The 72,089-nt window shown below is 38.5% G+C and overlaps 2 protein-coding genes across 4 annotated transcripts; one reads left to right on the top strand and one right to left on the bottom strand.

Annotated features, from left to right (window-relative positions):
- Positions 1-10,162: 10,162 nt before the first annotated feature.
- On the top strand, positions 10,163-40,022 carry LOC143746068 (uncharacterized). Of its 3 annotated transcripts, XM_077237787.1 has the most exons (5): positions 10,169-10,489; positions 16,688-16,809; positions 22,801-23,094; positions 24,801-27,552; positions 39,776-40,022. In XM_077237787.1, the coding sequence occupies exons 3-5, from the start codon at positions 23,061-23,063 to the stop codon at positions 39,816-39,818; spliced, it is 2,829 nt and encodes a 942-aa protein (XP_077093902.1). In that variant the 5' UTR covers positions 10,169-10,489; positions 16,688-16,809; positions 22,801-23,060; the 3' UTR covers positions 39,819-40,022. The 3 variants fall into 3 exon arrangements, 2 of the variants coding, with proteins under 2 accessions (XP_077093901.1, XP_077093902.1); XM_077237786.1 differs by lacking the exon at positions 16,688-16,809 and having other exon boundaries at positions 10,163-10,489; XR_013206427.1 differs by lacking the exons at positions 10,169-10,489; positions 16,688-16,809 and having other exon boundaries at positions 22,808-23,094; positions 24,801-27,236; positions 27,433-27,552.
- An 8,227-nt stretch (positions 40,023-48,249) lies between these two features.
- Positions 48,250-49,173, bottom strand: LOC143746055 (uncharacterized). The gene has a single exon (XM_077237773.1). It carries the CDS (start codon positions 49,171-49,173, stop codon positions 48,250-48,252), a length of 924 nt encoding a protein of 307 aa, XP_077093888.1.
- Between the last annotated feature and the right edge of the window lie 22,916 nt (positions 49,174-72,089).

A 72,089-nucleotide genomic window follows, 5' to 3' on the forward strand; every position in this document is an offset into this window, starting at 1 on the left:
GAGCCCTTGGCAAAGGCTTTGGTGGCAACAACTCCCGTGGTCAAAAGAAGGTGCAATTAGTATTCACTCCAGGAGTACAAATATCTGCTTACCAGACAAAAATGGTATGAATTTTTATGTATTATGTTTGCATACCTTGTCCTTTTATTCCAAAGTCCTTGAGGGCGAGGCCTGTCCACTTTTGGTTCTGGATCATAGTGATGATCCATGGGTCCGACTACACCTGCACCCTAGTGACGGGTCTCCACTTTGCCACTACGTCCTCGAGGCGAGGACAGTTGCCAGTCCAACCCTCTTTTTGGATCAGCAGTGACACCTTGCTGACAGTCGGGGGTCGTCTTGAACACTTGGCTGTCAAAGGCAAATGTTAAATTAATATTCTTGTGAATTTGTGAAACTGTTTCAACACTGAGTGCAGGTGAAAGATTTATTGGCTTTTCTTTTCTTTAAAAATGTCTGTTTAGTCTTTGAGCGACTCAAAGGTTTTTCTCCAGGTTTGACATGATGTTCCTCCTCCACTTCACTCAGTTCTTCACTCTCCTCCTCCACTTCACTCAGTTCTTCACTCTCCTCCTTCACTTCTCTCAGTTCTTCACTCTCCTCCTCCACTTCACTCAGTTCTTCTCTCTCCTCCTCCACTTCACTCAGTTCTTCACTCTCCTCCTCCACTTCACTCAGTTCTTCACTCTCCTCCTTCACTTCTCTCAGTTCTTCACTCTCCTCCTCCACTTCACTCCGTTCTTCACTCTCCTCCTCCACTTCACTCAGTTCTTCTCTCTCCTCCTTCACTTCACTCAGTTCTTCTCTCTCCTCCTTCACTTCACTCAGTTCTTCACTCTCCTCCTTCACTTCACTCAGTTCTTCACTCTCCTCCTTCACTTCACTCAGTTCTTCACTCTCCTCCTCCACTTCACTCAGTTCTTCAATCTCCTCCTCCACTTCACTCAGTTCTTCACTCTCCTCCTTCACTTCACTCAGTTCTTCTCTCTCCTCCTCCACTTCACTCAGTTTTTCACTCTCCTCCTCCACTTCACTCAGTTCTTCTCTCTCCTCCTCCTCTTCACTCAGTTATTCTCTCTCCTCCTTCACTTCACTCAGTTCTTCTCTCTCCTCCTCCACTTCACTCAGTTCTTCACTCTCCTCCTCCACTTCACTCAGTTCTTCACTCTCCTCCTGCTCTTCACTCAGTTCTTCTCTCTCCTCCTCCACTTCACTCAGTTCTTCACTCTCCTCCTCCACTTCACTCAGTTCTTCACTCTCCTCCTCCACTTCTCTCAGTTCTTCTCTCTCCTCCTTCACTTCACTCAGTTCTTCACTCTCCTCCTCCACTTCACTCAGTTCTTCACTCTCCTCCTCCACTTCTCTCAGTTCTTCTCTCTCCTCCTTCTCTTCACTCAGTTCGTCACTCTCCTCCTTCACTTCACTCAGTTCTTCACTCTCCTCCTTCACTTCACTCAGTTCTTCACTCTCCTCCTTCACTTCACTCAGTTCTCCTCTCTCCTCCTCCACTTCTCTCAGTTCTTCTCTCTCCTCCTTCACTTCACTCAGTTCTTCTCTCTCCTCCTTCACTTCACTCAGTTCTTCTCTCTCCTCCTCCACTTCACTCAGTTCTTCTCTCTCCTCCTCCACTTCACTCAGTTCTTCACTCTCCTCCTCCACTTCACTCAGTTCTTCACTCTCCTCCTCCACTTCTCTCAGTTCTTCTCTCTCCTCCTTCACTTCACTCAGTTCTTCACTCTCCTCCTTCACTTCACTCAGTTCTTCTCTCTCCTCCTTCACTTCACTCAGTTCTTCTCTCTCCTCCTCCACTTCACTCAGTTCTTCACTCTCCTCCTCCACTTCACTCAGTTCTTCTCTCTCCTCCTTCACTTCACTCAGTTCTTCACTCTCCTCCTCCACTTCACTCAGTTCTTCACTCTCCTCCTCCACTTCACTCAGTTCTTCTCTCTCCTCCTTCACTTCACTCAGTTCTTCACTCTCCTCCTCCACTTCACTCAGTTCTTCTCTCTCCTCCTCAACTTCACTCAGTTCTTCACTCTCCTCCTCCACTTCACTCAGTTCTTCTCTCTCCTCCTTCACTTCACTCAGTTCTTCTCTCTCCTCCTCCACTTCACTCAGTTCTTCACTCTCCTCCTCCACTTCTCTCAGTTCTTCTCTCTCCTCCTCCACTTCTCTCAGTTCTTCTCTCTCCTCCTTCACTTCACTCAGTTCTTCACTCTCCTCCTCCACTTCACTCAGTTCTTCACTCTCCTCCTCCACTTCTCTGTTCTTCTCTCTCCTCCTTCACTTCACTCAGTTCTTCACTCTCCTTCTCCACTTCACTCAGTTCTTCACTCTCCTCCTCCACTTCTCTCAGTTCTTCTCTCTCCTTCACTTCACTCAGTTCTTCACTCTCCTCCTCCACTTCACTCAGTTATTCTCTCTCCTCCTTCACTTCACTCAGTTCTTCTCTCTCCTCCTTCACTTCACTCAGTTATTCACTCTCCTCCTCCACTTCACTCAGTTCTTCTTTCTCCTCCTCCACTTCTCTCAGTTCTTCTCTCTCCTTCACTTCACTCAGTTCTTCACTCTCCTCCTTCACTTCACTCAGTTCTTCACTCTACTCCTCCACTTCACTCAGTTCTTCTCTCTCCTCCTTCACTCAGTTCTTCACTCTCCGCCTTCACTTCACTCAGTTCTTCACTCTCCTCCTCCACTTCACTCAGTTCTTCTCTCTCCTCCTTCACTTCACTCAGTTCTTCACTTTCCTCCTCCACTTCACTCAGTTCTTCTCTCTCCTCCTCCACTTCACTCAGTTCTTCACTCTCCTCCTCCACTTCACTCAGTTCTTCTCTCTCCTCCTCCACTTCACTCAGTTCTTCTCTCTCCTCCTCCACTTCACTCAGTTCTTCACTCTCCTCCTTCACTTCACTCAGTTCTTCTCTCTCCTCCGCCACTTAACTCAGTTCTTCCCTCTCCTCCTTCACTTCTCTCAGTTCTTCTCTCTCCTCCCAGCGGGCACCTTAACATCAATTTAACATCAATATGACATCAAACATTATGTCAAAATGACGTCGCAAAATAGGTCAAAAATGAAAGTCATATTGACGTCAAAGTGTCAATGTCAATTTGATGTCAAGATTTTGACCTCTGCTGATGTGATTATTGAAGACACCTGATGTTAACAAGCAGAATCACCAAAGGAGAAAATAAAATTTTTAAGCCACCATTTTGGTGGTCAGTGTTTGCTTTAGTTGGGCTCTTGACCCCTAAACTTTTAATATTTCAATTTTGTTTGGCTGGTGTTAACGTCACTGCCAGATGAACACTGACAAAAGGTGATCAGGCGGTGTTGGTTTTGTTTTGACATAATCGTCACTTGACCTAAATCACTTGAGTCAAATAGAGTGTCTTTGCATTGTTAATTACAGCAACACTGTGATTCTATATCAAACAATTATCAGCATTTTCAATATAATCCAAAACATTTCTCAAAAGCTGTTTTGATCGGAAGATGTTAAACATTTTTTTTTATTTAGACACACTGACATGAATAATCAGCCCATGAATCTCAACAATGGTGACAATAATAAGTTGCAGTGCATTCTGGGTGCCACCAATCAAAACTCATTCATGGCTCCCATCATGCTTTGCGGTATGAATAAATTATGATCTGATTTGTTTTAGTAGTTTCCTTTTCCTAATTGAATATTTTGTTTGTCACCATTTTTGAGATGCATACACTGATTCTAGATGTCTATGTGTGCCTAAAATACACACTTGTTTTATCAGAAAAACTTTTAGAAAATCCTTTGGATTAAATTAAAAAATCAGGATTATATGCTGTAAAATACCGTGATGCTATAATTACCAATATAAATCTTAATCAGAGATTAGACTCTAAATGAGTTCAGTGACTCAGGTCAAATGATGATTATGTCAAAACATAACCCACACCACCAGATCACCTTTACTCTTTGTTCATCTGGCTGTTCACCACTTAGTTTCAGCAGCCAAACAAAATCTAAAGTTAAACACTTTAGGGTCAAGAGCCCAACTAAAGCAAACATTGATCACCAAAATGGTGGCTTAAAATTGTGATTTTCTCCTTCAGTGATTCTGCTTGTTAACATCAGGTGTCTTCAATATTGGCCAATCATCACTCAATTAATCACATCAGCAGAGATCAAAATCTTGACATCAAATTGACATTGACACTTTGACGTCAATATGACTTTCAATTTTGACCTATTTCGTGACGTCATTTTGACGTAATGTTTGATGTCATATTGATGTTAAATTGACGTCAAGGTGCCCGCTGGGCTCCTTCACTTCACTCAGTTCTTCATTCTCCTCACTCTCTTCCAAATCAAGTGAAACACACTTGAAACACAAGATCAAGTGAATTTCACTGCGAGAAAGAAAACAAATGTTTGCAGTAAAGCTGAGTAGATTGTAAATTTGTACATTTTGGAATTATTATTATTTGTATTACACGTTTGTAAAAATACGCACAAAATTCAGGTACAAATTCTGGTAAAATTGTTACAAATAGTAAACCATATATAAAATAAATGTAAAATAAAACAGTTAAAATATTTAAATTTAGTTTGACCTGATGTAAACAATCAATATAAAACCTCCCTTTACTGACTTTTATTTTATTTTATTTTTGTTTACTTTTGCAGCCATTTCACAGTTGAACTGTTTATCTAAATGTGATGAAGTGCTTGAATGTTTCTAACATGAATGTTCTTCAGCATCATGAATGAATGAAGAATAAACACCAACCTGTTTGTTCTTCAGGATCTTCAGTGTGTTTCATTCTGCAGGTTCTGGATCACTCGTGTTCTCACTGTCCTCTTTAATAAACTCAGTCTTTACAGATTTCAGCTCTTCCTGATGCTCTGATGCTCGTCTTCACTTGTAGCGGATGAGAATTTATGTGGGAGGAGCTTCACTGATGATAAATTACAGTGGGAGGAGCTTCACTGATGATGAATTACAGTGGGAGGAGCTTCAATGATCAGAAGGAGCTGATCTGCCAAAATCTAAAATATATAAGTTACTGAGTTTGTTTTTTGCTCTAGGACAACAGAATATAATAATGTAAATCATAAATATAAATAAAAGTAAGAAAAACAGTTGAAAGCATAAACAGAAATAAAAACAGGCTACATATAGTAACCAACAAATACCCTCAGTCTGTTGTAATGAGTTTTAAGTGTAAATTTACAGGAGTTCTGAAGACATTAGCATAATAAATGAGGTGAAAACAGGAACAGTGTTTGCTGTTAGAAACACATTATTTGAGTCAGGAAATTTCCAAGTCCATCATCAAAAGCGTTTATGAAGAAAAGTGCCGAGCTGTATTTGTGCCATCGAGTGGTCTAAAAGAGAATTAGGTCAAATGTGCATTTTAACCGCGGTGTGACTTTAGAACTGTTGTAACCTACTGTATATCATTTCAATTTATACTGTAACTGTATAATATTTAAATTAAATGTCTAATATTTCCATTTAAGATGAGGCAGCTCAGAGATGAGGGCCCTCTGTGCACGGCCCTGTTCCACGGACACATTCTCCATCTGTAAATGTTAGAAAGTCAAGCTCAAGCAAATATTTTTCCATTTTGCTGTCATGAGTGGACGAGCTTCTGCAGGCTAAACTTCCGTGAACGAGCACCGCCGCGCGCCGAACAGACAGAGCGCAATAATTCTGACTAAAATATACATTAACACTAAATTATAAATATATTTTGCTAAAACATTTGTCGTTGAATATTTGTTGTTGTTGGTGAACATAAAAGTGCAAGTGTATTTTTATGACATCAGTTTTTATTGATTTATTTTCATTTTAAGTTTAGTATATTTAACTACTTCTTTAAAAAGCATTATTTTGTTTTTAGATTGTAATGTTGCAATGTTAGAATGTAATGTGATTTTACCCCCCTTTTTGGGGTTTATGTTACATTCACTATGTTTGTTTTCATATTAGCCTTCAATATGAACCTTTGTAGGACAATATTAATCAGGATATGAAATAAAAAAATAATAATTCAAATATTGTAAAAAAACCAAAAAAAACGAATACGGAGATTATACCATACATCGCCATTTAGGCCAAACATTCAGATTTCTTTGGCAATAGGCGATTGCCCAATCCAACATCATGACATGCTTTAAATTCTGAATTTTCCATTTTTAGCTAAGCAGTAGGCATACATTATTATCACTGTTAAATTGTTATTTAACAATTAGCCTACATTCAGTTCTGCGTTAAAGGTGCTCTAAGCGATGTCAGGTGACATCACTTCTTGTTGACATTTAAAGTATTGTCAAACAAAACGAAGGCTAGCTAGACCCTCCCTCCTCCTCATCCGCGCACTAACCCCCCAAACCCCGCCCCCAAACCCTTCTTATCGGTTATTGGCTGGAACAGTTTGTTATGTTTCGTGGTGCAAGTCCAGTTTGTTTTTGTTGCCGTTTGTGGAGCCTGGGGTGTCTGCAGAGACCGTGTCTTTTTACAGTGTGTTCAGGGGACAGGCAGCTAGCGGATAGTGAGGAGATTTTTGTTGTATGTGACAAAAAATGTTATTGACTAAAAAACGCGTGACATCGCTTTGAGCACCCTTTAATAATTCAGTTTGCTTGCTGGTGCAATTTTTTTTAGCACCAGCCGCCAATGATCAATTCCCCGCACCGAAATTTGACAGTTTTTGACTTTCAGTAACAGTTCTCACTCCAAACATCAAGACAATCACACAAACACACATACGAACACAAAATCTCTCGGGTCTGAATGAACTCAACATATTCTCCTCATGCTCGCTGCTGCTGCACTAATTGTGTATTTCAGTAGGAAGACGCCAGAAAAGACGCACACGTATCGCTGTGATCGATGAAAACAATACAGAAATGAGCCTGTCACTTAATCAAACTATATTAAGTGTGTGTGATGATTGTGTAAATATGAGAAATACCGTGAACTGCTCTGTTACGGATCAACTGGGGATCTTGTTAACTTGGGACGCGTGCGGGCACGCAGCTAGTTTTAGCTTGATTTCCAGCAGATGTTAAACGGTGACAGATTCGTCACAGCGGATTTTTCACTGAGAAGATTTAAAAGCTTTCCACATTATTGTTAAATGTTTAGTATCATATTAGGGCTCTGTTGTTTACTCTGTCGCTGCTCCGCTGTATGTTTCAGACGCCTTTAAGGGAAGATTTAATGTGTTTTCATTTCGCGACACACAGACCACGCCCACGTTATTTTGTTACTTTCGCTTCAATGAAATTCGTATCTGATGACAACTGTAAGTAGATTAAATAAGTTGTGGTATTTACATTGAGTCTGTGCAGTGTGTGTGTATTCGCAGATTATTGTTATGATGCCAATTTGTGGCTTAATTTAAATTGAGCAGCAATACTGCTGTGGTTAAAGCAATATTATCTGTCTGCAGTCCCGGAGGCTGCATTTTCAGGACCCCACTTCTAGGACCGCATTTCTAGGACCCTAGTTTTTTGTGACAGCGCCACCTACCGAGTCGGAGAAGCGCAGTCCCAGGAACGCATTTCCAGGACCCTAGTTTTGGAGGATCGAAAAAAGTGCCACCAAGGCAGTATTTCCACCATATTTTAACTACATTAGAGGGTTTTTTTTCACGTTTTATTACACCCAAATACTACTTTCTTTATTGCAATTAAACCAGGTTCCTAGGAATGTTGAGAAATGATTGGGTCTAAGTAGCATACTATAATAACTCAAGTAAAATAAACAAGGGATCACGTTATAGTCTTTTCAGTCACTAGATGGACCACATGTTCAAGTACAGAGGGAAGACAAGGATGACTCTGGGGGTAGATTTAAGATTGTGTATTTTACAAAATAATATATAACAGTTGAACTTGAACACACAAAATATTTTACAAAATTATATATAACAACTGAAATTGAACACACAAAATATTTTACAAAATAATATATAACAACTGAACTTGAACACACACAAAAACAAATTTGATCATGACGTGAACCACATAGACAGAACTTCAATGGATGGACAAACACATGGACAACATCATCACTGACTCCTAAGAGAGAGAAAGGGAAGTGAATTAAATAAGGAACATTTAGTTGAACATGTTCTCTCTAATTTTAAATTTCATATTTAAAAGATCCAACAACCAACTTTATAAAACCATGTCAAAATGAAGAGACGTACACATAACATGTATTGTGGGTAACGTTAAACAGGCTGACTGTGAGCACGTGACAGAGTTAAAACATTAAGATTATTTTAACTGCATTAAAATGGAAAAACAGTGAGTAATTAACAAGCTTTCAGAACGAACATGCTACAGTTTATTGTGCTGTAAATAAGTCAACACAGGCTTATCGTGCAACAGTTCCGTTAAATGAACGTGCTAACAATTCATTTTCCAGCTAGGCTAATATATGATGGCTATGCATTCAAGACTGTTCAGCAAATCACCAGCACATTAGCAACGTTAACTTTCCAATGAAATGCATCACAATTGTTTTTAAAGTTAAACCAATAAAAATCTATTCGCATTTGATACTCACATTCTGAATGTCATCCATCTTCGCTGGTCCTCTAATTCGGTAGGTGTCGTTGTCACTAAAAACCGAGGGTCCTAGAAATGCGGTCCTAGAAGTGGGGTCCTGAAAATGCAGCCTCCGTATTATTATTTATTTATTTTAATTTCGCTGAGGAATGAGTTAAAGCATAAAGCATACAGTACACTCCATAACTGTTCCTAAAGAGAGGTGAAAATTGATAAGCAAAATGGATCCAGTGAATTACCCACAGCATTTATTTAGGGGAATGTTCAACAAACATATTCATTACAGGTATGATGTAACAATAACAAAAGAAAAAAAAAATAGGCAAATGTGCATGCATGCAGGACAGCTGTATTTGCCAACTGTGAAGATCTGACCACACAGTCCCACCATCCACATTCTGAACATTCATTCTAAGGAAGGACGAGCAAACTATAGAATAAGTTACATGTTAATGAAGAACAGTTGTTTTGTAATGTATATGTATAAATGTTTCTTACCCATTGGCCAGTTTGGCCTTCATACCTATGCTGCTCTGCATCTAACGTAGGCTAATCATGTAATATTAGTAAATAAATGTCACAGTTGTATTACCTTTTTATAGTAAGACCAATTTAACACACCATTACCCTTCATTGTGAAATAGTGTTTCTTTCTTGAGCAGCTATCAGGATATTAGCGCGATAAGTAAACAATAAAGCATTTCCTATTGTTTTAGAGAGGGTCATCATGTGAGGTGACAAATGATTAAGAGATTAGTGATGTAGGCCTATGTGAATATTAGCCATAGAGAATATCAGTATATATTTGTAATAATTCATCATCACTCTATCATATGTTCTGCTTATTTCAGTAATAAAATTTGTGGTTCCCACTCAGTGTTTTTCACAGGACTTTAACTTAATCTACATCTGTTGTTATTTATGATTAGAACTCATTTCAACACACTAAAGAAAATATGATAACTACATTAATGTTGAGGAAAAAAATTATCTGTTTATTAATCTGTTCATCCAATGAAACCGAATGCCCCATGTTAACATAGCCCTGTGACTTGTTTACTGAGAATGCATTGAACAACAGCACATTTACGGGACTCGTACACCACAGAAGGAAACTCTGTACTGCTTTGAGGACTTGACCAAAGCTGTGAAGTGTAAACACAAAACCCTAAACTCATCCATAGCCTTAACACTGTCTGTATATGCTTTTTTATTTCTAATGGTTGACTAGTCAGGAGATTTAATTGTATTATAGCTGTACACAGTGTCAGAAAGAGGTGACATATTGGGTTGCACCCTAACAACTTCATCATCATCCTCATCTTCTGAAACGGAGTCATCTCCATGACCTCACAAAAGATTTAGATTAATCTCCATTTCAAATTACATGTCCAGTATTGTTAAATATGTAGGCTGTGTAGTTGGAATCCCACATGTATTTAGTTATATTTCGGTTTTAGTTTAAACGTTTTAAATATGAAAGTAATATAGTCCTTAAACGATTTATTTATTTTTTATTTTTGTTATGGTATTTAATTTTCTGCTCTTGGGTTTCATTTGTGTTTTTGGGACGGAGGACTTTTATTTTGACGTTCACTCGCGTGAGCGGATATAATGTGCATATGCCCCAAACATTTCAGTCCGGAACGAGACTCAGATACATCGCGTCAAAAGTTGTATAGTTTGCAGTGAGTTTAAAAGGATTTAGCTCCTGGTTTAAATGGAGAACAAGCTCTTAGTTAAGTCAAATGGTGCAAATAAAGTGTGGGAATCATCAGTCGAAGAGTCAAACCTTTCTTAAGCCAGGCAGCTAACTGTTACATTTTCTATAGCAATCATTTCTGTGATTATTTTTTTGGACCGGGTATCAGCATCTTGCCATTTTCTTGGAGAATCAAACATCTGTACTACGGTGGGCTGAAGTAAGTTCGCTTCTGCTGCATTTCTCTCTCATTCTGTGTGTCTTTATAAGCTTGGAGGAGGTGGTGGGCTTTCAGATCATTCATATATTGCTCTTGGCTTTCCCTGATGTTGGTTGAGTGAAATACTGCCATACTAGGTTCGGGTTCTGTTCAGCCATCAGACTAGTGTCATTATATGTAAAAAAATAAATTAAAATAAAATACTGACTTAGTAATTTAAACTCCAGTGTTAAATTAACACTCAAGAGTGTCAAAGTTAATAAGATAATTAAGTAATTAATTTAGTGACGTTTGAGCATTTTTGAAGACACCTGATGTTAATAAGCAGAATCATTGAAGGAGAAAATCTCAAATTGTAAGCCACCGTTATGGCGATCAATGTTTGCTTTAGTTGCGTTCTTAATCTTTATACATTCACATTAAATTTGTTTGTCTGCTGTTATTTATTTATAACAGTTAAATGAACTAAAAAAAGAGTGATCTGATAGTGTTGGTTATGTGCTGGCATAATCATGCTGTGATCTGAAAATGAATCTTATTGAGATAGTTTGGTTTAACTTGTTGGCAATAACTTTTTGATTCTACAGCATATATGAATATAGGTATGTTTCTTATAATCCAAAATATTTAATAAATATTGTTCTGATCAAAACACTTTCAAATTAATTTATTTAGAAACACAGACATCAATAATCATCCTGTGAATCTCAACAATGGTGATAATAATAATTCATGTTGCAGATGCTGCCACCAATCACAACTCATTAATGGCTCCCATCATGCATTGCGATATGAATAAATTATGATCTGAATTTTCTATGTAATTTACTTTTCCTAATTGAATATTCTGCTCGTCACCATTGTTGAGATGCATAGACTGAATCTTGAAGTCTGTGTGTGCCTAAAAGAAAGATTTTTTTTTTTTAGAAACAACTTTTAAGATTTTTTTTTTATTATAGCTAAAATTCTGGATATTTATTCAGAATCAGTTATGCTGTAACCAACAACATAAATCAAAATCATAAAGTTCAAATGATGATTGTCATAATATAACCAACACCATCAGATCACTTTTTTCTTTGTTCATCTGGCAGTTATAACTCAGATACATCAGCCAAACAAAACCTCAAGTTAATAATATAAGGGTCAAGAGCCCAACTAAAGCAAGCACTTATCGCCATAACGGTGGCTTACGATTTGAGTTTTTCTCCTTCAGTGATTCTGCTTGTTAACATCAGGTGTCTTCAATAATGCTCAATCATCACTAAATTAATCACTTAATTATCTCATTAACTTTAACACTCGTGAGTGTGGACACATATACACTTCCAGGAGTGTTTATTTAACACTGGAGTTTTTGCTGTGTACAAAGAGCCGTAGTTAACTGACAAGCTGAGCCATATCGCATTAATTATCGCTGGCGATATGTCCGCGATATTGATGCGATATGGCTCAGCTTGTCAGTGAACTACGGCTCTTTGTAGTAAATGCCGCTCCATTTGAAAGCAGGTGAAGGCGATTTACTACTAATCAAGGCACCGGCTTTACTGACGAGATGCGCATAACAATATCGTGCGATATATCGCTCAGCCCTATACACTACTATGACTGTCTACCGGAGAGGGAGAGAGCGAGAGACCTTGCGTGTGTGCACCTCATGACACAGAGAGTCAGGCAGGTGCCCAACCCTAGATGAGAAGATAGAGAAATGGGGAATAGAGAACTCTGGAATGAAGACCTCCTCTCATGTAGCCTTATTCTATGCCTGTGTTTCTCTCTGTCTGACACATGATATATTATACATAATAAATAGAAATCTATTGGCAAAAGTAACTGGTGTAGCTTCCGTGATTCAAAATTAATAGGGGGAAGCAAGATTTTCAAATCTACAATTTGGCTTCACGAACAACAGGATCGCATATTCAGGCATTTGTCTCAATCATTCAATGTAAGACTTTTTCTATTCTAGAATAGTTTTAAGTAGGGCTGGGCGATATATCGCACGATATTGTTATGCGCATCTCGTCAGTAAAGCCGGTTCCTTGATTAGTAGTAAATCACCTTCACCTGCTTTCAGATGGAGCGGCATTTACTACAAAGAGCCGTAGTTAACTGACAAGCTGAGCCATATCGCATCAATATCGCGGACGTATCGCCAGCGATAATGAATGCGATATGGCTCAGCTTGTCAGTTAACTACGGCTCTTTGTACACAGCAAAAACTCCAGTGTTAAATTAACACTCCCGCGAGTGTATATGAGTCCACACTCAAGAGTGTTAAAGTTAATGAGATAATTAAGTGATTAATTTAGTGATGATTGAGCATTATTGAAGACACCTGAAGAATCACTGAAGGAGAAAATCTCAAATTGTAAGCCACCGTTATGGCGATCATTGTTTACTTTAGTTGGGCTCTTAACCTTTATATTGTTTGGCTGCTTTATCTGAGTTATAACTGCCAGATGAACAAAGAAAAAAAAGTGATCTGATGGTGTTGGTTATATTATTGCAAACATCATTTGAACTTTTTTTGGTTAATGTTGTTTGTTACAGCATAGCTGGTTCTGCATAAATATCCAGAATTTTAGCTATAATATAAAGGATTTCTTAAAAGTTGTTTTAAAAAAACAACAACTTTATTTTAGGCACACACAGACTTCAAGATTCAGTCTATGCATCTCAACAATGGGGACGAGCAGAATATTCAATTATGAAAAGTAAATTACATAGACAATTCAGATCATAATTTATTCATATCGCAATGCATGATGGGAGCCATTAATGAGTTGTGATTGGTGGCAGCCACTGCAACATGCTTTATTATTGTCACCATTGTTGAGATTCACAGGATGATTATTGATGTTTGTGTTTCTAAATAAAATTATTTGAAAGTGTTTTGATCAGAACAATGTTTATTAAATATTTTGGGTTATAAGAAACATACCTATACTCATATATGCTCTAAAATCACAAAGTTGTTGCCAATAAGTTAAACCAAACTATCTCAATAAGATTCTTTTTCAGATCACAGCATGATTATGCCAGAACATAACCAACACTATCAGATCACACTTTTCTTTGTTCATTTGACAGTTATAATTAAATAACAGCAGACAAACAAATTTAAAGTTAATCTATAAAGGTTAAGAGCCCAACTAAAGCAAACACTTATCGCCATAACGGTTGCTTACAATATGTGATTTTCACCTGCAATGATTCTGCTTGTTAACATCAGGTGTCTTCAATTATGCTCAAACATCACTAAATTAATCACTTAACTATCTCATTAACTTTAACACTCTTGAGTGTTAATTTAACACTGGAGTTTGTGCTGTGTAGTAAATGTGATTTACTACTAATCAAGGAACCGGCTTTACTGGCGAGATGCGCATAACAATATCGTGCGATATATCGCCCAGCCCTAGCTCAGATCAGTAAAACCTCTAAAATATTTGAATGATTCTAAGGTAAAACGGTGGATCTTTTTTAGAAAGAAGACCATTTAGAATTAGCTATAACCCAGCGGGCACCTTGACGTCAATTTAACATCAAAATGACATCAAACATTATGTCAAAATGACGTCACGAAATAGGTCAAAAATGAAAGTCATATTGAAGTCAAAGTGTCAATGTCAATTTGATGTCAAGATTTTGACCTCTGCTGATGTGATTATTGAAGACACCTGATGTTAACAAGCAGAATCACTGAAGGAGAAAATCACAATTTTAAGCCACCATTTTGGTGATCAATGTTTGCTTTAGTTGGGCTCTTGACCCTAAAGTGTTTAACTTTAGATTTTGTTTGGCTGCTGAAACTGAGTGGTGAACAGCCAGATGAACAAAGAGTAAAGGTGATCTGGTGGTGTTGGTTATGTTTTGACATAATCATCATTTGACCTGAGTATAATCATCTTTTGACCTGAATCTCTGAACTCATTTAGAGTCTAATCTCTGATCAAGTATTATATTGGTAATTATAGCATCACGGTAATCTGCAGCATATAATCATGAATTTTTAATTTAATCCAAAGGATTTTCTAAAAGTTGTTCTGATAAAAAAAAGTGTGTATTTTAGGCACACACAGAGATCTAGAATCAGTGTATGCATCTCAAAAATGGTGACAAACAAAATATTCAATTAGGAAAAGGAAACTACTAAAACAAATCAGATCATAATTTATTCATACCGCAAAGCATGATGGGAGCCATGAATGAGTTTTGATTGGTGGCACCCAGAATGCACTGCAACTTATTATTGTCACCATTGTTGAGATTCACGGGCTGATTATTGATCTCAGTGTGTCTAAATAAAAAGTGTTTCAAAGTCTTCAGATCAAAACAGCTTTTTGAGAAAGGTTTTGGATTATATTGAAAATGCTGATAATTGTTTGCTATAGAATCACAGTGTTGCTGTAATTAACAATGCAAAGACACTCTATTTGACTCAAGTGATTTAGGTCAAGTGACAATATGTCAAAACAAAACCAACACCGCCTGATCACCTTTTGTCAGTGTTCATCTGGCAGTGACGTTAACACCAGCCAAACAAAATTGAAATATTAAAAGTTTAGGGGTCAAGAGCCCAACTAAAGCAAACACTGACCACCAAAATTGTGGCTTAAAATTTTTATTTTCCCCTTTGGAGATTCTGCTTGTTAACATCAGGTGTCTTCAATAATCACATCAGCAGAGGTCAAAATCTTGACATCAAATTGACATTGACACTTTGACGTCAATATGACTTTCATTTTTGACCTATTTTGCGACGTCATTTTGACATAATGTTTGATGTCATATTGATGTTAAATTGATGTTAAGGTGCCCGCTGGGAAGTTAAGCTTGGAAAAATTTTGCTTGGTTACGACTGTGAGGTGGTTGGAGTATGGCGAGACTGCAAAAATGATCGCAGAGTAATCTCTAAAATATCCAACGCACTGAGGATTCGTTCTCAGAAGGAGATGAGGGAGTGTGACACAAGCGATACTTGTTTGACCAATGCGGTTAAATGTGGCGGGACTGTAAAAACAATGGCAGAGTAAACCCTAAAACATTGTAACACACTGAAGTAATACAAGTATAAAAGGCTGTTGTAACTATAGGATCGCGGGCATTCTGATTTTGACCGTAAAGCTGTTCAAGTATTTGAGGATACTGATCTGAGTAAGCTTAAAGGGAAAAACAAAAAGAAAAACAAAGATATTAATCTGAGATAAACTGGAAAAAAAGGAAAAAAAGAAACTGATATGAGTTAAACTGAAAAGGAAAGAAAAAGACAACTGAGTGAGAAGGAAGAGTGTAGCAGTGTGTGTGTCTTGAAGAGGGTATAGCTTCCAAAAGAAGGGCTTCTTTTGGAAGCTATACCCTCTTCTAGACACACACAGACACACACAGAGATATAAATAGAAAGCCTGTTGTAAAATGACAGAAAGTAATTGTAAAGCAAAACATTATCTTCGGGGTATTTGAAGGAAAACAGAAACAAGCTAAGATTTTGAAAATAAATTTCTGGTCTTAAGTTGGGTTTAAAATTCTATCATTGTTTAACGTTACAAAATTTAAGTTTTGTCTGAAAAAGAACAAGAGATAAAAATAAGATCATAAGATTGAAGATGAGGAATTACTTAAACTATAAAGCTATTATCATAGATCTTTACTCAATTGACAAGTGCAAGCAGATGAAAATTATAGATAATGACTCCAAAAGAATGTGAGTTGAAAAATATATAAGGAAATACCAAATATTACAAATATGTTTATTTTTGAATAAGTCAGAGTAAAAGTGAGGAGAATGAAATTATAAAAGTTATGAAAATGCAGAATTACTCTGAGCTGAGGTATTCTGGACTTTCAGAGTATTTCCCTCATTCAAGTTATAGTAAAGCACAGTGTCTCAGTTGAAAATTATAGACACAGAGATTTTAAAAGCAAAATGATACATGGCAATCAAGAAATAATAATCTACCTTAAATGCCAGTTTGTTTATTCCATGACCAGTAACTTCTTTGTCTCATCTTTGTCTTCACCATGCACAGGGCTGATGGTGCTGGTTAATGATGTAACATTACACTTAATGGACAGTTGTAATAACTAAATTCACTAAGTATAATCTCAGCATTGCTATGTTGATGTTTGAAGATGTCTAATGGATTTTAGTGTTTAAATACTGTCATTAATTTGTCTCCATGTTTACACTATTAGGCATTCCAAATGGCTCGGATGGCTCTTGAATGCACTTTCCTGAGCTCCTGAAAATACCTGTTAATAATTTCCTAATGGGAAAGAGCGGTTACAGTGAGCATGAGGCGATTTCTCATAGACGGGTAAGATTCTCTTTTGGCCAACAGAGGAGGGGCCACCGCCACTGGGCACCTACCCTGAAGGGAGGTGTTTATGTGAGATGGGTATGGTTGAGCAGATGTTTGTTAGGCCAACAGCATCATTGGGGGTTACAGAAGTCTGCCCGTGAAAATGTGAGCTCTCCATGCCTGATCACCAGAAACCGCATTCCTTGAATGGCTTTTTTACACTGTGATAAGTATCATAACTTGATGTAACTATTAACAGGGGGAACACCCTGGATAAAAAAAATTATTTACAAAGAGCTGATGGGAAAGAGTTTTCAAGAACTAGCTGAGACCATGAGAGTGATTGTTATTAAGTCTATGGAGATTAAAAAAAACATTGTTAATTTATTTTAGGAACATGATGGTAGTTGCCTTATGGACAATGTGTGCAGTTTTAGATCCTGAATCTGTGATGGTAGTATGATGTTGAATTAATATGTCCACCATAGTTTTCACTTTTGCCGATCATTAGACATGGCATTGAATAATTCCAAGACATGGTGGTGTCTAAAGATGAAGATCATTTGTGCTCATTTAAGAGAAGTCTGGATAACATGGAATGAATTAATTTACCATTCAAATTTAAAGATAACTTTAGAAATGCTCCTTTGATGACAAATGGATAGAACCGAGAATGGGATATATGGAGTGAAATAGGAGATTTTACATTTTCTACACTACTTACAAAACACAACCTCATAAACAATGAACACCCGCTTACTGATGTTCAACCCTAAGGGATAGGATCCTTTAACATCAACGTTTGTTTTGGTTTGTTGTTTTGGCATGGAACTGAAGGAGTTAATTACTTAACGAGTTCAGGCACGGGCAGAAGATTTATTAGTTTTTCTTTTCTTAGATGATGGGGGTTCATTTCAATTGCTTACACATAGACGTTAAATGACACATAGTATGCGGGGACTAGGGATGGGCATGATTAATCGACGATCGATTATTGATCATTAAGAATTTCGTCGATCAGGTTAATTTGTTATCGATTATCATTAAACTAATGCTGCTGCGTTGCGTAGTGTGAGTGGAAAGTGAACGTGTTCCCCGGGCCGGTCAAGTTAGTGCGGAGGTACCTGTGCATCCGGCAACGTCAGTCCCCTCAGACCGGGTGTTTTCAGCGGCTGGACTGAAGCCTTGTTTACACTCGACGCGTCCGCACGAGCGCGAAGGTGAGCGCGGCAAAAATGACGCCATTGCGGTATTCGGTGTTTCACAGACGAGCGCGTCGAGTATAAACGCCTCGTCTGTTTGGGGAGGTGCGCGAGCAGTCTGCGGAGACTCGCGCTGCAGAGCCAGGCGAAAGTGTAAACGAGGCTTGACGGTCAGGTTGCGGTCGCGTCTGACCCCAGATCATGTCATCAATGATGCAATGCAATGATCTTTCTCAACAAAAATCAGTAGACTGGTGTAGAAGTTGTATGTGAGTTACTAGTTATTTTTTATGAGGCTTTGTTAAGTAGCCTAGCCTAATTGATTGTTACTGTAGGTAGGCTAATCTCTCTCACCCTCTTTCTCGACTCCGTTCTCGGATAGTTTTGAGTTACATTTTGACAAAACCTGTCAGATCTAAGAATTATTATGTTTTTGGTTAAGTTATTGTTTAACATGATTTTTTTTTTATTATTTATTATTTTGGAACAAACGAGGGTCTCTGTTTAAGAACGCCAACTCGCAGCTGCAGGTTCCGTTGCTTTCGAGCACCGCAGCGCATATATCTTCAAGTTTAGCCTAACCGAACGTCCAGTTTTACGGCCACAAGTTGATCATCTTGTAATAAAGATCTAATCGAGGAAAAACACACTGTATGTTTGTATTTTCATTGCATTTTTTAATTTATAAAAAGTTAAATAAATAATGAATTTGAATATAAAAATATTAATGATTAATCGATAGTCGATCGTTAATTCTCCCGACGATCGACTAAGAAAATTTAATCGAATGCCCATCCCTAGCGGGGACATAACATGGGTTGGGGTTATTCGTTCTTTGTTTTTGTTTTCCTTTCTGTTTCTATTCTTCTATCCTTTATGTCTTTTTCTTGGTCTGCTATTTCTTTTCCTCACTATCGCTTCATTAGGTGGCCACTGGTTGAGTGACAGTGTGGAACTGACTGTCGTAGTTCCAGTGGAGGGACTGAAGACCTAGAATTTGCTGATTTATGTTATTTTTTAGTTTTATTTTTCTTTAATCATTTTCATAATAATTTCATCATGTATTTTGTGAAGTCAGACTATGTTTGTGCATATGTGCTGAGCAGAGAGCTGGTAGAGTAATATTTTGCTTAAAGGTATGAGTAAAATGCAATGTTCACTTAGCAGAGATGTTCCAATGATGAATATACTTCAAATGTGTACAGTTGGTATGCTCTTTGCGAGAAAAGGAATGTTTCAACTGACACAAATGTACCATTTGTATACCACTAATGTACTGTATACTGTAACGATGGTTCTTTGTGAGGGATGAAAGAAGACAAGGGTCGGCGTAACGGGGACTCGTCCAATTTATTGGAAAATAAATAAACTCAAATAAAAGGTGCGCCACATGCGTGTTCACCGTAGAAAACTACAGCACAAAATAAAGACACTCTTTCCTACTGCATTCAGCTCTCAGTTCACTTGTTATCAAACTCTTTCCGGTGATTAAACTCAGTCCATTCATATACAACTTCTTCTCCAGTCAGCTCAGTCCTTTAAATGCAACAGCAGGTCTTGAGTGTCTGTACGAGTCCCTCTGTTCCTCTCTCACCAGCCTCTCTTGCACCAGCCAGCTTATGTGCAGTCTCCCCACGCCAATTACTGCAATCAGAGACAGGTGTTCGTCATTTTGCACTTGACCCACTTACTTACCGCTCGGCTCCTCCCTCACTCTCTCGCTGCAGACTCCGCAAAACCACCCCCCCCCATCACATACCCCCACCGCCCGACTCAGGCCGGGGAGCCATCCGGCCTCCAGCCCCCCCCCCCCCAGGTACTAACGGGTGATCCGCGCGTTAGTATCTTTCATGCGGTGGAGCCATTGGAGGGGAGCATGGTCTGAACAGAGGGTGAACTCCCGTCCCAAGAGATAATAGCGGAGGGTGAGAACGGGAAGCCCAGATACCTAACCTCCACACGCCCAATCGCACATTTCTTTGGGTTGGCCGTGAGCCCAGCTCCTCGCAGCGCCCCGAGGACAGCCCGCAAATGCTGCATATGACGCTGCCAATCATTACTATAGATGATAATATCATCCAAGTACACAGCGGCATATGCAGCATGCGGCCGGAGAATTCTGCCCATCAGGCGCTGAAAGGTTGCCGGAGCCCCGAACAAGCCGAAAGGAAGAGTGACAAATTGGTGTAATCCAAATGGCGTTGTGAAGGCAGTTTTTTCTTTGGACATTGGAGTTAAGGGGATCTGCCAATATCCCTTCGTTAAATCCAGTGCCGAATAAAATCGAGCGGTGCCGAGCCGATCAAGCAACTTGTCAACCCGCGGCATTGGATATGCGTCGAATTTCGACACAGCATTCACCTTGCGATAATCCACACAGAACCGGACCGAGCCTTCAGGTTTTGGTACCAAAACTGTCGGGCTTGCCCAGTCACTGTTGGATTCTTCTATTACGCCCATGTCTAGCATAGCCTTCAATTCTTCCTGAACTACTTTCTTTTTATGTTCAGGTAAGCGATATGGCCGGCTGCGCACTACTACACCTGGCTCTGTCTCAACGTGGTGCTGAATAAGATCGGTTCGGCCGGGAAGGGGTGAGAACACATCAGCAAACTCTGTTTGTAAATTAAGTATATCAGTGATTTGGAACGGCGAGAGGTGGTCTCCCCCAGTGGCCAGAGCGAGTGATTGAGACTTTAGATTCGCTTCTGGACCAAGATCCTCCTCCCCACTCACTACCGTTGCCAACATCACTGACTCCACCTCCCTCCATTTTTTAAGGAGATGGAGGTGATAAACCTGATGTGACCCTCCCCTATCTGTACGAAGGACCTCATAGTTGAGATCTCCAACTCGCTGTGTGACCTCAAAGGGTCCTTGCCACTTTGCGAGTAATTTTGAACTGGACGTGGGGAGTAATACAAGGACTTTATCTCCCGGTGCAAATTCGCGTAGTCTAGCCCCCCTGTTGTACAGCCGACTTTGTTTGTCCTGGGCCTGTAACAAATTCTCCATTGAAAGCCGCCCCAAAGTGTGGAGTTTTGCTCTCAGTTCCATGACGTATTGAATTTCATTTTTACTATTCGAAGGTCCGTCCTCCCAAGTTTCTTTAAGCACGTCCAGCACCCCGCGGGGCTGACGCCCATAAAGAAGCTCAAAGGGGGAAAACCCCGTGGAGGCTTGGGGGACCTCGCGTACAGCGAACAAGAGGGGTTCTAGCCACTTATCCCAATTTTTGCCGTCCTGTACGAACTTCCGAATCATTGACTTTAACGTGCGATTAAATCGTTCGACCAGTCCGTCTATTTGTGGGTGATAGACGCTGGTGCGAACCGATTTAATGCCCAATAATTCATAAAGTTCGCGAATAGTACGTGACATAAACGCCGTGCCTTGGTCGGTGAGAATCTCCTTTGGGATTCCCACCCGGGAGATTAATTGAAACAGTGCGCTCCAGTGGGTCCACTCCAGTGGCGGGAAGCAGGTCAAGTGGTTGGCGTGGGGAGAGGGTGGGTGCTGGTAGCGGAGGGAGGCCGACGGGGAGGTGGTTCCCCTAGGCGGCGCTCTGGGTGCTGGGACAGGCCCGGCTCCGGTGCCGGTCCTCCAACGGGGCGCCGGTCTAGGAGGGAGGTTTCCCCGGGACCTAGGGAGAGGAACAGGTCGAGAAAAAACAGAGGAAGAGGGAAGAGGGGGAGAGAGAGAGAGAGAGAAGCTGCTGGTAGGGGTTCGCCGACCCCTGGGCACGCCACCATCTGGTCCTCCGCCAACTGGATGGCCTGGTTCAGCGACGTCGAGCGGTGGCACTGGACCCACTGCGCGGTCCTCCGGGGAAGCCGCGCCTCAAACTGCTCCAGTACCACCTGGTCGATGATTGCCTCGACGTCACGTTCCTCGGCCATCAGCCATTTGCGGCACGCGTCCCGGAGCTGTTGCGCGAAGACGAAGGGGCGACCAGAATCCCCGAGCTCCAGGGTCCGGAAGTGCTGTCTGCTTTGCTCAGGGGTCCGGCCGACCCGCTGTAGGATGGCGCGCTTAAGGTCTTGATAGTCCAGGAGGTTCGGGACTGGCAGCTGTTGTGCGGCGATCTGTGCCTCTCCGGACAACAGCGGGATCAACCGCACTGGCCAGTCCCCGGGCGGCCAGCCCCAGGCCTCAGCCGTCCTCTCAAAGAGGTCGAGGAAGGCTCTCCCGCTCTCTTGCACAAGCCAGCTTATATTCAGTCTCCCCACGCCAATTACTGCAATCAGAGACAGGTGTTCGTCATTTTGCACTTGACCCACTTACTTACCGCTCGGCTCCTCCCTCACTCTCTCGCTGCAGACTCCGCAAAACCAGCCCCCCCCCCCCCCCCATCACATATATGCTGAGAAATAGTTTCTTAATGTGGAAAGTGGGTTGTACCATGTGCATTAGATATAAGTTCCATTTTAAACATAAGCAACATGTTTTTCTACCTTACAAGGAAGTTGTAAGTCTCTCTGTGATGTATATAAGCTCAATCTTTCTGTACCACCTCAGAGAAACATGAAGGCATGATGGGGTGAGAGGAAGGAGAAACATAAAGGCATGATGGGATAAGATAGAGAAATGGGGAATAGAGAACTCTGGAATGAAGACCTCCTCTCATGTAGCCTTATTCTTCTATGCCTGTGTTTCTCTCCGTCTGACACATGATATATTATACATAATAAATAGAAATCTATTGGCAAAAGTAACTGGTGTAGCTTCCGTGATTCAAAATCAATAGGGAGAAGCAAGATTTTCAAATCTACAAAACTTAGTAACTTTTTTGAAATTTTGGCAGATCACATCATCAGTGAAGCTCCTCCCACGTAATTCATCATCAGTGAAGCTCCTCCCATGTAATTCATCATCATTGAAGCTCCTCCCACTGTAATTAATCATCAGTGAAGCTCCTCCCACTGTAATTCTCCAATAAATGCTGTAAATTCCCATCAGCTACAAGTGAAGACGAGCATCAAAGCATCAGGAAGAGCTGAAATCTACAAAGACTGAGTTTATTAAAGAGGACAGTGAGAACACGAGTGATCCAGAACCTGCAGAATGAAACACACTGAAGATCCTGAAGAACAAAGAGGTTGGTGTTTATTCTTCATTCATTCATGATGCTGAAGAACATAAATGTTAGAAACATTCAAGCACTTCAACACTTTTCGATAAAAAAGTAAAGGGAGGTTTTCAACATCAGGTCAAACTAAATTTAAATATTTTAACTGTTTTATTTATTGTATATATGGTTTACAATTTGTAACAATGTTACCTGAATTTTGTGTGTATTTTTACTAGGGATGGCGAAAACTAAAAAATTTCTTGACCGACCACCGAGCCTCATTAGCCGGTTGAAACTGGTTAACCGATTAGTTTAAAATATGCCACGCTATTTGAAATAACAGCCATTTCGAGCCGCGCCAGCAATTTCGCAACTCTGTCGCATCTCTCTCTGCCTCCCGCTCACACACACACACTTGTGTCACCGCGCTTCCACTCACGTCACTTTTTTAAAATCCCCTACAGCGCGAAACATGAGTCCCGCAAACGCGGGGCCGAGGAGCTTGTATGTAATCGGAGGACAAATGGCTCCTGAGTTTCGAAATGGTTTGGGTACAAGTTGATCGCGTTGAAAATAAAGGCTTTGGTCTAGCGTTAGAAGCTCATTTGAAACATTGCAGCGTCTCATTTAAGAAAATGACAGCCCCGAAGAGACTCCGGTTAGTTTGAGGTAACGTTAGTGCTAACAATAATAAAGAAAGATGATGATCAACATCACCTTATCTGTTACCACTGAAATGTAGATGTAATGTATTTCTACAGTATTACTACTGTATTTAAGCACTGTATCACACAAGTTGCAACTTACTGTGTCATTCTTTTTGGTGAAATGGTCCCACACACTAACGTTACGTTTCTTTGCACGCTTCATCCTGTCGTCTGCCCTGGCTCTAACCTCCAGTGTTTTAGCCTGTAGCCTTTACTTTTCGCAAACCTTGTGAGCGCGCGAACCCAAACGCTGTGACCTGGCGCCATGTTTTTATTGGTTTATTAAGTACAAACAGGCGACGACTTATGAAAAAATTGAGTGTGAGGGATTTGTTCACTTCACACAAAAATATCTTCGAATAAGATGGCTAACTGTAGTAGCGTTTAGTCCACTGTCTATAATAGCCTAATTTAGAGATCACTTTTTTTTTTAACCGACTACCGACAACTTTGATCGGTTAACGTTGAGACGGTCAACCATCGGTCAAACGGTCATCGGTTAGCATCCCTAATTTTTACAAACATGTATAACAAATAATAATAATTTAAAAATGTACAATCTACTCCGCTCTACTGCAAACATTTGTATTCTTTCTTGCAGTGAAATTCACTTGATCTTCTGTGTCTTGAATGGCCCATAATAATTCAAACGTTTTAATAGTTTTTAACGTAATTAAATATCAATCTAAATGTTGGTGTCAAAATATGGCAGTATTGTGTATTTTAATGTTCATATCACATTAGATAATTTTGTGATTGATCAAACATATTTAATAGTTCTCATTACTGAAACATGGGATTTGTGCCTATAATGTTTTAAAAATAATAACTGGAAGATCAATGTACGTCATTCATGGAAAGTTTCAGGGACGTATAATTAATTTATAAAAAGACATTCAATTATTATAGTATTTTAAAGCAGTTGTCTGTTACATCTGGGATCATTTTTATCTCCATTCATATTTCTCTTTAAATTATTTTGATTATTTAGAAAAATTGAAATTGAGAGTTTTTCTTTCATTTCAGACCCGATGGAAGAGAGTGAGGAGAGTGAAGAACTGAGTGAAGTGAAGGAGGAGAGTAAAGAACTGAGTGAAGTGAAGGAGGAGAGTGAAGAACTGAGTGAAGTGAAGGAGGAGAGTAAAGAACTGAGTGAAGTGAAGGAGGAGAGTGAAGAACTGAGTGAAGTGAAGGAGGAGAGTGAAGAACTGAGTGAAGTGAAGGAGGAGAGAGAAGAACTGAGCGAACTGAGTGAAGTGAAGGAGGAGAGAGAAGAACTGAGAGAAGTGAAGGAGGAGAGTGAAGAACTGAGCGAACTGAGTGAAGTGAAGGAGGAGAGAGAAGAACTGAGAGAAGTGAAGGAGGAGAGAGAAGAACTGAGTGAAGTGAAGGAGGAGAGTGAAGAACTGAGTGAAGTGAAGGAGGAGAGTGAAGAACTGAGAGAAGTGAAGGAGGAGAGTGAAGAACTGAGTGAAGTGGAGGAGGAACATAATGTCAAACCTGGAGAAAAACTTTTGAGTCGCTCAAAGACTAAAAAGACATTTTTAAAGAAAAGAAAAGACAAGAAATCTTTCACCTGCATTCAATGTGGAAAGAGTTTTGCAAGCAAACATAAACTTGAGATTCACATGAGAGTTCATACAGGCGAGAAGCCGTTCACATGCAAACAATGTGGGAATAGTTTCAGTCAATTATCATCCCTTAATGTTCACATGAGGATCCACACCGGAGAGAAGCCGTTCAAATGTGATCAGTGTGAAAAAAAATTCTCAGCAAAAAAAAATCGGAAGATTCACATGAGAGTTCACACCGGAGAGAAGCCGTTCACATGCAAACAATGTGGGAATAGTTTCAGTCAATTATCATCCCTTAATGTTCACATGAGGATCCACACCGGAGAGAAGCCGTTCACATGCAAACAATGTGGGAATAGTTTCACTCAATTATCATCCCTTAATGTTCACATGAGGATCCACACCGGAGAGAAGTTGTTCACATGTGATCAGTGCGGCAAATCATTTATTGGGGCATCACACCTGAAGAAACACCTGAGAGTTCATACGAAGGAGAAGCCACATTCATGTTCTGTATGTGGAAAGAGTTTTTCAGTGTTGTATAGTTTACAAGAACATCTAAAAATTCATACTGGTGTAAGAGAGTTCATGTGCTTTGAGTGTGAAAAGACTTTTGCAACATTGAAAGTTTTAAAACTACACCAGAAAATTCACACTGGAGAAAAACCTTACAAGTGTTCACACTGTGACAAGAGATCCAGTCAGTCATCATCTCTGAAAGCACATGAGAGGATCCACACTGGAGAAAAACCTTACAAGTGTTCACACTGTGACAAGAGATTCAGTCATTTAATAAGTCTGAAAAGACATGAGAGGATCCACACTGGAGAAAAGCCTTACAAGTGTTCACACTGTGACAAGAGATTCAGTCAGTCATCACATCTGAAAGCACATGAGAGGATCCACACTGGAGAAAATCCTTACAAGTGTTCAAACTGTGACAAGAGATTCAGTAATTTAATGAGTCTGAAAAGACATGAGAGGATCCACACTGGAGAAAAACCTTACAAGTGTTCACACTGTGACAAGAGATTTAGTCATTTAATAAGTCTGAAAAGACATGAGAGGATCCACACTGGAGAAAAACCTTACAAGTGTTCACACTGTGACAAGAGATTCAGTCAGTCATCAAGTCTGAAAGCACATGAGAGGATCCATACTGGAGAAAATCCTTACAAGTGTTCAAACTGTGACAAGAGATTCACTCATTTAATGAGTCTGAAAAGACATGAGAGGATCCACACTGGAGAAAAGCCTTACAAGTGTTCACACTGTGACAAGAGATTCAGTCAGTCATCAAGTCTGAAAACACATGAGAGGATCCATACTGGAGAAAATCCTTACAAGTGTTCAAACTGTGACAAGAGATTCAGTCATTTAATGAGTCTGAAAAGACATGAGAGGATCCACACTGGAGAAAAACCTTACAAGTGTTCACACTGTGACAAGAGATTCAGTCATTTAATAAGTCTGAAAAGACATGAGAGGATCCACACTGGAGAAAAACCTTACAAGTGTTCACACTGTGACAAGAGATTCAGTCATTTAATAAGTCTGAAAAGACATGAGAGGATCCACACTGGAGAAAAACCTTACAAGTGTTCACACTGTGACAAGAGATTCAGTCAGTCATCAAATCTGAAAGCACATGAGAGGATCCACACTGGAGAAAATCCTTACAAGTGTTCAAACTGTGACAAGAGATTCAGTCATTTAGTGAGTCTGAAAAGACATGAGAGGATCCACACTGGAGAAAAACCTTACAAGTGTTCACACTGTGACAAGAGATTCAGTCATTTAATAAGTCTGAAAAGACATGAGAGGATCCACACTGGAGAAAAACCTTACAAGTGTTCACACTGTGACAAGAGATTCAGTCAGTCATCAAGTCTGAAAGCACATGAGAGGATCCACACTGGAGAAAATCCTTACAAGTGTTCAAACTGTGACAAGAGATTCACTCATTTAATAAGTCTGAAAAGACATCAGAGGATCCACACTGGAGGAAACCCTTACAAGTGTTCACACTGTGACAAGAGATTCAGTCAGTCATCAAATCTGAAAGCACATGAGAAGATCCACAGCAGAGAGAAGCTGCACACGTGTGATCAGTGTGGAAAGAGTTTCTCTATTAAAACTCACCTGAAGCGACACATGAAGATCCATGCAGTGGAGAAACCACATCACCACAGTCTGAAATCACAGTAAGTAGTTCATCTTTATGTGCTGAGAAAAAAAGGCTGCTTTTTCACGTTCGGAAAAGGTTCCAGTTGTGTGTCCACGTGAGCCTGGTACGGCACGGCACAATTACAAACCGTTCTCGTCCCTCCTGAACTCTCAGAAGACTTGGCTAAACATGAACCGTGATGGAAGAATGTGTGTAGTGACATCGTCACTCAGGATTGGTCACTTGGTCTTGCTGTTTGGTTGTCATGCTGACTCTCTCGCCCTCTCCAGTCCAAGGCTTGATGTTGTTGTTTGTGTATCTTTATATTTTGTCTTTTATTTTAATGTAGTCATTTTTAATTATTCTAATTAAATACAACTTTGTGCTAATTGGATTACTTTGTATGGCCTCTCCATTCATGTTGCCACTCCTTGAGCCAAGGGGTCTTAACATATGGAGGCTCGTCCGGGATCAAACTAAATTGGCTTAAGGTTTTGAAGACCTTTGGTTAATTCTTTAATTAGAATTATGGTTTGGGTAATTCTTTAATTAGAATTGTGATTTAGGTAGTTCTTTAAGTAGAATTATTGGTTTGAAAAAAAATGGATTGGATCATTATTTGGGTAAAAATACGATTGGGGAGTTTCATATAAAATAATTATTTGGTTTGTTTGTTTTGATTAGTGGTTTTGGACTGGCGAGAGAGAGATAAAACCGGCCGACAGTTGCACTAAATTGCTTAAATGTTGCGGTTTAGACTGCAGTAAGCCATATAACCCTGTGTTAGGCTGAAGTTTGTTGTATTTTAGTTTGTTGCGTTTGGTGCGTTGGGCGCGGGTAGACTGGTTAGCTGTTGAGCTGCATGTGGGCGTACCGAAGACTAGGGTTGAGTATAATTAGTTATTTATGTATTAGTTAGATACAGGGTGGCTTTTTTTTCTTGCAGTTGAAGTGTGATCTGTTGGATCTGGTATTACCTATTTGTTTGTTCAAATGTTCTTTTAGCTACGACAAAAGGCAAAAATGGAATTGTTACAGGATTTTTTAATTGCTCCAACGATGGGAAAATTAGGATGTCTTTCAAAAGAGCAATTATTTAAAGTAGCTGAACATTTTGATTTTGAATTAGCTTTAAACAAAAAGTACTAAGGTAAAACCGTTACGAGAGGCTGTAGAGGAGAAATTAAGAGAGATGTTAACTTTAACTTCAGAGACACATTCTGAAGAAGAGTTGATACCTGCAGGTATTTCGACACCTCATGCGTTGTTCGCGCCTATCGGGTTAACATTCGAGCAATAGTTGGAAATCCTTAGTATACAAAATAAAGAACGTGAATTGGACAGAAAACTTGAATTACAGAAATTGAAAATCCAAGAGCGAGAACAAGAATGAAAATTTGAAACATTTAGAATGCAACAAAAAATGGAAGAAGTGAAATTAGCACAGGACGCAGAACGGTTAAGATTGATCGGACAAGGAAAACTTTCTGGTGGTAATGTTGATTCCTTAATTGATCAGGAAATTGCAGGGGCGAGTGGAAATTGAATGTCGGGTTTAGTACAGATGATTAAACTCTTACCTAAATTCAATGACCGGGATCCAGATGTGTTTTTTTCTGTGTTCGAAAGCTTGGCTGAGGATAGGGGTTGGAACGATGCGGAATGTACACTCTTACTACAAAGTTTTTTGGAAGGTAAAGCTCAGGAAGCCTTCATCTCACTTTCTTCTGAAAATCGAAAGAACTATAAGGTAGTAAAAGAGGCTGTTTTAAAAGCATATGAACTTGTCCCTGAAGCGTATCGGCGTCGTTTTAGGGGATGGAAAAAAGATGAGCGTAAAACACACGTTGAAGTGGCAAGGGAATTGGCAAGTCTTTTTAATCGTTGGCGTACATCATTGTATGTTAGTACATTTGAAGGGCTTTCTAATCTTAATAGTTTTGGAGCAGTTTAAAAACATTATCCCAGAGCGTGTCGCGATGTATGTAAATGAACAGAAGGTGACAACAGCTCCGGAGGCTGCCATTCTTGCGGACAACCCAGCAGGCACAGGATATAGACTACAACGTCGGCCAGACGTTGGATTTTGGTTGAAAATGAAAGTCGGGTTGACGTCTAAATCCAATGTTTGTTTTACGTCAGGCTCCAACGTTGGGCAGTCGTTGAATTTTGGTTGGAATAAACCAAACAAAAAGGTGAAATGCATGGCCGTAGACTTATAACCAGCTTCACTTAAAACTAACCAGATTTACTTTTTTTAATTTCCATTTGAATGAAATCAATAGTTGTATTTTAAAGTCACCAAGATGGTGGTGAGCGTTTGCTTTAGTTGTGCTCTTGACCCTTAACTCTTTAATATAAAGAGATTTTCTCAGATTTTCTCTGGCTGCTATAATTGTGTGTTTACAAAGCACAATGGTTGTAGCTAAAAAAAGCCATGAGATCAGGTGATGTTGGCTGTTTATTGCTGATGATGATATCATCGTGTAATTTCCTGAGTCCCTGATCTTTTTCAGTGTCTAATGCATTGATTAAATGGGACTTGTGGTTTTAATATTGCTTTATTCATAATAGAAATCATTTGATTCTACAGCATATCTAGCAGTGTTGTTTATCATAGAATATACTTGTTTTTTAAAAACTATTTAGTGCACAAAAACCTTTAATCTATGGCATTACTTAGACGCACACAGACAACAAGAAACAGCGTATGAATCTCAACAATGGTGACAATCAAACAAAATATCAAGATAATCAGATCAACTCAAAAAATCCTGCATAATTTATTAATGCCGCAGTGCATGATGGGAGATATGGGTGAGTTTTGATTGGTGGTACCCAGCATGCACTGCAGCATGAAGCATTTAATTTATTGTCACCATTGTTGAGAGTCATACACTGATTCTTGATGTCTAAGTAATAATGTTGAAGAAAATGTTTAATGCACTAAATTTTTTTACAATCCTTTATATTATTTGATATAACGTTGCTTTCATACTGTAAAATAAAATGGGTTCTGTTTTAAAACATTAAAAACACAAGTACAAAGTTATCAAAACTTTCAGGCAATTATATGATGATGACTTCATCATCAATAAACAACCATCATCACCTAATCTAATTTTCTCTAGGCTTTTTTGCCACAATTAATGTGCTTCATAAAAACACACAATTATAGCAGCCAGAGAATATTTACACTAAAGAGTCAATGGCCAAGAGTCCAACTAAAGCAAACACTTACCACCATCATGGTGACTTTAAAATACAACTATTGATCTCATTAAACCAGAAATGAAATAAAGTGAGTCTGGTTAGTAATAAGTGAAGCTGGTAATGCTGTTTGAGATGTTCACTCTTCCTCTGCTGAGATCTTCACAGATTTAATGCGCTGCCATATATGTCACATTTTTTTGCAGTGTTTATTCCAACCAAAATTCAACATCTGTGTGACGTTGAAGCTTGACGTCAAACAAACGTGGGGTTTAGACGTCAACCTGATTTTCATTTTCAACCAAAATATGACGTCTGACTGACGTTGGATTAGTTGGAGTCCAACGTCTGCCTGACGTCACATTGACGTACTGTGCCTGCTGGGTAAATATGTACTAATTCATAAAAGCGCCGGCGATTATTTTTATAAATAGCCAAATAACAGCGGAAATGCAGTAAGGATGAGTCCGAACAAATCAGAGCATGCTAGAAAAGTGGATCCAGATTCGAGTTGCAGTTATTGTTTGGAAAAGGGTCATTGGAAAAAGGAGTGCCCTATCTTGAGAAATAAGTTTATGTCCGTGGTTCCAAAAGCCGTTGGTCTCGTGTCTACTACCGGATTGAGTTTAAAATCAGATGCAGGAGACGTAAAGATTTATGGAAGGAATAAGGATCTTTTGCAAGCAGGATGCGAACCGTTCATAACTATGGGGACTGTGTCTGTGAAAGATTTGAAGGTACCTGTTAAGATATTACCGGACACGGGATCATCTGAATCCTTCTTACTGGATTCGAAACTGCCGTTTTCTTCTGAAAAAAATACGGTAAAAGTTTTCTAATTCAAGGTATTGGATTAGGCATATTTTCGGCTCCTCTGCACCGAGTTCAGTTAGATTCTGAGGTTGTGAAAAGAGAGGTAGAGATTGCATTAAGATCAGTTTTGCCTATCTAGGGGGTGGATTTGATTTTGGGAAATCATTTGGCTGGGAGTAAAATATGGGGTACGGAATTTCTCGTTGTTAAAACCACTCCGGTCTGCTCGGTAGAGTCAGATAAATGTTTGCAAGAACCGCCTGACGTTTTTTGTTCCTGTGCCATAACACGAGCGATGAGTAAGAACAAAGATATGGATGAGTTTGAAGATCCAGAAGAATCATCTAATGATCTTTCTAAGAATTTGTCGTGGCTTGTTCTGTCGATTTCCCTACAGGATTTGATTGTAGAGCAAAAAAATGATGCGCAGCTAAAAACATTGTTTGAATCTGTTAAAACAGAATATGAGATGAAAAATTTAGCTAGTGGATATTTCGCATAGAACGGATTATTACTTCGTAAATGGACGCCGTGTTATGATAAGATTCTGGGGGACCCGGTGTTTCAAATAGTGATACCGAAGGGATTGCGGGAGTTAATTTTGAAAACTGCTCACGGTGACATAGCTGGTCATTTTGGAGTGAAGAAAACCTATCACAGCGTGATGCGTTATTTCTTTTGGCATCGATTAAAGAGAGACGTGGCTGCTTTTATAAAAACTTGCCATGTCTGTCAATTGGTCGGAAAGCCGAACGAACTGATACCTCCTGCTCCGTTGTATCCCATACTAGGGATGGCTCGATACCACAATTTTGGCTTCGGTACGATACCGGAACCTAGTACCTCGGTATCGATACTAAATCGATACCACAGGTAAAAAAAACAAAACAAAAAACAGTCTCAATTTAAGTGACACTTAAAAAACACTGCTTGAAACTCTCCACTACCAAATGTGCTAAGAAAAGGTATCAAAATGTAAAATAAAATAATAATAATTCAGTCAGGGAACATACAGTAGGTTAAATTTTAATTTTGAAAAAAAACCCTGAAATTATACAATTAAAATAGGTTAATATCTATAATAATAGATTAACATATAATAATAATAGAATAATGAAATGACATGTAAACTAGGGGTGGGAATCTCTAGGCACCTCACGATTCGATTCGATTACGATTCAGAGGCCTGCGATTCGATTCAAAAGCGATTATCGATTATCTGAATCTTTTGTGTGTGTGTGTGTGTGTGTGTGTGTGTGAATATAAATACTTTGCTTTAAAAGTACAAAGTAATGACCCATAAAGAATTAACGTACAATATATTTTATTAACATTGCAAAGAACCAACAGGAAAATAAATGTGTGCCTGAACTAGCAGCATACTTGTAGTAAATTAATAATATAACAACAACAGGTGTTCTGACGATTCATGCTACCCATCGAGATGTGCTACTTACTGGTGCATGTGCAGACTCATTTTTCTTCTGCTTACCACGCCCATAAATCTATGCATCCTTGCTGTGGATACTTGTAGGAAACTTTGACAGGTCAAAGATGAATATTTGATGATAATTTTTACTTTTCACACCGTTTTAAAAATAAAAACAGTACATTATACTGTACTCTTAACTTCGAATTTTATTATAATTTTATTTCATATAATAATATCATTTTTACTTGTTATATCAAATGTGATAATTGCTAGTTCATTTAAAATATCCAAATATGCTCCCCATACACTTACCCTGATTAAAATGAAATAACGATGTTATAATATTGTGAGATTTACACCATTATGGAAACAATAGAGAATGAATCAACATTATCTATGATCGATTCGCGTTTGGGTAGCATTTTTCGACAAGGCAGCAGAAATCGTCTGAACACCGGTACAGCCCAGAGCCATAGAGAGAAACGGCTCTGGTACAGCCGAGTGTTTTTCCTCCTCTGGGTGGAAACGTGTCATATGGCTTCTCATATTTGTCGTGTTGCCGAAATATTTTAGTTTTATTCTACAAAGCTTACAACTAGTGTGGCTCTTGTCCAGCTCCTTTCCCCCTTCAACTTCATAGAAGCCAAAATATTTCCACACGTCAGCTTTTAACGAGGAGGGTGTTTGGATTTCGCGCTCAGCCATCGCGTCTCTGTTATGTGCACACGCCACAGACAGACGGTCCGGGCACTGCACTTCCGCGCTTCAGAGTTCCGTCTTTTGCGTTCCGTCAATATTACGTCATTATAAATAGGCTACATATCTAAAAAAAAAAAAAATTTTTTTTTTTGAAAATCGATTTTTGACATTTGTGAATCGATTCAGAATCGTCCACGTCCGCATCGCGATGCATCTAAGAATCGATTTTTTCCCCCACCCCTAATGTAAACCATTAGCTGTCATGCATCAACAGAGAATTATCAACATTTATTGCATTTATTCATCTTGGTTTGGTTACTGTTTGGGTTCATATTAGTTTAATGCATTGCAAAACATGTATTAGTATATTGAATTTTCTAGGTCATTTAATTACTGATTGATATAGATTAATAAATGCTATAATACTGTTAGGTCTGGTTACCTAATGAATGTTGACAAATGTAGCTTAATTGTAATATTAGTAATATTCAGGGCCACACGCAATCTGCGGACTTTTTTTGTGATTTCTGTGCTGAATTTTTGGAAAAATCTGCGGAATTATGCGGAATGGTTTTAATAATTGTGTATATATATATATATATATATATATATACAATAAAATATATTATTGTTTATAGCAATATATATATATGACCTTTTTTAGCATTTTTTTGTGCATTTTTGGAAAAATCTGCGGAATTATTTTAAATTTGTTTAAAAGATCTTAGAGTATTAGAAATGAAAACATTACCCACTATTCACTTAACTTTTATTTGAGGTTCACAAACACAAGGCAAATGGAACTTTTATCTTGACGGGTTTCTGAGTGTATCTGACGATGAAATGCTGGAGATGAGCGTGTACTTGAGTATGTATAGTACACAAACCTACAGCTTTCATTTTCCCTTTCTGTTGTTATGGCGAGCGGATTTGAGATGCTCCAGTCCCGTCTGTCACCTCAGGTAATCAACATAGTGTTGACAGTCTTTACAAAACATAACTCCCCCATTCTCATAAAAAAAAAAGTTCTCAAATTATTTTGCTCTGTCCTGTGCTGTGATTTTTGCAGACGTTTCCTTAATTCCTCTGCGTTCAGTTTTATTTTAGACATTTTAAACATTCACTTTCTCATAAAAAAAAATTAAACATCAATCAGAGCAGCCTACTACCCCTCACAATCGCACACGCGCAAGTTGTACTTGTCAATGATGGTCGGGCACTACTACATTCTGCGGAAATCTGCTGAGGTTTCTGCGGAAGTCTGCGGGCGCGTATTCCGTGTGGGCCTGTAATATTCATATTACTACTATTACTCTCTCTCTCTCGGCTTATTCCTCTAGGGGTCGCAACAGCGGCTCTAATATGCCATTCATTTTACTATCACTAATACTAAAATTAATATTATTAAAAATTGTATTCTTTATTCATTCAAATTCAATTGATATATGTTTGTTTGAAAATGCAAAAATGATGAGACCTAAACTTAATTGGTTCTAGCCTGCCATGCAAGCAGATTTGAGCTTTCGTGTTTACCGTATCATATATAATTGATAAGCTCTTACGTATGTGCGCTGTTCAGTGTTCAATAAAAGTCTAAATTAAATCAGTTGAATGATGGACTAACCTGTCGATCTCTGAACTCTTTGAACAAGTCAGGATGAGCAACTGATAAGTCAAGTGCTTGGGCAGATTTGATGTGTTGCCTCCCCGTTTGCAGAGTGGTGCATTGAGATCTGTTTCTTTACTTGTCTCATGACTTTTGTAGGCAAAGTAATGCCTTATTTCACTCATACTGCTCTCTCTATTTATTCATTTCGGGCGTGTAGAAATTCGAATGAGCTTCGTTTGATCCATCGTGTTCCTCTGTTGTCACCGTTTGCCGGTTTCGCATGACCTGCGTCAGTTTAGGTAGCGCACTGCCGCCTAGCGGTGAACTTCGAAACAGCAGCGCATTAAATACCGAATTGAACAAAATTAGGATATTGTACCGTTTGAAATATAATATATACCGGTATTTTTGCAGTACCGGTATACCGCGCATCCCTATCCCATACCCGTGGTGAAAAATCCATTTGAGCATCTAACGATTGATTGTGTGGGGCCATTACCTCCTTCTAAAACTGGTTCCATCTATATATTGACCATGATGTGCCAAACTACGCGATATCCTGCTGCGTATCCGTTGCGAAATATTACTACAAAGTCTGTAGTGAAAGCTTTGACTCAATTTATTTCCATATTTGGAATTCCTTGTGTTATTCAGTCTGACAGGGGAACAAATTTCATATCTGGTATGTTTGCCCAAATTTTAGAACCGTTGCGTGTAGATCATCAAAAAAGCAGTGCTTACCATCCTGAGAGTCAGGGTGCCCTCGAGCGCTTTCATCAAACACTAAAAAGTTGTTGAGAAAGTACTGTACTGAATTGATGAAAGACTGGGAGGAGGGACTACCTTGGTTGATGCTCGCTGCTCGCGAGGACATTCAAGAAAGTTTGGGTTTCAGTCCTAATGATCTAGTATTTGGACATAAAGTAAGGGGACCGCTCGCGCTCTTGCGTGATGATTTATTGGAAACTGAACCGCCTGTAAATCTTTTGGATTACGTAAATGGGCTCCGATATAGGTTGTATTGGGCCGGAACAGTAGCCCGTGAAAATTTAGGTAAGGCACAATCTAAAATAAAAAGCCTGGTTTGATCAAAAGGCAGAAAACAGGGAATTCAATTCTGGAGATCAAGTTTTGGTGATGCTTCCAATGACTGGATCCTCTTTTGCTGCAAAATTTTCTGGACCTTATATTGTGCTTGAACAACTTTTGGAACAAAACTATATGATTTCCACTCCGGATAGGAAGAAGGCGGCTCAGCTGTGCCATGTAAATCTATTGAAGCCTTATTTGTTTCGTTCAACTGGATCAAATGTCGCTGTCGGAGGTGCTGAAATTAAATCTGTTGCGTGTGCTGTAGGGGGTGAAAGTGGTTCTTTGTTAGATGGAGTTGAGAAGGATATTTTTGACGAATATTTAATTCAACCTAGACTCCATAATTCTGAGCAATTAAAAAGATTGGACATTATGCTTGGGCATTTATCTCAAGATAATTGTAAAGAATTAATACATCTGATAAAGGAGTTTCAAGTGCTTTTTTCTGATACTCCTTCGTGCACTGACATGATTCAGCATGATATTGATGTCGGTGACTCCCAACCTATTCGGCAGCGATTTTATCGTGTGTATCCCGAAAAACAAAAACTTTTTGGAATCGGAGGTTAAGTATCTTTTGGAGAATGGACTTGCGGAACGATCTATTTCCAGTTGGGCTTCTCCTTGTCTTCTAGTTACGAAACCGGATGGAACATTTAGGTTTTGTACCGAATATAGAAGATTGAACGCTGTTACTAAATCTGACTCTTTTCCACTTCCACGAATTGAAGACTGCATTGATTCGGTGGGGTCAGCTGAGTCCATTACGAAAATTGATTTACTTCAGGGATATTATCAGGTACCCCTAACTTCTCGTGCTCAGGAAGTTAGTGCTTTCACGACGTCTTCCGGATTATATTCTTATAAACGAATGAGTTTTGGACTTCAAAACGCTCCAGCTACATTCCAGCGCCTGATGAATTTGGTAATCTCTGGGCTTGAGGGATGTGCTATGTAGGGATGCAGCGATTACCGGATTTCACAATTAACCGCGCTTTAAAACGTCACGGTTAATTAATCGTAAAGACTATGCTACACCGAGTGTTCTGCAGGGAACGGACATTTTGTAACTAAATAAATAATAAAACTAATAAACTAATAAAACCTTGTTTTGAATGACAAAAACTATGAAGAAAACCTATTGACATTTTCGTCAATGAGTAAAAACTAGATGAAAATGTTAGATAGTGACGATTTGGGAAGCGATCCAGTCAGAACTGATGGCATGCGTTTGTGGTAAATGCGCACATTTGTATTGTAACGTGCTGATCTACCCAGCAGTCCCATAAAACGTAAAAAAAATGTAAACCTCTGGGAGAATGAGTAGAGCAGACATATAGATCTGAATAAGAGTGACGATGCAAAAAAGAGCTCTATTCGGTACGGTTTCTGTGCGCACACACCCGACCCGAAGCGTGCAGCCATGCACATAGACCCCTATACAGCGCGCGAGTACTGAATTTAGCCCTCTTTCGTGTCTGAATAGAATTGGACATGATCCGACGTCTTAAAGTGATAGTGAATAATAAACCTAATGCGGTCTGTGTCAAGCAACAAAAGAAGAAGAGAAAAGCATTCACTGTTTGTTAATAGCTTTAATAAGGATTAATTATATTCGTAAAAATAAATATGTCTGCTTGAAGGAATAAAGAATGATGTAAGCAAGTAGTTGTAAAGAATGCATATATCATTCATTGAAAAGAAGACTGTGTTTTACTTTTGGAAAAGTGGTTTTAATTTTTTACATTTGTTTTCTTTTAAAATAAATACATGGTTAATATTTAGCTTACATTTAATTCAATAGATCCAAAGACTTTGTTTATTCTTATTTTCATTGGGATTTATTATCCCTTTATATTATTTATGTTTTTAAGTAAAATACCAACAAGATATTGTTTTCATGTTTTCAAGTTTTCTACCTCAGGTTGAAAATAAATTTAGATTAAACTAAACGCTTAATGATTTTCTGATCTATTTCAATCAAAGAGCCCTGCAGCCTTTGACTTAATTTGTTATTTTTAAAAGGAAAATACTGGATGTTTACAAAGCATTTATCTTTAATTCCAAAGAAAGAGATTGATTATTGTTTGTCATTTTATAATTTTGTACTGTGTTGTGGCAGCAATAAATAGCACATTAAAATCTAGTGTTGAGTGTTCATGTGACATTAGTAGTGTTGTGAAATAAATTGATGCATAATAATCGTGATAATCGTTAAATCGTGATTATTTCTCAGACAATAATCGTACTTACAAAATCTGTAATCGTTGCATCCCTAGTGCTATGTATCTGGATGATGTGGTGGTGTATAGCCAGACATGGGAGGAACATCTTTGCCAATTGCGCGCTTTATTTACTCGTCTTGAGACAGCAAAGTTGACAGTCAATTTAGCGAAATGTGAATTTGCACGTGCCACTGTGGTCTATTTGGGAAATCTGGTAGGACAAGGTAAAGTGTGTCCTGTTCGGGCAAAAGTCCAGGCCATTGATAATTTCCCAGTTCCTTCTACAAAGAAAGAGTTAGTGATATTTCTAGGAATTTTTGGGTACTATCGGAAAATCTGTGAAAATTTCTCAACAGTGGTTGCTCCTTTAACGGATTTGTTAAAAGGCAAACAGAAATATGAATGGTTCGCAAATTGTCAGAATGCTTTTGATAATGCCAAACTTTTAATGAGTTCTGGTCCTGTGTTAACGGCACCTCGTTGGGACCGTCCTTTCCATTTAAAGTGGGCTGGGTGCTGGAGCTGCGTTATTGCAGAAGGATGACAACAGTATTGATCGACCAATTAGCTTCTTTTCTAAGAAGTTTAATTTGTGCCAGAGTAATTATTCAACCATTGAAAAGGAGTTGTTGGCATTAATTTTGGCTTTACAACGTTTTCATGTGTATGTGGGGGGAGGTTCTGTGTCTCTGGTAGTATTTACAGACCACAACCCTCTTACCTTCATACAGTCCTTGCATAGTCCAAATCAACGACTTATTTGTTGGGCTTTATTCTTGCAGTCTTACAGCCTGGATGTTCGTCATATTAGAGGGGTAGATAATATTATGGCGGATACCTTGTCACAAGCTCCATTGAACTAGTGATCTATAACATTTTTGTTGGTTCTTTGCCTCATCTTCGTGTTCTCAAGGCGCCTGAGAGCATTAGGAGGTGGAGTAAGTAAGGGGTAGGTGGTGAAGGGGAGAGGGTAAGTGGAACCAATAATTTTGTTTGATTTCTAAATCTGGTTAAATCTTATCCTGTGATTGTTTTTGTACGTGGGGTTTTTGTATCAATGTTTACAGAGTACCTTTGTATAAGGGCCTCTGTCTTTAGGAGGGAGGTGTGATGGACCACGGTGTGTAGTACTTTATTTTGTCCAGTAGGTGTCTCTGGGTAACGCTATTTGTGTCCTTAGGTTAATTGCTGTGAAACGGGTGTGGAGAATTGACGGTGATTAACCATGCTGCTCATAAGAAGCTGGAGGATAGCTCAAGAAAAGGAAGCTTGGAGCTTGGTCTTGCTGTTTGGTTGTCATGCTGACTCTCTCGCCCTCTCCAGTCCAAGGCTTGATGTTGTTGTTTGTGTATCTTTATATTTTGTCTTTTATTTTAATGTAGTCATGTTTAATTATTCTAATTAAATACAACTTTGTGCTAATTGGATAACTTTGTATGGCCTCTCCATTCATGTTTCCACTCCTTGAGCCAAGGGGTTGTAACAAGGTGTACAACTTTCATAGATACCGTTCATAGATAACATTAATCATTTGCAAGCTGCTAAAATAAAGCATACAAAACATCAGCTAAAATGATCTATAGGCTATATGATTATAATCAGAGCATGTTTGTCAGTGATCTATTTATATTAGGTTATTACAGCATTTAAAGAGCACAGACCTACACAAAGGAGGTGTATTTGTGAAACGCCTTGTAAGAAATAGCTACTTTCCTTTTTAGGAACTTTTCAGGAAAAGTATTGCAATTCTTCACTTGGTATCGAAACAACAATTTTGGTATCGTGACAACACTACATTGTTCCTGTGCTCACCAACCATTTTATTTTTCAGATGCGTTTTGTCCATAGGAATGTTTTTCACTGCTGTAAATTGACATGTTTGAGCATACACGATTAATCTATAATTAGCTTGGTTGTTGATTATTTTCATGATCGATTTCATCAATTAGTTCTTGCAGCCCTCGTTAAAGTTTGTATTGATCATCAAATACAATTTAAGAAAATGAAACATGATACTGAAGAACAAAGAGGTTGGTGTTTATTCTTGATTCCTCATTCATTCATCAAGATTTACATTGTTTTAGATCAAAAATATAAAAATACAATTAAACTAATTAAATATTAAATTATTTTGACATAGAACTTTCTTGATTTTGTCATTTTATATGAGTTTGACACAGGAAAGGGCTAAAAAGCAGGTGACCTGGGAAGTCTGAAGGCCTTTTTACGCTAAACACAAATGTTTTGTTCAAGCTGATTTTGAATAGGAAGAGACATTTATGCTGGGCTGGAATATTCAACCGCTAATGATGCAATGCTTTTTTCATCAGAAAATATTTCTACTATTTTCTTTGCCCTTCAAAGACGAGTTCTGACCAGATATAAACTTTGAGCTGCTGCAGATACACATTTAAGAGGATTTGGTGGCACTAGTGAAACCAGCATTAAATATTGTAATTACTTTAAATAAAACATTAGCATTTCTTGTACATTTTGAACTACACTCTAAAAAACACTGGATAAAAACAACCCATTTTTGGTTGTTTATTGGCCGAAATATGCTGACTGACTCCATAAACTCTCCATAAACAATGTGTACAGTGTTCTGAGAACATATTTTAATTGTCTAAGCATTTATATTCTGTATCTTTTTTTGAATAAATTAATAAAATGTTATGCAAGGCATCAGGCATTTCCATCACGCGAAAAGACTGACACGAGACTCGTTTAGGTGACTCACATTAGGGCTTAGTCTTTTGCCCAAAAATCATATTCGAAGTTCGTTTGTTTATTAATAATAATATTCGAATATATTTGAATCTTAATTATTAATATTTTGACCATTAAATGCCGTGGCGCTAGGGCTGGGCTAAGGGGGCTTAAGTAAAGCCCCAAATTTTTTGTTACCTTGTCTTTCTCATAGAGCAAAACAATTAATCAGAAAAAACAATTGTGAATAAGATTACAGCTGCTGCGATCAACTTACCTAATCATGAAAAGTGCATAGGCTATTACAGTTTTATTTATATTTTTACCTCTGCATTAAAGGTACTTGCAATGTGCTTTTGCAGCGTTGAGCATTGTAGCCAATCACAGACGTCTGTTGAACGCATCAACCAATCAGATGCGTTTAAATGAGTTCCTGTGCTGAAGATGTGTTTTGCGCGAGCTCACCGTCACCGAGTTCTACACTTTTCGCAAACCTGTCACTATTATTGGCAATAAACATAAAGGGGTGGTAAAACACATTTTTTCGAAGGCTTGATTGTGTTTGTGGGGTGCACTGTAACGTGTTCATGCTTCGTTTTTTAAAAATTGCATTATTTTTCATATATTTTACCTTTATTCTACACTGCTCTGCCCCTCCTTGTAAAAACGGTCTGATGGTTTCCTGGTTCTATGAAGCCAGTCCCTCAAAACTACGCAATGGGCTCAGATTGGTTAGCTGGCCCAGTGTGTTGTGATTCGCTAACCGTCTAGTGCACGTTTTCCGGAAACGTCACGCCCCGTACCTTTACCGGTACTTTGTGCTTTGGTGTAATCTAAACAATGGCTGTTAAACGACGTTTCAGAAAGGTTTGTTTTTTGTTGTTCTCTCATTACTTTTTAGATGCGCTGTTATTTAATTGTACTAATTATTATAGAATTACAAAAAAATAAGCTTCATAAACAAGAATTTCATATAACCGTTCTAACAAATTATACTACAGTCCTCAAAGGGATTTTAATAAATATAAATACAAGTAAACAGTGCAAGTAAAAAGAACAAAGATCAGGTCTGGGCTTGAGTTTATACCTGAGTTTATGTTTGGGCCCTACATATGCTGCAAATGACCTTCACTAGAACATTATATAGTAGCACAAAAAAACACACATTAAAATATAGCCTATTTGAGGTTCCTAGAGCAATTAACATGCAACATGACAAGCCTAGTCAAAGTTTAGAAGTAATATTAAATAGTCATTAAAATATAGGATGTGCTCTATCAGCATAATTGCGTAATCAGTGTTGGGTGTAATGCAGTACTAACTAATAGTTACTGTAATTTAATTACTTTTTATTCTAAAAGTAAAATAAGGAATTACTCTTAAAACATTAGTACAGTAATCTTATTACACTGTTGAAGTTAGAACTAGTAGCTTTTAATAGAATACAGTCAAAATTATGAGAATACAGTCTTATGTAGAAGTTTTTTTCAGTGGTTTTTTTTTATAAGTAAGGGACTGTTCGTTTTTTATTGAAGGGTGACAGTGAGGGATTGCTCTAGTCGCGGATCAAAAAACCACTCTTCCGTTCCGATTACTATAACAAATCGATTTGCCCCGCTCAGTGAAACACCCACTGAGAATTCTGTTGATTGTGCCCTGGTAATTGGTGATTCGATCACACGGAACGTGAAAATAGGGACACCAGCCAACATAGTCACATGTTTGCCGGGAGCCAGAGCGCCTGACATCAAAGCAAATTTAAAAGTGCTGGCTAATGCTAATCGTAAATTCTCTAAGATTGTTATTCACGTCGGCACTAATGATGTTCGACTCCGCCAGTCGGAGATCACCAAAATTAATATTAAAGAGGTGTTTGAACTCGCAAGTACGATGTCAGGCACTGTAATTTGCTCTGGCCCCCTTCCTGTTCGAAGGAGTGATGAGATAGTTAGCAGATTGTCATCACTCAATGGCTGGCTGTCTAAGTGGTGTCCGCAAGGTTCTAAGCGAGCTGAGGCGAGCTAAGGCGATACTAAAATGTGACGTGAAATCAATGCCGACTGCTGATTGGTCAGAGAGAATCGTCACTATTCACTGCGTCATCATTGCACGCGCCAGATGGAGTATCCAGAATAACCCCGCCTTTTTAAAATAGTTTAGCCAGAGATAGTTACTAAACTTACTACTATTATTATGGCAACTCGGAAGAATACGCTGTGGTCAAACGAGGAGGTGCAGACCTTCCTTTGTTTGGTTGCCGAAGAGAGGATCCAGCGAGAGCTTGATGGGGCAACGAGGAACGAAAGGCGTCGCTATGACGACCGGGTGCTATTTGTGGCCATACTTTCTGCAACGGAAAACGGAACGAAAAGCGAGCCGAGTCGAGGCGAGCCAAGGCGAGTCGAGTCGAGTCGAGCTGGTACTGGTAATGGAAAAGCGCCAAAACTGGCTAAACCGACCGTCTGCTAGCGGCCTCGCGTCACCAAGGTCAGATAAATCCCATCACATAGAGCCTCTTTCACCTAGATATCATCATATAGAGACTGTGTCTGTTCCCCGAATTTGGAAATCCAAAAAACTTCCAAACCGATCTAAGGTTAAAAATGTAATTGATATTCAACAAATAAAAAATAGATATAATACAGATGAACAAACGATAAAGCTTGGGTTGCTGAATATCCGATCCCTTACTTCAAAAGCACTCATAGTTAATGATATGATTTCAGATTATAACCTAGATGTGCTCTGTATGACAGAAACCTGGCTAAAACCAGACGATTACATTACTTTAAATGAGTCCACCCCCCATGATTACTGTTATAAACATGAACCTCGCCTGAAAGGCAAAGGGGGAGGTGTTGCTGTAATTTATAGTAATATTTTCAAAACCACTAAAAAATCTAGTTTTCAATATACTTATTTTGAAAGTGTTGGTGCTTAATGTAAAAATATAAAATGTAAACGATAAATCAAGTTTGAGAATTCCGCTGGCTACTGTATACAGGCCACCAGGGCACCATAAAGATTTTATCAAAGAATTTGCTGACTTTCTATCAGAATTAGTATTGACTGCAGATAAAGTCCTAATTGTTGGTGATTTTAATATACATGTAGATAATGAAAAAGATGCAATGGGATTGGCATTTAAAGACATTCTTAACTCTATTGCAGTTAGACAACACGTGTCAGGACCTACTCATTGTCGTAATCATACTCTAGATCTAATATTATCACATGGAATCAATGTTGATGCTGTTGAAATTCTGCAGCAGAGCGACGACATCTCAGATCATTATCTAGTCTCATGTAAATTACATTTAGCCAAGGCTGCAAAGCCAACTCCTTGTTACAAGTATGTTAGACCTATCACTTCTGCCACTAAAGATTGCTTTATCAATAATCTTCCTAATCAGTTTCATCATCTCAGCATCCCAGATAGCTTAGAAGAACTTGATATTGCAACAGAAACTTTTAACTCTCTCCTTTCCAGCACTTTAGACACAGTTGCTCCGTTGCGCTTAAAGAAGATTAAAAAGAAAATAGTCCAACGCCGTGGTACAACGAGCACATCCGGGTCCTTAAGAGAGCAGCCAGAAAAATGGAGCGCAACTGGAAGAAAACAAAACTAGAGGTATTTCGGATTTCATGGAAGGAGAGCTCGATTGCTTACAGAGAGGCTTTAAAAGCTGCTAGATCTGCTTATTTTTCAACCCTATTAGAAGAAAATAAACATAATCCTAGGTATTTATTTGAAACAGTGGCTACATTAACGAAAAAGAAAGCTTCAAGCCCAGAAGTTTCCAAAAAACACAGCAGTAATGACTTTATGAACTTCTTCACTTATAAGATTGATAATATTAGGGACGAAATTATAACTATGCAACCGTCTACTACAGCATCACATCAGGGAGTGCATTATAGTCTCCCTGAGGTAAAATTTGATTCATTCATTGCTATAGGAGAGGAAGAATTTTGCAAACTCGTTAATTCATCTAAATCGACAACATGTATGTTAGACCCTATACCGACTAAACTATTGAAAGAGATGCTTCCAGAAGTCATAGATCCTCTTCTTAACATCATTAATTTGTCTTTGTCTCTAGGATACGTACCAAAAACCTTTAAGCTGGCTATGATTAAACCACTTGTTAAAAAAACACAACTTTATCCTACAGAATTAGTCAATTACAGGCCGATCTCAAATCTACCTTTTCTATCAAAGATATTAGAAAAAGCAGCATCCTCACAACTGTGTTCCTTTCTTGAAGGAAATGATATCTGCGAGGATTTCCAGTCAGGATTTAGACCGCACCATAGCACTGAGACAGCTCTCATTAGAGTCACAAATGATTTGCTCTTATCATCCGATCGTGTTTGTATCTCTCTATTATACCCCTTTTCCACCAAGGCAGAGCTGGTGCTGGTTCGGAGCCAGAGCCTAGTTTCAAAACGGTTCTTTGTTTTTCGACCACCAAAGCACCAGCTCCGAACCAGTAAAAGTGGTTCTTAAGTAGCACCAAATCATTGCTGGTCTAGAAGTAAGAACCGCTTACGTCAGTGGCTGGGGGCGGGGTTACCGTGACCAACAAGACGAACAGAAACTTCTGACCACCATTTTTGAATTAGCAGATAAACACGATGGACGCGATTAAACAAAAACAGTTGTGGTCAGAGGAGGAAACAAGCTGCTTTATTGCACTCTGCTCCTCTGCAGAAGTCCAGAGTAAATTAGACGGGGCTTCGCGGACGAAACCGGTTTTGCTGCAAATTCAGCGAGAGATGGCTGTAGCGGGGTTCGACCGGAACCTCCAACAGATAAGCAACAAACTAAAAAAAATAAAGAAGGACTACAGGGACCAAAAAAAGGACCTCGGTCGAAGCGGCAATGGTCGCCCTCGACTCTGTTCTCGGTGATAGGCCGGCATGCCAGGTGACCGGGGCGCTGAACTCGGCAACAATAATGCTCAAGTCAATGGTGGATGAATCGCTGCAGCAAAGTTGCACCAATCCTGGTAAGTTCTGTTTTTAGATTATTTTACTTGTTCCTAGCATGTTTCTTAGCTGTTTAGTGATGCTCTAATTCCTTACATCAGTGTTTGCAGTGTGGCTAACTAGGATTGTATTATCTGTGATTTCATTGTATAAAATAGCACAGAACAGTGGGTAAAGTGTAATGGACAATATTTTTAACAAAACTGTAGTCTTGTTTTTTTTTTTTATAGAACTGTCTGCCATCACTGACCGCGATGATGACAATGTTGAGTTGCCGCCACCGCTGGGCTGCAGCTCTCCCGTGCCGTCGTGTAGCAGCTCTGGAGAAGCATCTTCAGAACGGGGTAAGACTTGGTGTGCAAATGGTCACATCATACACTATGCAAACATTGAGATGTGTCTGTAATATATGTATATATATATATATATATATATATATATATATATAGTAATATACATACTGTATATTACTATATATTATCAGGTACTGAAATGTTTATATTTTTTCTTCATTTAACTTAATGAACAGCAATACAAAATGCTTTGATATGTAACAATTACATTTTATTACCTTAAACAAAAAGCAAAAAGTCTAGAAAATACTTTAAGAAAGTTTAAAATAGAATATAAAGTCAATCTGACATTAACTTGCTATATACAATATATTGTCGATGCTTTTTTATGGACATGAGCAAAATCTGAAGTGATAGTGATGTAGTATGATGCTATACATACTTATAATTTATATAATTAATATAGTAGATGCATACCCGTAATTCCCTGCAGAAAACAATTATTTGCAATGCTATGACAACACATTGATGATCTGTCATCTGTTATTATTGTTGTATACAGGAAAAAGGAAGAGAGACAGTACATCAGAACTGGTGCAATATTTGGAAAGGGCAGATGAGAGGTTCTTGCAGCACAGCACAGAAATGGACGATGCCTTGCGTCAGGACATGAGAGCGGGACACACATTCTCTGCTTGGACTCATGGGGCGCATGGTGGCCGTAATGGAGGCACAAGTGCAAAAATGATTGCAAATATACCACCAGAGTATTTTTGGTTGCTGCTTTTTATGTATTTTTTTTATTTAACTTAACTATTTACAATTTTTGTTTTCACTTACTGCACTTTACATTTTCAAAGTTTTATAAAGATTTGTATTGGTTGTTTTTGTTTAAATAAACATGTTTATTAATACAAATGTCTGGTTCAGTTTCTTTAACACTTAGGCAAATATCGTATATGGTTTGTGGGGTTTTTTTTTTAATGCGATTGGGTGTATTTTCATAAATAATGTGTATATTAAACATGTTAATCAGGTGAAGCGATTAGCTGCATATAAAATTCTATAACATTTCAACATTAAATATGACTAAAATCCAAATTAGTTCATGATTGGAAGTTAATAAAAATTTGGTGGTTTAAAGTGAATTGAGGTAAAGGGTAATCTTAATATTTTAAATTGTGTTAAGTAGTTTGGTGCTAATTGTAGCTCTAATCCACCTGTCGGGCAGGAGCTATATCTATTTCACAATATATGTTGTTACAAAAATTTACAATATGTGGTTTGTTTTCTAGAAAGGCTTCAGATAATAGGTGGATAGTGGGCTTGAAGTGGAGTTGATGGCAAGCTATAATGCCTGAATAAAGGCTATAATGGTTGAATTCAGACAAAAGAATGTCTCAAGCCGGTCACAAATGTGAAAGGGTGGTTGATTGAGGACCATAAAGCAAGAATTGAGCAGTTCTCCTGGCCAGACATTAGTCAAGTAGGTGTTTACAGGGCAATAAAATGGCTTATGAAATTATTCACAAAATGCATAGTTTTAGAGATAATAGGGTTTATTCAATGGATGAGAATATAATACAATTTATGAAAGTGCAGATGTCCTCAAACACAAACGGCAGTGTTACAAAAATATGGCATTTGTGTATTCAAAGAATCACTCGTTCCCTCCGTTAAAATGCATCATTAATGCAGCTCTGATGTCAGGCCCTTCTGTGTTCGCACGCTCAGGTAACGTCTGAACAATAGGCTCAATGTTTAGAGTCCTGTCTGGGTGCTCTTCAGTGAAATTATCACCATGTTCCTCACAAATGTTATGGAGCACACAGCAGGTCACTGCAATCCTCTTGCTCAGCTCCAGCTTGCAATCATTTCTTTTTAGGAGGCACCTCCATCGTCCTTTTAATCTCCCAAAAGACATCTCCACAACCAATCGTGCACTGCTCAGCCTGTAATTGTAGGTGTGCTGTTCAGGGGTCAGTCTGCCAGTGTCGGAAAAGGGCTTTGTGAGCCAATTCTGCATGGGGTATGCCGGATCACCGATCAGGTAATGTCCAACATCACAGCCAGAGATGGTCACTTTGTTATGCCCTAGTAATTCCGCGTCACTTAGGGCCTCCCACAAATGTGACTGTCGTAGCACTCGGGCGTCATGCACACTCCCTGGATAGCCAACACAAACATCCCAGAAAAGACCTTTGCCATCCACAACTGCTTGCAGAACAATAGAATGCCAGCCTTTACGACTGAAATAGTCTCGTGGATAGTCCTCTGGTGCAATTATTGGAATGTGGCTGCCATCAATTGCACCCACACACTGTGGAACTCTCCAACGATTATCAAAGAAAGTGGCCATTTCTAAGAACTTTTCAGCATCAGGAAATCTTATGTGGATGGGAAGGAGCACCTTGATGACTATGTTGCAGAATTCCTGAACACAATTAAATACAGTGCTGAGGCCTACCCCAAAAAGATGGCTGATTGTCCTGTATTCACCACCCGTGGCCAGTTTCCAGGTGGCAATTGCCACACGCTTTCGGATTGGGACACACAAACGGTAGTTTGTGTTCCTTCTCCCCATGGCATGCTTGACCTGACAATTGTGTCCCACCAGTGGCCAGATCGTGGGTATGCCCACATTACAGGTGGCCTCCGCCTTGGCTTCAGCTGCAAGATTGCCTGTAAAGATAGAACATACACACATATATATATATATATATATATATATATATATATATATACACTCTGTATATATGTTTCATTTATGGGCAATAGGGTATAGGTATATATTTTCTATCAAGTATACAGTGCATTATAAATACTATAAAAACAGTTGAGCTGTAGCAGTGAAGCGTTTATTAATTCATCTACCACTTAAAAGACAGGGCTACTTTATTTATAAGGTTTTTTCAGTCTTTTTAGGGTCATACATTGTCTTTTCAGACAACTTATTTTTGTGGTCTTCTTGTCCAGTGAAACCCATGTTTACATCTAATTATCTAATAAATTAAATCTAACATTTTTAATAGGCTACACATTACAGCTGCAGTAATACTAATAAAAAATAACATAATATGGCCTATAATAAAACATCACTAACAGTGGACACATTTTACTGCAGATTATCTAGTTTTAGTTTTATTACTGTGAGTGGTTTTTGCGTTATAGCTCACACATACATACGAGTTTTCACAAAACAGCGTCAGAAAACTTATTCAACCAATGCTTAATACATTTTAATTTAACTGCAATGTGATCGATTATCAGCAAAATCGATGCTAGGAGGTTACCAACATGCTGAGGCTAAAATATAAATCTCAGGCTAAAGTCGGCATCTTATTGTTAAAAATAAATGTTATATACATACCGTTACTCTCGCTTGTAATCTCCGTCTGTACAAATAAAGGCGAGCCACGCGAACACGTTGGATCCGCCGTGTTTGGATGCCGATATAGGTCCGCAAAGCTATGAACATCAATAGCAAAGCAACGTCCGCCATTGTTTATTGGTGTGTTTGTGTTTGGCGCCACCGCGCTAACGTTGCTGGGAAGGTGAGACGTATACAGTGACGTAAGACCTGGCTCTGTGCTGGCTCTTTAGCCTGAGGAAAAGCAAACCGGTTCTTTGGAGGCTCATCAGTCGAACCAACTCCGAACCGTCACTAGCTCTAGCTCTGAACCAGCACCTGGTTCTTGTTGGTGGAAAAGGGGTATTAGTGTTACTTGATCTTAGTGCTGCATTTGACACCATTGACCACAACATTCTCTTAAATAGACTAAAAAACTATGTTGGCATTAGTGGAATTGCATTAGCATGGTTTAAATCATATTTATCTGACCGCTATCAGTTTGTAGCAGTAAATGAAGAGATGTCTTATCGAGCACAAGTTCAGTATGGCGTACCACAAGGCTCAGTTCTCGGACCGCTGCTTTTCACTCTGTACATGCTACCTTTAGGAGATATCATTAGGAAACATGGAATTAGCTTTCACTGTTATGCTGATGATACTCAGCTCTATATTTCTTCCAAACCTAACGAAACTCACCAATTCACAAAATTATCGGAATGCATAGTTGATGTAAAAAATTGGATGACTAGTAATTTCCTACTACTAAATTCTGAAAAAACAGAGATTGTAATTATTGGACAAAAAACTTCCACATGTAATAACCTAGAATACTGTTTAACACTTGATGGCTGCTCTGTTAAGTCTTCGTCGTCAGTTAGGAACCTGGGTGTGCTCTTTGATACCAATCTTTCATTTGAAAGTCACATGTCTAGTGTCTGTAAAACTGCATTTTTCCATCTTAAAAATATATCTAAATTACGTCATATGCTCTCATTGACCAATGCGTAACAACTAGTTCATGCGTTCATGACATCAGGGCTAGATAATTGTAATGCTCTACCGGCTGGTTGCCCTGCACGCTTAATAAACAAACTACAGCTAGTTCAAAACGCAGCTGCTAGACTTCTTACCAGAACCAGGAAGTACGACCATATTAGCCCGATTCTGTCAACACTGCATTGGCTCCCTATTAAACATCGTATACATTTTAAAATATTGCTGATTACTTACAAAGCACTAAATGGTTTAGCTCCCCAGTACTTGAGCGAGCTCTTAACGCATTATAGTCCTTCACATCTATTGCGATCTCAAAGTTCTGGCCAGTTGATAATACCTAGAATATCTAAATCGACTGCTGGCGGTAGATCCTTTTCCTATTGTAAGGGGTATACAGTTAAAGACCCAGAACCAGATATGAAGAATGAAGACCAAGAGTCAGAATAAAAAATTAAAGAAAATATTTACTGAAGATAGTTTGCAGTTTCATCAGCAGAAGTCAGCTTCAATACTCGCACAGGAGTTCGTAGGCCGCCCCGCTTACAGTTACAAAGATCACAGCAGTTATACGATTTCCAAGGTCTAAGCTACGTCATTGCTTACAGGATGAATGATTCTCATTGGCTATGAAATAGATAAACACAGTAATTTTCCACACATATACAGATAGACTGAAGCATATCTCCATCGATTATGCAGCTGAAGTTAGGCACGTCATGACCTTCTAGGTCGCAGATTTGGGTTGCTGGGCGCCAGCATGTCCAGAACAACAACTCAGTCAATCTCCAATAATGGCAGTGGTTCCTTAACCTGTAACCAAGAAGACTCACACACACACACCGACACACAGCTTTTCCAAGGTTGGATTTGGCCAGGCTCTCACTATAAACAGGAGAGTCCTCTCAAAACATCAAGATAATGCGTTCTTTCTCTCAAGGATAGCTAAACTTTAGTCTAACTGGAAAGAAAGGCTTTAACAAAGAAATGGCCCCTTAAACTATTGGCTTCAAAGATCCCTATATGTTTTAACACATTGAAGACCTTTCTCAAACACAAAACAAGTCCCTATTTCATTTCTGGAAGCTGGGTTAAATAAGCAAGCACTGCATTCAGATATCAAATACAGACATTAAAGAATACATGAAAAGAACATTTCAGTAATCACACTGGTAACTTATATAAATAAAGTAAAATCTCCAGAGAAGTCATTCAACTCATTTGATATTTAGAAGGAAAAATATTGATTAATACCTAAATTATAATCAATCATTACATATACATTGAAGCAGCAGTGGATTCAAATCCACCCCCTTCACTATTTAGCACCAAAACTTTGGAACAATCTTCCTAACATTGTCCGGGAAGCAGACACAGTCTGTCAGTTCAAAGCTAGACTAAAAACACATCTCTTTGACCTAGCATTCACATAACACTCTATAGACTTCTACAATTAAATATTAGGCTGCTTAGATTAGGTCAGCCGGAACTGGGAACACTTCCCTTAAATCCTGATGTACTCGTTACATCATAAGAAGAATGGCATCTACGCTAATTTTAGTGTCTTTGTTTATCCCGAGGTTTTCCCGCAGCCTGCCGGATCCAGGCCGTTTCCAGATCTGACGAAGGACTTTCGCCTGGACCCGATGACAATGCAGTGCTGAAGTGCCAACTAGCCTCTCCCTATGGAGGATCCTATACCACTCTACAGATAAAGCGTTGTGGATTTTTTTTTGGTACCTACCCGAAGTGATAAGATAAAATAAAATTCTGCATCAAAATTTATAGACAAGACAAGTAGTTTGTTTAGGCTTGGTTTGTAAGGAATTACAAACCTGCGCACATATTCAAACGCACATAACTATAGAATCAATTCTTAATGCGCATGTGAACGCCATCAGCGTCTATCACAGGTTCGCGTTTAAAGTCTGTTTAGAGAGAACGGTGTCGTCTTAGCGGCCCCTAATTTAATAACAAACTATCATTTAGACGGAAGTGAATCAATCAAAACTAAGTTTAGCTGGAAAAAAATTTTTTTTCAAGAACCACTATAAAACTAAACCAATCTCTGTTACCTTAAATTATATGTTTATCTCTGTAAAGCTGCTTTGAAACAATCTACATTGTTAAAGGCGTTATATAAATGAGGATGACTTGACTTGACTTAAAGCGGTCAGTGGCAACGGTTCAGTATGGCATACTACCGCAAAACACAATATCTGTCCAAACACCAATCCTCATTCACGCAAAATACACAGGAACGTAATAACTGTAATTACTATGCAAACTATACAAATAAACCAACAGACTCATCAAATTTTCAAGAATTTTCCGAAACCGTAGCATGGCGGCCTGTACACAGCCAGCCAGACTCTTTCCTTCTCAACCACAGCCAGTTGCTGCTCCTCTCTGCTGCTTCAGATAAGTTCTTTACTGTGCGACGCAACTCTTGGCCACTGAATCCGACGTCTCTGAGGAACCGGGTTGTGGAGTGTGCCACAAATCCTCGACAACCCACTTCCACTGGATAAACCCGGGACTCTCCATCCTCGCTGTTCTGCTTCAGTGGCCAGCTGAGCATACCGCAGTTTCTTCCTCTCATATGCCTCATCTACCGCATCCTCCCATGGCACTGTTAACCCTATCAGTTGAACACTGCGTGCTGATCCAGACCACAAAACAATATCTGGTCGGAGGTTAGTGGTGGCAATCTCAGGTGGAAAAATAAGCCGTTGATCAAGATCAGCCAGCATTTTCCAGTCCCTAGCAGCTTCCAGTTGTCCTGAGCGAGAATTGGTTTTAACACCTTTTCTTGGTGGTTGCTCGTCTGGGCGGAGGAATATTGTCTTCTGTGTGTAATGTTTTGCTAGAACAGGTGGCAACTTATTGGTCATGTTACGCTTGTCTTCCAATGCTAAAGCCAAACATCGGAGTACTTGGTCATGGCGCCAAGTAAACCGACCTTGGCTAAGAGCCACCTTACATCCTGTCAAAATGTGCCTTAATGTGGCAGGTGATGAACACAAAGGACAAGAGGGATCCTCTCCTACCCAGAGGTTTAGGTTCTGTGGTGATGGGAGAACATCATATGTTGACCTGATAAGGAAACTGATCCTACTCTCTTCCATTGACCAAAGGTCTTGCCAGCCCATCTTGCGTTGTTCCACACTCTCCCATCTCATCCACTCTCCCTGCTTGGCCTGGGAAATTGTCTTTATACACCTCATCCTCTCCTCCTGCTTTCGTACCTCGTTGACTACGAGCTTCCTCCTTTGAGCAGGGGCTGCCTTGTGCCATTTAGGAGGAGCTAAACTGAGCCCAAAACCCCCTCTTCCATGCTGTATCTGCCCCACGATATCACCAATTTGAAGGGCAGCCTTTGCCTCTTCCACAGATTTCTTTGCTGACCACTTTCTACCAGTTTTTAACACAGGTGCTGCCTCCCTTACACATTTGTCGCGTGACTCTACTAAGGTAAATTTCCAGTCTGACCTTGGCGCACTTAAACTCCTCAGTTAAAGCAGAGACTGGCAGCTGCAATATTCCTAATATAAGATGAATAAATTATTTTTGAATAAATAATTTAAAAGTAGGCTACCTTTTACAAAAATTTACTAAAATCAGAAAGATTGAACAGAGGTGCTACATTTTTGCTTGAGAGAGAGGGTGTGTGTGTGTGTGTGTGTGTGTGTGTGTGTGTGTGTGTGTGTGTGTGTGTGTGTGTGTGTGTGTGTGTGTGTGTGTGTGTGTGTGTGTGTGTGTGTGTGTGTGTGTGTGTGTGTGTCACGGAAACAGACAACAAATAATGCTAGTCTATGCAATCATATCTTTGTGTAGGCTAGTTGACAATAACAGTGTAACAAATTCATAACGGAGATACCAACAGTTAAATATTGGGTTAATCAAACACATTGTAATGGATTCTCCTTGCAGATAAATAGCTACACTTATAATAATTGCACTCACTCACATCCATACACAGTAAATACACTCACTCAGATTCATATTGGACATTAAATTCACCTTTAAGCTCTTTTCTTCTAAGCTGGGCAGGGAGAGGGACAACTTACTTTCTCAACTGGCGGTTTTGGGCAAATCTCACGGATATTTTTGTACAGATAAAGGCCATTGCACACTGAGTCTGAAGTGTGCAATGAGTCACTGAGTCAATTGCATGTGAAATTTTCGCACGTAAAAAAAAAATTCGACCTCACGTTGTGTCAATCATGCTTGCGCGCTGTCTACGGCAGGGGTTCCCAAACTTTTTAGCCCACGACCCCCAAAATAAAGGTGCGGGTGATTCGCAACCCCTATATCCTCGGAGGTGGTTAAAGTATACAAACATTGCGTGAAACTGTGCACACGCACTAATAGGCATACTTACAACACAAAATAACACAACAGTCAAAACAACCATTATATTATTTTATATCAAATATTAACATCACTTAATGAGATGGGTGCATAGACGTTGGAACAGGGGGGGCGCGGCCGCCCCCTAAATTCACATAAGTACTAAAAAAACAATACATTTAGAGTTTGTAAAATACACACTGATGTTTATGGAAGAGGTAATAATAATCCTTTCCATTATAGTTCGACACGTTTTATTCATATCAGATACACATTGTGTAAGTAACTTTAATGTTTACTCTATTCTTCTCCCAGTTCACCAGCCACTACTTTTAAGTATTTCGGGAGTGGATGAATTCACATGTTGTGATCCTCTCCCTCGTTCATTTCACCTAGGGGTTTATAGCACCCTAGGTCAGTTTATAGCATCTGATTGCATTTTCTCTTGTTGTTCTCAACATAACAATCAGATACAGCTGAGCAGAAAAAAACTAATGTTAAAAAGTCAAGAGCCCAACTAAAGCAAACACTTATCACCACAATGGTGACATCAGATCAAACTATTATTTTCAATAAATAATCAACATCTTAACCTCTGTTAATGTTCAATACGAACTTCAGTAGATGTCTACCAGAAATAAAGTAAACCTGGTTGGTAATAAGTGAAGCTGGTAATGCTGTTTGTGGAGTTGTTTAATCAGATCTTGAGAGATTTTGTGTATTTTATCTTCAGTTGATTTCATCTAAGGCTGTGGCTGGAAGTAGTTTTTGTGTTTCTCTTTTCTTCAGTGATTCTGCTTGTTAACAGCAGGTGTTCATCAATAATGCTCAATCATTATTCAATCACTTAATTATCTCATTAACTCCAACACTGATATGTGTTACATTTAACAGCCTGTAGTGTGCACACTGAGCAGTGTTCATTTCATCTGGGCAAACCCATGTGGGGCCTACATGGAAACCATGGACAAAACTGGCTGGGTCCCAGTTAGATAGCCCAGGTCAATCCCATGTGGGCCCCACATGGCTGTGCTGGCTGGGACCACTTGGAGAGCAGAGATAGTGATGTTTCAGGGGATACCCGGGAAATGCTCAGAGGTGAGATAGGAGTTGAGAAAAGCAATGTTCATTTCCAGCGAATTTAGTAAGACTTTGTAAACTTTAATTGTAATTTAAATACCTTTTCTCAATTATCAGGACTACGAAACTTTGGGAGATTATTTTTGAATGTCTGTTCTTTGAAATTAGCAATAAATAAATAAATAATTCAAAATCTATTATTTCATTGTTTTTCCAGATAATCGGCCCATATCTTAAAATGGAACGTTGCGACTTCCGACTCATTTAGCCAGATCGGGTCACATATGGTTTCCATGGTGACGCGTCAATTTGCTCGTCACACCCTGGTCACACCGCAGCCACAATAGCGATCTGTTTTTATTTAATTTTTCCTTTTTTATTCAAAATTTCACAAATTTATTAGCTATAGCAGGAAATATCTGATATTCCGATTGTCAAATATGTGTGAGTGGATGTGTTTTGTTGTTTAAACACCTTTATAATGATTGTGTTAGTTGAGCTATGCGCCATGGGCAGTGCAATGTTAGTTTGTGCCGCAGTTCACAGAATCAGATCTGTTGAATTTACAACACGTGAATTCATCCACTTCTCCCAAAATACATGAAAGTAAGTTGCCGGTGAGTTGGGAGAAGAATAGTGTAAACTTGAAAGTTACATACACAAGTGTATCTGATATGAATAATACGTGTTGTCTAGTTATAATGGAAATTATTATTATTGCCGCTTCCATAGACATAAGTGTCTATTTTACGAATTCTAAATGTATTGATTTTTTAGTAGCCTAACTAACTTATGTGAATTTAATGTCTGAAACCTAAAATAAATATTATGTGGTCAAAAACACTGAATATTTGTGATGTATGACAAGCGCTGAGCGCGTCCGTCTCTAGCTCATAAAAGATGTGTGTAAGTTAGATACTACAAAACAGGCTCATTGCAGATATCTAAATCAGAGAATATCATGCTCGACCGGTTGGCGGGTGGATGATTTATTTTTAACAGCAGATTCGGGTGACGTTAGAGCTGATCTGCACATCTCTAGTGCATGAGCCTAGAGCCCCCTTTAAAGTTCAGGTAACTTACAAGTCAATGCTCAGACTTTTCTTTGTTTAATTTGCACACTGAACATGGGTTGAAGCTCTTAATTTTGAACTTTCAAAGCGCACCAGATTAATGATTTTATCTTTAAAATGTACATAATTTTCTAACGGGGGATCATGTCATGCAAACACAATTGCATTATTATTTTTATTTACTTACAAAGTCAAAGTCTTATTTCATGCAATGTGATAATATAATTGCACTTTCATTTTAACAGTTAAACTTAAAGCCTAGTTTATTAACATTTTTGGGGGGCGATTGGGGACAGGTGGTGCTTGGAACCCTTCCCTACCTCCAAAGTGGGGAATGGCAGAAAAAGTTTGAGAAACACTGATTTAGTCCATTTTGACCCAGGCCATTTTCACCCAGGCCTATAGTGAGTAGTGAGTGATTTTCATTCTAGCAGTTCATCCAGTAAGCAGCCTGAGGAAAGCTTTGAGTGAAAGCTTCTCAACCAATCAGCAGCTTCTACCCCACGTGTGACTTAAGGGTCGTATTTTGGGTATTTTTACCCCCCGCGTCTTTAAAATTTGAACACTTTATTCTCTATGAGTGTACACACAACGGCAGCGCCATTTGCGTCTGTCTGCGGCGCCCAGCAAAGGCTCAGGACCTTGTTCGAAATCCTGCCGCGCCACAGAGCGCTGTTTGTCTTATATTAAATTTAAATGTATTTGTCTCAAATCCTTGTTAATGTATATACTGACTTCACCCTGTGCTGCAATATACATTTAGTTTTATATTCATTTGCAGAAATTAGCTGCTTGAATGAAAATTGCTGATGTTATCGGATTTTCAGCTGATATTCTCAATTCATTCAGTTAACGGACGCTCTGAGGTAAAGTGTTCAGACTGCAAAGTCAGCAACGATTGTATTTAATTGTACAGTACAATCATAACATAGTTCAGACATTATCTTAATTCCATAATGTCCTTAAACATAACAGTATTGCTGGCCATAAACTGAGAAAGTGCGCGTCCAGTGTGCGATACCTCGAGTTGTCCAAGGCGCGACGCATCACGCAGCACAGCGCTGCGCTTCTTGTCCAGTGTGCGACCCCCCAGTTAGGCTAACGTTACTGCACTGAACTGAGGACAGCGACATAAGAGCCACACAGGTAGGTGAAAAGTGCTGAAACGGAGATGAAGGGGAACCCGTTTTTTTTGTTTTTGTTTTTTGCTTATTTTAACTGGCCCATCCAGTTTTCTGGAGCCCCACCTACAATCAAATTCCTGGCGCCGCTTGTGCATTTGACTAGCCCTGGCATAGATCATTTATTGTAGCCTATTCCTTTTTATTTTTATTTATTGTAGTCTCGACCCCTACACAGTAGACAACGGAATGCGGTGTGCACCCAAGACGTCAAATTTCAACGCTGCAGGCTTCTATAGAAGTCTATCGTACTACCCTGCACGTTGAAAAATGACGCCAAAGGTATACCCAGCGCGTTAAAAAGTGACGCCAAGTGGTCCTAGCCAAGTGTCCATATGTGACGAGTTGGGGAGTGAGACTGTGTTGTCTGGTAACCAGGAGCCATCAGGTCTTTTAGTGGTGTGGCTCTTCCTCAAGACATCCGTCAAGCATCCACCCTTCTCTCATTGTAATGAAGACTATCTTATATTCTGGTGGAAAGGGAGCAGTCACAAGACACCCGGTCAGAGACGTATATCTCTTAAATGGGTGGAAATTTGCAATCAGGTCTTTTAGCTCTTCTTCAAGACATACCTATCGTTTGTTGAACTGTTGTATAAAATCAATGTCACATTTGAAATCTTGTGGATATTCGTATAATGTGATCAACATTAAACACAGGAGCTCACAAAGGGCATATTTTTTTGTTGAAGAGAGTTTGAATCTTAAATCGATCTCAATGCACAGAGATCTGTCTGTGTCTATATGTTCTTTGTGCTAGTAAGTGCTAAATCTCCACTTTTACGAAGGTACATTGTCGAGAACGGCAGTATAGCGCGATTTGCCATGGCAGTGTAATCTGCACTCTATCACACACGCTGCTTGTGTGAATGCATCAGCTCCGACCGCAAAAGATGACGTCATTTGATCGGATGTCACGTAGCCTATTTATATTTATGGCATTTTACTGGCTAGAAATACAAAATTCAGCATTTTGTTGGCGTACCCTCTTCTGTCACCTCACGTACCCCAGTTTGAGAACCACTGCCTTAACCTATCTTTATAAAGCGACATTGGGTGTTGGAAAGGCTATATAAATACAAATCATTATTATTAATATTATTAATAACCACCCAAACACAATACAAACTGCAGGATACCAGTGCTCTGTGAAAAAGTCAGTAATTATTTAATGCCAGTATCTGTCCCCGTTGTTTTAAAAAGTAAGAATGGAAAGCACAATAAGGCATTAGGCAAGGCAAAGCAGGCAAGGCAAGGCAAGTTTATTTATATAGCACATTTCATACACGGTGGTAATTCAAAGTGCTTTACATAGAATAAATTAAAATAATCAAAGTACTTAAAACAGTTTTGAATAAAAAATAAATAAATAAAAAAAATACAGCACAAACAGTTGGACGAACAGTGGCACAGTGCTCATTCAGTAAATGCACAGCTAAACAGAAGTGTTTTGACTTTGAATTTGAATGTGACTACTGTAGGAGCACATCGGATCTCTTCTGGAAGCTGGTCCAGCATAATAGCTAAAAGCAGACTCGCCATGCTTAGAGTGAACCCTTGGTATTTCTAGCTGATGTGATCCTAATGATCTGAGTGATCTGTTGGGTTTATATTCACTGAGCATATCTGCAATGTATTGAGGTCCTAGGCCATTTAGTGATTTATATACCAGTAATAATTCTTTAAAATCAATCCTATATGTAACTGGGAGCCAGTGTAAAGACCTGAGGACTGGTGTGATGTGTTCATATGTTCTGGTTCTGCTCAGCGTTCTGTATGAGCTGGAACTGTCTTATGGTCTTTTTGGGAAGGCCAGTGAGGAGTCCATTACAAAAATCCACCCTACTGGTGATGAAAGCATGCACAAGTTTCACTAAGTCTTGACTGGAAACAAAGCATCTGACTCTTGCAATATTTTTCAGGTGATAGTATGCTGATTTAGTTATTGCTTTGACATGTCTACTGAAACTAAGGTCTGACTCTAGAGACACACCCAGATTCCTGACATGATTTTTAGTTGTTTGACCCCTAGACTGAAGGTATGCGTTCACCTTGAGAACTTCATCTTTGTTTCCAAATGCAATGACTTCAGTTTTGTCTTTGTTTAACTGAAGAAAGTTTTGGCACATCCAACTGTTTACTTCATCAATGCATTGGCACAGAGAGTTAATGGGGCTGTAATCGTTAGGCGTTAGGGATAAGTAGAGCTGTGTGTCGTCTGCATAGCTGTGGTAAGCGATTCGGTTCTTTCTCATTATTTGGCTCATTGGGAGCATGTACAGGTTGAATAGGAGTGGCGCAAGAATTGAGCCTTGAGGGACTCTGCATGTCATGGATGTCCACTCAGACTTATGATCTCCAATACTCACATAATAACCTCTGCCTCCTAAGTATGACCTGAACCATTTTAGGGCTATCCCGGAAAGCCCGACCCAGTTTTCCAGCCTGTCAAGAAGTATTTTGTGATCGACAGTGTCAAATGCAGCACTGAGGTCGAGTAGTACCAGCACTGATAATTTGCTTGTATCAGTATTTAAGCGAATATCGTTTATTATCTTTATGAGAGCTGTCTCTGTGCTGTGTGCGGTCGGAAACCAGATTGAAAATTGTCAAAGTATCCATTCGAGCTTAAGAATTTGTTCAACTGATGGAAAACAACTTTTTCAATGATCTTGCCTATGAAAGGAAGATTTGAGATCGGTCTATAGTTGTTTAATATCGTCTTATCCAGATTGCTCTTTTTTCAGGAGGGGCTTGACAACTGCAGTTTTCAGGGAGTTTGGAAAACTCCCAGAGAGAAGTGAGGCATTTACCACTTCTAGGAGATCTGCTTCTAAACAGTTAAACACACTTTTGATGAAAGATGTGGGAAGTGCGTCAAGGGTGCAGGTTGATGTTTTAAGGTGCTGTACAGTATCTTCCAAAATTTTGCCATCAATTTATTCGAAATCATTAGCATGAGCGCATCCAGCTAGCCAGGCCTTTCTCGTGTACCAGCTACGAGAGTATCGCGCACTGCTTCCCTTTATCGCTAGCCTGCTGTCTGACACTTCTTCTTCTTCTTCTTCCTTGGAGTTTTAAGGCAGCTGGCATCCAAAAAGTTGCATTACTGCCAGCCGTCTGATGCAGCGCTAAAAGAATCGCCCTTAGCTGACTAGATTTGAGCCCTAGCGCCCTCTATTGGCCAGCCGCCCCTGCTGAGCTGATAATTATGTAATGTACTTATGATATTCAGTGGCATTTGAGTTCATTTCTGCTGTCATTTTTCTCTCAACCCGGGGAATTACAATACAGTCGAGTCTGCCTTATTTTATATATTCATACTCCATATTTTCTGTCTCTTTCTGAGATGACTGTGATCTGCTCCAGTCCAGATGATCCAGTGAAAAACCTTACAAGTGTTCACACTGCGACAAGAGATTCAGTCGATCATCATCTCTGAAAAAACATGAGAGGATCCACACTGGAGAAAAACCTTACAAGTGTTCACACTGGGAAGAAGCGGCTGAGGCTTTCACTCTGAAATCACATAAGCTTCTCATTCTGAAGAAAGAGCATTTAACTGTCATCAGTGCGGTAAACAGTTTCAGTGAGCTTCAGTCCTGAAGAAACATCGGAAGATTCACATTCATTTGAAATATTACAGCAGAAAGACATGGCGGTGTGTGTTTCAGTGCAGCAAGTCCTTTCCTACAGAAGATGAACTGAAAGACCACCAGAAGATTCTCACTGGAGAAGAAGGCCATAACACTTTTAAGAGAGATGTGAATCTGATATTCATTTTTGACTCCTTCTTCATTTTTTTTTCATTAGAACATCTAGTTTATCTTCCACTTCTACTCTACCAAATGCAAGATATACTTCCATGTATTTTTGAAACTGGACACTTCTCTTCTTCTCTTGAGATGCTTTAGCTCTTATAAGTCAGTAAAGAAAAAGATCTGTCTCCTTCAGTTTTACTTAATGTTTGTATTTACTTCATGTAATGATTGATTAAACTCTACTCATTTTATCAACATCTCATTGCTATTGTCCATTTTCTTATTTTCTGCTTGAATTAGGAATAATTTTAGTTCTGAAAGTCATGAACTAGCCTTATATGTTTGCTTTTTGAGCTTTCCATGTTTTAAATTTCTCAATAGAGCTTTTGCCTAATTATATTTCACCAGTTTTGGGGAGTAACGGAATACATGTACCGGCGTTACGTATTCAGAATACAAATTATGAGTAACTGTATTCCGTTACAGTTACAATTTAAATAGTTGGTATTTAGAATACAGTTACATTGTTGAAATCAATGGATTACATGAAAATACTTCTCTGTTTCATGAGTTTATTCACTCTCTAAATAAATTAAGGCAACTCCATGCATTTCCCAGAAGCCCCAATATGAAAACGAAAAAATGCGCGGTTTGCGTGATAAGTCACAATGGAGTCGGAAGAGGAGCAGCAGGAGCTAGAGGTAGAGATGGAGCTGGAACAACAGAGCCAGGGCTAGAATGCGTTTCTATCTTGGAAATTCAAACAGCATTTCACATTAAAGAAAGAGAAGGGAGAACAAATATAACTGTGCAGTGCAACCTCTGCTTGCAAGCAACCATCCTCCTTTCAACGTCCAAAGACTCCACCTCCAACCTGAAGAAGCATCTTAAAGTTTTTTTTTTTTTTTTATTAGCCAGGGGTAGTTGTTTACTGGTCATCTTGCTATTTTATAGTTGTATCAGGTAGGCTACTAGCTACAGGGCTGAAACGATATACAATATGAAACCGAAATCACGACGCTCAGAAACACGAACCTGTGTCGCGTGTGAGAAGGCAGAATCACGACACACCCCTTCCAACTCCCAGAGTTATCCTTCCTGTTCAGATCCTTTAAATTAGTATTATTTGAAGTTAACATTATAAAATACGTAGACCTACACCACAAAACTAGTTGAGGAATAATTATTTAAAATTGAGCAATTCCAGTGTTATGGACAAAATGCATTTAATACAAATATATTGAAATGTCTGTTTATATATCCATACTCCCTTAATAAAGGAGTCCAGACATTAGAAAAATATCTGTCTACACATGCGTTTTATATTTAATATGAGGGAAATAAACATGCGTGTAAATTTATTTAACAATATTTAACATTTAGGCCAAATATTTTTTAGTACTTCTGTGAATTAGGCTACACTGCGCAAACCAAAAGTAATACCCACCGGATGAAGAAGGGTTGGCTCTCCACAGTACATAAAATATTCATTTTATTTTATTTTTCTTGTTCGCATTTATGAGGAAAAAACAATGTTACGGACGTGACCACTCTGAAAGCGGCACTTAAAGACTGCTTCAAAACTTTCACAGAGGCATCAAACAGATGCACAAAGCCTTTCTTTAAAGTGAATTTCGATTTGTATTAATTGTATCTTGATTTTAATCAATGTTTCATCAGTTGGATTGTATTCGGTTGGATTGGTTCCATATGATATAATTAAATCTAGTGTATGATTTAGACGATGAGTGGGACCACTGATGTTTTGCGTGACCCCAAAGGAGTTTAATAAATCTGTAAACGCAGCCCCTAACGCATCATTTGTGTTATCTACATGCATGTTAAAATCTCCAACAATTATTGCTTTATCGAAATTGACCAATAGATCTGAAAGAAAGTCTGCAAACTATTTGAGGAAATCAGCATAGGGCCCTGGAGGTCTATATACAGTAGCCAAGGCTAGAGATAATAGGGATTTCTTTCTTACATCTAAGACCGTAACATTTAGCACAAGTACCTCAAACGAATTAAACCTGTGACCTGTTTTCTGAGTAACATTTAGAATATCTCTATAGATTGTTGCAACACCGCCGGCACGACCGATCAGACGGGGCTCATGCTTATAACAGGAGCCTGGTGGAGTAGACTCATTTAGACCGAAATAATAATTTGGTTTAAGCCAGGTTTCAGTAAGGCAAAGTACATTGAAACTATTATCTGTGACTATTTCATTTACAATAACCGCCTTAGGTGTGAGCGATCTAATGTTTAGAAGACCTAGCTTTAGAAATTGTTTTTGTTCACTGATATTGAGATTTTCTGGTTTAATTACAATAAGATTTTTCCTAGATCCTACAGTAGATTTATTGTTTGGCCTCACTAAACGAGGAATAGACAGTTTCTATATAATGTTCTACACTACTTATTTCAATTAAGTTGGGACAGCAAAGACTGTGATTTGGACTTTGACTTACTAGTCATATGGTGTGTAACGTCTTGGAGATGTTGTCCGACAGAACAGCCGCTCCTATTCTGCTGGGGTGCAGGCCATCAGCACGGTAGAGCCTAAGTCGCTCCCAGAACAGATTCCAATTATTTACAAAGAGCAGTTTCTGTTCATTACACAATGACATTAACCATTCATTTAGTGCAAATAATCTACTGAACCTTTCCTGTCCTTGTCGGTACGTGGGAAGCGGTCCAGACACGATGATCGTTGCTTCAGGCTGCGTACCGTCTCGATCAGGCTCCTGTAGTCCTTCTTCAGAACCTCCATCTGCCGCAGCCTGATGTCGATAAATGAACCGAAACTTAGCGTATAAGGTAGGCTATAGCCTACTTGCCTCACAGAAATGTCTACTTTTAAACAGAACAATTCAAAACGAAAGAAAAAAGACTGCTCTCTGTTTTTGTATTTTTCTCTGCTCTCCATTTCTCTCCGGCACGTTCACTAGGCTGCTGCGAAGATCCCGAGTCAGTATCGTCAACTTCATCTTTGCAGCCGACACTAACATACACTGTAAAAAAAAATTAGTAAAAAAACGGTCAATGACTGGCAGCTGCGGCTGCCAAACAAAAACCGTAAAAATAAAGTAAAATATCGTAATTTAAATGAAATGCAAAAAACTTTTACAGAAATTTTCCTTAAATTTTTTACAGAAAAACACTGTTATTTTACAACTATTTCCTGAATTATTACGATCAAACACCTTCATTGTAAAAAAATCCCATAAAAAAAACAGTCAAATGACTGTCAGCAACGGCTGCCATACAAAAACCATAAAATTAATGTCAAATATCTTAATTTAAATAAGTGCAAAATACTTTTACAGAAATCTTCATTAATCTGTTTTAACAGAAACACACAGTTAAAACACAGTTATTTCACATTTATTTTCTGATTTATTTACTGAAAAACATGCAGTTAATTACATGCATGATTTGCTTTGACTATATACGTCACTACATCAGCAACTACACAGTTACTGTCAGTTAAATAAAGAAACATGCAGCATTTCATCAGTGTTTATTTGCTCATCCTGGACTGAAGCTCAGGCTCTACTCTTCAACACAATGGTGACACACGAAACGCACCATACAGAAACACTTTAAACCCCAACAGAACATTAAACACTACCAGATCTCTCAGGATCGCAGCATCTTCACTTATTACAATCCAGACTTTATTTCTTTCATACTAACATTATTAATGAGAATTAACAGAGGTTTAGAAGTTGAAGCTTTATTGAAAAGAATAAAGTTTGATGTCACCATGATGGAGATCAGTATTTGCTTTAGTTGGGCTCTTGAACTTTTAGTGTTGAACTTTAACCTGTTAACCTTCAAGGCCACTTTTGAAAAATCCCCAGAAATGGCATACCCAAACTTAAACAGATACAGTTCATGAACCCTTTGCACTAAAAGCACACGTATGATCTCATTTGAAAGCTGACACCTAGTAGTTTATTGTAAATGTAGAAATAATTATTGTCATAATGAAAAAAAAATGTTTAAATAGCTTCAAAGTTTTGTAAAGTTATTAGAAATTTATTTTTATGAAACATCTTCATAAAAATAAAATTGATGTTGGCCCTGGAGCAATCTAGAAATGCACTGCAGCTAAAGCCATATGTGTGACCATTTTATATTTAAAATCTGCAAATGATAAGTCTAAAACTCTGTATTTAGTTAAATGTTTTTCAAGATCATGTCAAATTACTTTATTTTGATTAGACTCTAAAATGCAAACTGATGTTTAGTCATCTTCTGAGTCATCCATTCAGTCTATTGTCTCTATTATTTTGTGGTGCAAACGAGCCCCATTCAGTGTAAGTCTCCCCCTTGCACACATTTACACCTCTGCAGACTGGTTATGGCTCTAAATATGCATTTCTTTTGTCTGCATTATAGCTACTAACGACTGGCTATTCACAGGCTATTCATAGGGTTTCAAACCCTAATTTCTTTTATCAAAGTTCTCACTAAATATTTGAAACTGGTATCAAATGCACTGAAACATTTCAGTAAGCATTCCTATTTAGAAAATAATCATAAAACAATAACTGCTGGTGGCAGGTGCACCTGGGCTAGCTAGCATGTTAGCTTAGCACACCATCAATACACGACCATTTATGAGATTAAAACCATGTTTGTGCTCCAAACTTACTTTATAACGCAAGTCGAGTGTTTTAAATAATCTTCTGTGATCTAATTTGACTTCAGATAAAAAAAAAATCCGACGGAAAATTTATTATTTATAGTGTTCTGCACGATGATGAAATCTATATCGATTAGCATTACATTATAAATATAATCTATTATTATGAAATACCTGGCATGGCTTGAAGAACACAGGTAACTCAAATATCATTGCAATCATGTTTATTGTCTTCAAAACATCTTTATCTGCATGTTACAGCGATCTCTGTCAGCTACTTTCTGTATCAGTGACGTCCTGGAATGTCACATGACTATGGGTCTTCTTCGTGGTCCATATATGGACTGTTATTGTGCACATAGCGCCCTCAGGCTATTGGTATGAATTGAAAACACAGCACATCTCAGTAAGAAGCGATCATAATGATTACATCGACGCATTTGGGTATAAATTCAATAAATATTATTCCTGTCTATAGAAATATGATGTGAATCTATGAGAATATATCAATATTTCTCCAAGTCTGCACATTTTTGAGCTAAAGCCCTGAGGGACGATGTTTTGCGAATCGCTGTCATGACGACAGCACGGAGTGTTTTTTTATGAATGGACCAGCTGACGCTCATAATTCATATTAAAGGTATCGACTCATTTTTTCATTTCATAACTCCTGACACAAATTAAGACATAACTGTCACTAGTTTCTCAGAATACAATAGTGGTCAAATACTGAATCTTGAGTATTATATCTTTTTAATGATGTATAGTTTGTCAAGGTATAACATTAAATCTGATAGTAAATTTGAACTAAATAAAAAAAAAAACGCTTCAGTGCGCCGACGCTCTGGCAACGGTTAACAGGTTAATGTTTCTCTGGCTGCATTAACTGTGTGTCTCTGATGCATATTTAGTATCGTAAGAGTCTAAGAGAAACTCAGGTCAGATAATGTTGGTCGCTTAGTAGTGAGTATAGTCATCATGTAGAGTCTGGCTCCATTGATACCATCTGAAGTACAATATCTGATTATGTCATTAAATATTAGTTATTCATTTTGCATGACAAGGCTTCTATAAAACATTCTCCAGTGCTGTGATACTCAGATTTTATGAAGTCATTATACAGAAAATATTTGACAGGATCATTTAGACTCACTCAGATATCAAGAATCAGCGTATGAATCACAACAATGGTGACAATGAAAAAAAAAACTTTTTTGGTTGTCACCATTGTTGAGATTCATATGTTGATTCTTGATGTCTCTATACAACTAAAAAAACCACAAAGCTTTTGTTGTGTAGTATATATATATATTTTTTTAAATGCAGGTTGTTATAATACTGATACCACAATATTCAAGGGTCATGTGATAAATTATGACATTAATTAAAAACTTTGTATAAAGCTAAATTCCACCTGCATACTTTGTAATCTAAGCTATCATATACAGAGATTTGAATGTCATATCAGTGAATCAGATCATCATATGATGACTATAACATCATCAATTAATGATCAAGATCATCTGATATTTTCTCCAGCATTTATGACAAACGTGTATTAAATACACAGTCAAAGCAGCCAGAGAAAAGCATAAATTAAATCTCACGGGTCATGACCCCAACTAAAGCAGACACTGATCCCAATCATGGTGACATCAAACTTATTTTAAAGTTTTTTACACTTTACTTAAATTAGCATATTTTACTTTAATTTTATGGTTTTTGTTTGGCAGCCGTAGCTGCCAGTCATTTGACCCTTTTTTTACGATTTTTTTACAATGAAGGTATTTGATCATAATAATGCAGGAAATACCTGTAAAATAACAGTGTTTTTTCGGTTTATTTAAATTAGCATATTTTACTTTAATTTTATGGTTTTTATTTGGCAGCCGTAGCTGCCAGTCATTTGACCATTTTTTTACGATTTTGTTTTACAATGAAGGTATATGATCGTGATTATTCAGGAAATACCTGTAAAATAACAGTGTTTTTCAGTTTATTTAATTTAGGATGTTTTACAGTTTTTTGTGGAGCTGACAGTCATTTGACGATTTTATCATTTAACTGTTTTGTTTCTGTTAAATTTAGGGCTGGGCGATATATCGCACGATATTGTTATGCGCATCTCGTCAGTAAAGCCGGTTCCTTGATTAGTAGTAAATCGCCTTCACCTGCTTTCAGATGGAGCGGCATTTACTACAAAGAGCCGTAGTTAACTGACAAGCTGAGCCATATCGCATTAATATCGCGGACGTATCGCCAGCGATATTTAATGCGATATGGCTCAGCTTGTCAGTTAACTACGGCTCTTTGTACACAGCAAAAACTCCAGTGTTAAATTAACACTCCTGCGAGTGTATATGAGTCCACTCAAGAGTGTTGAAGTTAATGAGATAATTAAGTGATTAATTGAGTGATGATTGAGCATTATTGAAGACACCTGATGTTAACAAGCAGAATCACTGAAGGAGAAATACTCAAATTGTAAGCCACCGTTATGGCGATCAATGTTTGCTTTAGTTGGGCTCTTGACCCTTATATTATTTACTTTAGACTTTGTTTGGCTGTTGTATCTGAGTTATAACTGCCAGATGAACAAAGAAAAAAAGTGATCTGATGGTTGGTTATATTATGACAATCATCATTTGAACTTTATGTTTTCGTTTTATGTTGTTTGTTACGACATAACTGTGATTCTGCATAAATATCCAGAATTTTAGTTATAATATAAAGGATTTCTTAAAAGTTTTTTTCTAAAAAAAATAAAATCTTTGTTTTAGGCACACACACACTTCAAGATTCAGTCTATGCATCTCAACAATGGTGACGAGAAGAACATTCAATTAGGAAAAGTAAATTACATAGACAATTCAGATCATAATTTATTCATATCGCAATGCATGATGGGAGCCATTAATGAGCTGTGATTGGTGGCAGCCACTGCAACATGCTTTATTATTGTCACCATTGTTGAGATTCACAGGCTGATTATTGATGACTGTGTTTCTAAATAAATTTATTTAAAAGTGTTTTGATCAGAACAATGTTTATTAAATATTTTAAATTATAAGAAACATACCTATATTCATATATGCTCCAAAATCACAAAGTTGTTGCCAATAAGTTAAACCAAACTATCTCAATAAGATTCATGTTCAGATCACAGCATGATTATGCCAGAACACAACCAACACTATCAGATCACACTTTTCTTTGTTCATTTGACTGTTATAATTAAATAAAAGCAGACAAACAAATTTAAATTTAATGTTTAAAGGTTAAGAGCCCAACTAAAGCAAACAGTTATCGCCATAACGGTGGCTTAAAATTTGTGATTTTCGCCTTCAATGATTCTGCTTGTTAACATCAGGTGTCTTCAATAATGCTCAAACATCACTAAATTAATCACTTAATTATCTCATTAACTTTAACACTCTTGATTGTTAATTTAACACTGGAGTTTGTGCTGTGTAGTAAATGCCGCTCCATCTGAAAGCAGGTGAAGGTGATTTACTACTAATCAAGGAACCGGCTTTACTGAGGAGATGCGCATAACAATATCGTGCGATATATCGCCCAGCCCTATGATTTACTACTAATCAAGGAATCGGCTTTACTGAGGAGATGCGCATAACAATATCGTGCGATATATCGCCCAGCCCTACTCTTGAGTGATAATTTAACATTGGAGTTTGTGCTGTGTAGTAGGGCTGGGCGATATATCGCACGATATTGTTATGCGCATCTAATCAGTAAAGCCGGTTCCTTGATTAGTAGTAAATCGCCCTCACCTGCTTTCAGATTGAGCGGCATTTACTCTACAGCACAAACTCCAGTGTTAAATTAACACTCAAGAGTGTTAAAGTTAATGAGATAGTTAAGTGATTAATTTAGTGACGTTTGAGCATTATTGAAGACACCTGATGTTAACAAGCAGAATCACTGAAGGAGAAAATCACAAATTGTAAGCCACCGTTATGGACCGTTATATCTCAATGGAGCAGGACTCTACATGATGACTTTTCTCACTACAAAGTGACCAACATTATCTGATCTGAGTGTCTCTTAGACTCTTACCATAACAAATATGCATCAGAGACACACAGTTAATGCAGCCTGAAAAACATTAAAGTTCAACATTAAAAGTTCAAGAGCGTGTTTGCACGTTCGATATAGACGTTCATGGACCCTCTTCGTACAAGGTTAAAAACTAGTTCAAATGTGGCCATTGTGGACATATTTTCAACATCATTTATGGCCTCATTTATATATAATTTATACTGTTTTTGGACCAAATAAACACTCTCAGGATGCATTAAATAAAACTAATGTTTATTTCAATTTAAATGCAGACAGTTTGTGTTTGTCAGACATCTACAGAAGATCTTAGTGAGAATTAACAAAGGTTTAGAAGTTGATATTTGTTTCATTTTAAGTCACCACCATTGTGGTGACCAGTGTTTGCTTTAGTTGTGCTCTTGGTCCACTCTTTTATTTTGTGTGTTAGCTTTCTTTGGCTGCTGCAACTGTGTGTTTGTAAAACACAATTGTTGTCGCAGAAAAGCCAAGAAAAGTAAGATCATACATGATATAATTATCAAAAAATGAGTATCTAATGTAGTGTTTAAAATGTTGTGTTTAAATTCAGCATTTATAACCATCAACCTTGTGAAACTGCAATATTATCACCAATAGCGTTAAACTGGTCACTTTCTTGGAGGTTTATAATAATCATGATTTTTTGAGCAAAAGTGTCATGTAGTCACACACAAACATCAAGATTTTGGATATGAATCACAACAATGATGAGAATTAAAACAAAAAAGCTTGGGAATCAAGGATGGGTTTTGTACTATGAAAGCTACCCATCATGCATTGCAGCATGAAGCTTTTTTTTATTGCCACCAAATGCTAAACATCGGACAGGAGGTAAAATGTGTAATTTAATTAGTTACTAATCAAATTAAAAGGAAATTGCTTTACATTGATAAAGTAATCCAAATAAAGTAGTCACAACCACATTTATAATGGGAAACTTATAACAGTAAGC

Source organism: Siphateles boraxobius, unplaced genomic scaffold, assembly GCF_051911475.1.
Source record: "Siphateles boraxobius isolate OS27281-9 unplaced genomic scaffold, OSU_SipBor_1 21, whole genome shotgun sequence".
NCBI lineage: Eukaryota > Metazoa > Chordata > Actinopteri > Cypriniformes > Leuciscidae > Siphateles > Siphateles boraxobius.

Bases quoted from the DNA above. Each gene is read 5' to 3' on its own strand.
- LOC143746068 (XM_077237786.1), top strand. From the start codon at position 23,061: ATGAAACACACTGAAGATCCTGAAGAACAAAGAG. The intron at 23,095-24,800 runs GTTGGTGTTTAT...CTTTCATTTCAG, and splicing joins AGATCCTGAAGAACAAAGAG to ACCCGATGGAAGAGAGTGAG. The intron at 27,553-39,775 runs GTAAGTAGTTCA...TTGTGTCCTTAG, and splicing joins CACCACAGTCTGAAATCACA to GTTAATTGCTGTGAAACGGG.
- LOC143746055 (XM_077237773.1), bottom strand. From the start codon at position 49,173: ATGGGGAGAAGGAACACAAACTACCGTTTGTGTGTCCCAATCCGAAAG.